Source organism: Papaver somniferum, chromosome 9 (assembly GCF_003573695.1).
Source record: "Papaver somniferum cultivar HN1 chromosome 9, ASM357369v1, whole genome shotgun sequence".
In the NCBI taxonomy this organism is placed as follows: Eukaryota; Viridiplantae; Streptophyta; class Magnoliopsida; order Ranunculales; family Papaveraceae; genus Papaver; species Papaver somniferum.
This window is the reverse complement of record NC_039366.1, coordinates 34047944-34119217: the sequence shown is the minus strand read 5'-3', so window position 1 is coordinate 34119217 and position 71274 is coordinate 34047944. Positions and strand designations below refer to the sequence as shown.

Sequence of the window (71274 nt, the reverse complement as noted above, 5' to 3'; positions counted from 1 at the left end):
TCGTTCTTTTACCAATTTTTTACTAAAATCCAGCTCTTTTTTGCGCACCCCACTTCAATATTATAACACTTGATAATGATGATGTTGATTTAACAGTGAATTGATATTCACAATATTTAGTTAAATATATTGATCTATTAAGTATTATGACCTGATTTACATAGGCTTGTTCATAGTTGTGAGTGTCAAACAATGACAGATATGTTCCAATAAAACTCCAACCTTTGGATATCTACGTGTAGACAGTGGGTCTCATGGGATTAGCTCTAGCTGAGAGGACATCCAGTGAATTTATCTACTCCTTAATTACAGAATACTTCTTTGTGCATATAAAGTGTATCATCTATCATCCATCCAACTCGAAAATAATTGGTATCTGTATATTATCCACCAATCTATGACTTGAAGGGACTAGAGATATTGTATAGATATACTTTACTTATATTTTTAAAAAGCAAAGTAGTATTTGAATGCACTTTACTTATCTTTTTAATAAGTAGTATTTGAATGCACTTTGATATGCTTTTTTTTACATGTTATCTGATTTGAATTTCTGCCTTGTTTATATTCAGGCTTCCGTTAACTCAAATGCATTGTTGCCACCACTACATCCTCCTCCAAGATCTTCTAACGCCTCTACAGAAGTTAGTTCAGTTGGAAAAGTACCAACTACTGGTGAAGCTCCATCTGCACCAGCTGCCAATGTTTCCGATGCTGGTACCATCACTGTCACTGCACCAGCTTCTAAGAAGCGGAAGAAAACTTCATGGTTATGGGATCACGTTGATATGGACCCTCCTCCTTCGATAATGGTAACTTGCAAGAAATGTAAACAGAGAATGAAAGCTGACTCTTATACACATGGGACCGGCTCCTTGAATAACCATTTAAGAAAGTGTCTGAATCTTATTCCTAAGGATTCTGGTCAGTCGACTCTTTCTTTTGAACCTGCTAGGATGGGAGAAGATGAAAAGTTAGTTGCTGTAACTTTTTGTCAGGATTCGTGTAGAAAAGCATTGATTATATTCATCATAGTGGATGAGCATCCTTTTAGAATAGTTGAGGGGGAAGGTTTCCGAGAATTTTGCAGGGTACTTGAGAGTAGATTCAAGATACCATCTCGTATCACTGTACGGAGAGGTGTTATGGAACTGTTTGAGTACGAGAAAGTGAGATTGAAGAATTATTTCAAGGTTAATAAAGTCAGAGTTTGCCTCACCACTGACACATGGAGCTCACTTCAGAAGTTGGGATATATGGTTATTACAGCACATTGGATAGATGCTAACTGGAAGTTGCACAAGAATATCATTAGTTTCATCCAAATTGTAGGTCATAGCGGTGAGACTATTGGTAGGATGATAGGAACATGCTTGTTAGATTGGGAGATCGAAAATGTGTTTACTATAACTTTAGATAACGTTTTTGCCAACGATGTAGCTATAACATATCTGCAAAACCAAGTGCTCAGAAAGAATTCAGATTTAGTGAAGGGTTTCTTACAAGTGAGATGCGCTGCTCACGTCCTTGCCCTTGTTGTAAAGCATGGAATGAAGGAGTATGACATCTCAATTAAGAGAATAAGGGCAGTAGTGAAGTATTGTATGAGTTCTCCTGCAAGATTGAAAAAATTTATGGACTGTGTCACTTACGAGAAGATTGAATGCAAGAAGGGTTTGGTCCTAGATGTAGACACCCGTTGGAATTCGACATTTATTATGTTAGACTCAGCTGAGAAGTATCAGCCAGCTTTTGAGAGGTTAGAGTATGAGGATAAGGAATTCAATTATGTTTTGTTGAAAGTCAAATTCCTTTAGTTTCTTCTACTTCTAGTAATTCCACCGTTGATAACCAACCTGACTGGGATGTGGATGAAAACCAATATGCAGACTTAAGTTCTGATGAAGAAGTTATTGCTACTGCAAAGAGAGGAAAGAAACGCAAGAGAACAAGTTCTGATAAGGCCCCATCAGCACCTCCTTTGCACGCGCCATACCCATCAGATTGGTCGTATGCTAGAGCCTTCGCGAAGTTTTTGAAGGTATTTTTTGATTTTACTGTCAAGTTCTCCGCTTCTACTCATGTTACTGCATACGAATTCTTGTTTCATGTGAGTGTTATTCATCGAACTTTAAACACATGGGCAAATCACAAAGATACATTTCTTTCTAGCATGGGTCTTAAAATGCAAAGTAAATATAACGAGTATTGGGGACGTTATGAAAAGATGAACAATCATATGTTTATTGTTGTATTATTGAATCCACAAGATAAAGAATTAGGATTGAAGTTTCTTCTTGGCCAGTTAGGAATTAGTGGTGGTTATTTGAGAACATAACTAATGGATCTTGTAATGAGGGACTTTAAGGCACTTTTTGAAGAATACTGGGATGTCCAAATGAGTGCTGGAAACTCAACAGTTGTAACAGATAGTAGTGGTGGTAATACTGTTGGCGCTGAACCAGATGATGAAGGAGATTGTGCTGCAGCCGCCCTTATGGCAGAGAGAGCAAGAGAAGAAGAGGAAAGTTTTGATGATGAAGGAAAAAATGAGCTGGAGACTTATTTGAGAGAGAAACGAGAACCGCGGAAAGAGAAAGTTTCTTTTGATATCTTAGGTTGGTGGAAGACGAACTCGACTAGGTATCCTACTTTGGCACTAATCGCAAGAGATATATTGGCTATACCCATCAGTGGCATCCAAATCTGCCTTTAGCACTGGGAGGCGTATTCTCGATCCATATCGAAGTTCTATACTTCCCACAACAGTTGAGGCATTGATTTGTGCTCAAAATTGGTTGAAGACGCCGATTGATCTTGATATTTCTTCCTTGGGACCAGAAGAGGAAGTTAGTTCAGGTATTATTTCATTTGTTAATTTATTTGTAGAATTTTTGGACACTCACTGTATACTACTGATCGTGCATTTGTTCATTGCAGAATTTTTGGACTCTCTCTCTAAATCCATGTTCGTAAACATAACAGATGATGATGTTGAGGACTAAGGAGTACCAAGGTAATTCATCTCACCAATTGGATTAGTTTAAGTTGGTAAATATTTTTGGAAGCATGTTTAGAATGACTGGTTCAGTTATTATATTAGTGGATACCTTTTCAAATCCGGCCAATCAGGTTTAATTTATCTGCTGTTGTGCCGTTTCGCATCAACATTACTTTAAGATGCCAGGACCAAAAGTGAATGTTAAAACACAAGCACGAAAAAATACAGATCCTGATTAACCAACCCTGGAAACTCTGAAGCTATCAGTTGATTTTGTGGATGCATAGCTGGAAAGTGTCGATGTTGTTTAGATGTTATGGAGACTGTGGATGTTTAGGTAGTTAGGTGGCACTTGCTTAGTTTATTTTTTTTATATGAGTTTTGGTGAAACTGAAAGAAGATGTAATCTACTAATTTTTATCTTTTGAATTGTGTTTAAGAATGTTATGAATTTGGATTGTGTATGGAATATTGGAATGTGAATGTCTGTAGCCTGTAGGTAGGTTTGAACTATGTTTTCTTTTTCTTGGATTTGAACTATCAGTTTCCTGAAACTGACATAGCAGCCGGTTAACCGATATCCGCTGGAATAAACCGAAACCGGCTAGAACCATTAAGAAACCGAACCAATGGTTAATGGATTGGTTTGGTTCATATTTTAAGAAACCGATAGTATTGGTTTCGGTTTTGGTTTGGTTAGAAACCGAACCAAAAACGACCATGAACAGCCCTAAACTTGACAAACAAGCTTGAGATATAAACGCTTGCGAGTACGACCGAGCAGTGCTCTAACAGAAACAACTCAACAAGCTAACATTAATTTGGTCATTACATGATAAAAGGATCTTATTGATAAACTATCATTTTCTTCAAGGCATGCAATCTCAGGTAAGGGTTCTAATCGTGTCTCTTATTATGATGACAGTAATTTCTATGATCATTTTTCATGTTCCAAAAAGATTTTCTTATCAAAGGAAAGAGGTAAAAACAAAAGTAAACGGCAGCATGATCCCTTTGGTGAGCGTACGACTCACTCTTGTGCCAATTAGGCACGAGTGTTGGAACCTTATCCATGAAAAATCTTGCTGGATAAGGATTACTGCATGACAAATGTATTATTTATCTCAAGTAGTAGTGAGATGTGATGAGCTACAGTCTTTCATTTTTATATTGTAACCTTTACGTATTCTTTGTGACAATTTCAATCAGATACGAATGTTAAAAGTTCTTGTTGAGCTAAGATCCAAAAATGAAGCATTCACTGATAAAAATCTTTTCGTGAATAACGATTCTCTTGTGCTCTAAAATCACATGTTTATTGAGCTAAGAATGCATTGATATTCAAAGAATAATATTTGTAATAGAAAAGGTAGATAATTGCAATAATGAAAATTATTACGTTCTCTCGAAAAAATTATTTTCCATCCTTGAAATTTTATGTCTAAAACTCTTTAGAAATGACGGGTCCCGTACCATGTAAAGGTACACATACTCTTCCTTTGTGGGTGTACGAAAACCCTAATGCCTAGTTAGGTCATGAACCGACATCCCAAAAAAATCCTTCTTAGAAACTCCTTTATATACCTTAACTTGTGATTGAGAATTCACATCCAAGGAGTTCCGCAACCAAGCATGTCTTCTATGTCACGAATCTTCGAAAGCATGGAAAAATCTCTTAATTGCGATGGTATTGAAACAAGAGGAAAGAAGAAAATACTGGTTGATGACGAAGTTGTTGAATCATCTGAAGATCTTCCTGTGGTGAATTGTTATTTCTCCTATGATCATCAAGATGTTGAGCTTGAAAAGATGATTTCTTCTAATTTTGTTTATGATTTTCTTAAACAATTTGAGAAAGTAAAACTAGAACTTGTTGAAACACTTAAAGGTATAGACATGTTAAGGACTGAGTTGAAAAAGGTTTCTGCTGACCTTGTTCTCATGAAATCTCATGTTCATGATCTTTTCAATGAGGGTATCTTCTCTGAAGAGCTCGTGGATACAATTGATGACAAATTCAAGGGTCTCAATACCAATGAAGAGTCTGGAAAAATCTAGTTTAATTTGTTTTCCTTTTATTTATTTTTTATTTCTAGGAAACTTCTTGTGAGAATTTATTCTTACTTTTGAGAAGGATAACTAGGGTTTAGTATAGCAAAAATTCTGATTATACAAGCTATTTCCAACGTTTTTCATCTTGCATGTTTTTAGATTTATTTATTTAAACTCTAGAGTTTTTGGAACATGAACTTGCGGTATGTTATCAATATTTATTTAATTATTGCAAAAGTCTTATGAAATATATGTGCCTTTACGTTTTCGTGAATCGAGCTGACATTTCGTATATGCTCAGAAGTTCAATTTATTATGTTTTTATAAACTGAAAATAGAATAAACTCTTTGAGAAATTTTATCGCAGTATCGATCAACTCGTGATCATACTTTTGTGTTATTACTTCAACATACACTCCGTAAGATTTTCTTATGTTGAGTCATACTGATTAAAAATATCTCTTTGTTCGTAACTAGCTTTGAGATTAATTTAAGTCGATATCAAGGATACAAATCCATGATTTATTAATGTCCGACAAAATCCTTCCTTTTCATAAAGAAAGGTCACTCATGTTGTACTTTTGGGAATGCCATCAAATGGGGGAGAGTTCTTAAATGAACTTGTGCTTAATTGTTATATCTTCGTGGGGTGTGTGGCTGTGGAATTTAAAAGGGATGCTTGTATCTTAAATATCCTAGATAAGCGCTAAGTATTTTCTTACTATGTGATATCATCTAAATAAAGTTAATATGTAACCGTCTTGGAATCCTGAAGTATCTTTTGGTTGAATTCATTACGATCCCATGATTTTCGTACCTTTGCCAATTTTTATTGACAAAAAGGGGGAGAATTATTAAGTAGTTTCACACTACATACAAATGGTTTACGGATCATTATGTAAGGGGGAGTGAATCAATAATATATAGGTTTCACCTATTATACAAATATGTAAGTATTGATTAAGGGGGAGAAACATATCACCGTAGTATTACTTTAGAGTTGGGATACAATTGAACTTTGGAGAAGATAATAATATTATGTTTCTGTATAACGACTATTGAGAATATTTGTTTTCAAAGTTGTTATCACTACGGATCTTCAACAACAACGATGCTGAGTTGAACACGTTCAGAATCATTGCCACTTGAAGTAACGAAGAATTCAAGGAGTTAAAGAAACCAAAGAAATCAAGCATGATGGATTCAGGAAGTTTTTAAAGCTTTATTTCTTTATCCATATGTATTGATAGTTTTGTCACTAAAATTCACAAAGTGGGGGATTATTAAAGCATTGCTCGGTCGAACTCACAAGTGTTGCTATCTTAAGCTTGTTGTCAAATTTACTTTTCAAAACTATATCTTGATTTCTAGTCTACAATTAGTTAAGTCTCGGATAAGGATAAAAGTGTAGTTGAGAAACGGGTCATCATTGCTGTTAGAGCACGGCTCGGTCAAACTCGCAAGCGTTGCTATCTCAAGCTTGTTTGTCAATGCTAGTGATCAAAACTATAAGTCTTGATTTATAGTCTACTTATAGTGATGTCTCAGACTAGGATAGATTGTGTAGTTGAGCATTAGACTTCACGGAGTTCATCAATTGAAGAGGAAGAACTACTAAGGAGAGCTTGTGGGACTTCATCAACAAAAGGTATGTGGAGACTAAAACTCATCTATTACTCGGAAAATCTATTTATACTCTATCTCCTATATTGAGACATAAGTCGTATTACTATATGGTTTTCGAGTATGCACATTTGAGATTTCGAGCTGAGTTTAACTCGCTTACATATTTCTCGAAATATGTGTTGGTAAGCTTTCACTTCAACCAAGTTCATCTTATATTCTTGAGGAAAGTCAAAAGATGATCATGTGAAAATCGCCGAGTAACATCTTACATGGTTTGTGTGATACAATCATTTGGTGTTGACTTGGAATGTTTCGTTATGATTATTTCAATAACTTGAAAATTGCTTTGATGCTAATACTGTGTGAAAACGGCTATTGTCATCCTCTAAGAAAGTTTCAATGATTGAAATAGAGTTTAGAACACTTAACCAACATTGGATTATAAACATGTTACACACTCTTGCGTATATGTGATCCATGTCCGGGAACCATAGTATGCATACATGTTGGTTTGAGAAGTCCGGGAACCTAAGTACGCATACTGGCATAAGGTTCATGTCCAGAAAATTCAGCTGGCTTTAGAGGTATGCGTACCAGTTCGCATACTGGCGAAAACCAAACCTGGTCTGGCTATTCAAGTATGCGTACCCGTTTGCATACTTGAGTGGTTAAAGTTCTAAAATCGGTTGTGACATAAACAAATACAATTATATAATAAGGAATGTATTCTTTGCAAAACGCGGCTGTAATGTTCATGAATTGATTCGAGTGAATCAAACCGATTTTGCTTCAATTGTGTTCTTATATACTTCTATGAGAATATAGCAATTGAACAACTCTTTAAATAGTTTGATTTGAACTAGTTATGGTTAAGATGAATAAGGTTGATATGAGAGTGTTCATATAGCTAACCTCGGTTAACTACTGTTGAGCCAACATGGTGTACACGTTTAGGTACGGTTACATAAACCTAAATGAGGGTACATTTCATTTGTGTATAACAAGCTAAGTTCGATCTAACGGTTGAAAGATATTAGCTTGAATCTAATCAGGTTTTCATCTAACGGTGAATATTGAGTGCTTTGCTACCAAGTTACCATTGATTGCAAACCCTGATTTGAAACTATATAAAGGAGAACTCTAGCAAGTGGGAAACCTAATCTCCACACCTCCTGTGTAATACTAGTTGCGACTAGAGTCGATTCTCCTTTAACCTTAGGTTTTTCACGAAACCCTGTAGGTTAACGACTTGAAGACTTCATTGGGATTGTGAAGCCAGACCCAACTATTTTCTCTGTAGTTGTGTGTTCTGATTTTACGTTTACTATCGTGATTGAATATTATCTTTGCTAAGATTTCCTTGAGATTTATCTCTGATAGGGAAGATTAAAAGTAGTCACAAACATCTTCGTCTCATCGTTTGTGATTCCATAATATCTTGTTTTGCTACCATACGATTAAGATTATTGTGAGGTGATTGATAATACTAGGCTGTTTTTCAGGAATATAAGTCTGGTTTATCAATTGGTTCATGTGCACCTTGATTTATCAAAACACAGAACAAAACTCGTAGGTATTTCTGTGGGAGACAGATTTATCTATTACAATAGACTTTTCTGTGTGAGACATATTTGTTTATCAAGTCTTCGACTTTGGGTCGTAACAACTCTTGGTTGTGGGTAAGATCAGCTAAGGGAATCAAGTGAGTAGAATCCTGTTGGGGTTCAGAGACGTAAGGAGCGCAACTGTACCTTGATCAGTGTGAGATTGATTAGGGCTCAACTACATTCCAGTAAGAAGTTCATTTGTAGTAGGCTAGTGTCTGTAGCGGCTTAATACAATGTGGTGTTCAAAGCTGGACTAGGTCCCAGGGTTTTTTTTGTATTTGCGGTTTTCCTCGTTAACAAAATTCTGGTGTCTGTGTTATTTCTTTTCCGCATTATATTTTGTTATATAATTGAAATATCACAGGTTGTGCGTTGAATCAATCAATTGGTAAATCCAACCTTTGGTTGTTGATTAAAATTGATTGATCCTTGAACATTGGTCTTTGATACTGTTCAAGTTATTTCTCTTATGTTCAATCGGGCTCGCAAATTCCTATTTGCTGATTGCGGATTGAATTAAGAGATAGAGATATAAACTATTTGATATACTTTTCTCTAGATCGAGTCTGAATGTCTAGTTGATTCTCTTGAAAGTATATTGGAGTTTGTCTATTCAGATTGCCAAACGACATATTGGGTGTGGTTGTTAGAGCCCCGCTTTTTCAATTGGTATCAGAGCAGGCAAACACGTTAAGACCATATAAGTCTGTGTTTGTAGCGATTTGAATATGGACATAAGTGTTATCTCTATAAACGTACCACCAGTCTTCGATGGCTCAAATTACTTATGGTGGAAAATTGCTATGAGTGCCTTTCTTCAAACGTGTGATTTTCAATCATGGGTTTATGTGGTTAATCGATATGATCCTCCGGAAGTTACAGAAGGCGATGTAATAGTTTAAAGGATATTGGTAAATATGATGTTGCCGAGATTCTTGCTGCAAAGAAAAATTCTGACGGATTAAATGTTATCATCCATGCCATTATCCTAGAGCTCCAACATCATGTGACTACTTTCACGAAGTCTAAAGATGCTTGGGATATCTTATTTGAAGGGAATACCTGTGAAAAGAAAGCTAGGCTTCAAAACCTAAATTCTGATTGGGAAAACCTTCGTATGGCAGATGAAGATTCTTTTGGCGAGTTTAATCACAAAATGTCTGAAATTGTTAATGCATATTTTGCATTGGGAAAGACTATTCCTGAAAAGGACATTGTGATGAAAATTCTCAAATCGTTGCTATCTAGATACGACTATCGGAAGCATACCATCGTTGAGGGAAATAACCTTGCAACTCTTCCTAGAAATACTCTGGTTAGAAAGTTAAAGATCTTTGACCATGAGCATACATCCAAATCCGGAAAGGATGTTGCTTTCAAAGCACAAAAGAACACTAAATTACTTGACAAAAGTAAAGGTGTTTGCATCTCTGAAGATGATCTTTCTGAGGCTGATTCATCAGATTAAGATCTTGACAAGTCAGTCTCCTTGATCACAAGACAGTTTAGGGATCTTCTTTTGAAGAGAAGTAAACGGTTCTCCAGAGATAAACCTAGGTCATCAGTTAAACCTCATAATCGTGTTCCTCCTAAAAACAAGGATATTGATGAAACTGATGACGAGGATATGCCACACTGCTTTAAGTGTAAAGGTTTTGTTCATTTTGCAAATGAGTGTCCAAAGCGTAAAATACACTGGGAACAAAGGTCTAGCTGCAACTCTTGATGAAATGTCTGACAACTATGATTCTAATGAAGACGAAAAGTTAAGTGTTGCACTTCTTTGTGAAAATATTGATTTTGATAATTGTGGCAATACATACATCAATCTTGATATTCTTTCAGAAAAAATTCCAATCGGTCTGGAAGAAAAAATGGATCTATCTGTTTCTACTGGAAACTCTTTTTCTGATTTTTCAGGTTCCACTATTTGTCTAGCAGCTTACACATCTCAGGCGTCTGAATCATCTTCCATGTTGACATGCTCTTATTGTTATCTCAAAGGTCATGAACTTTCAAAGTGTTTCAAGTACAAACATAAAATAAGATACGTCAACAAACTTCAACGAAGAGCAAATCGATTAGCAAACAATCTCAAACTTGTTCAAAAATCATCAGAGGTATGTAAACTCATCTCTTCTTCGAAGAAATTAGTTTCCAAAGAAAAGACTAGATCACTGGAAGAAAAATTGTGGTCTAAACATTCTTTGAAACAGGATTCTATGAATTCCTTTTAGAAAGGTTATGGTGGACATATTATTGTTCACCCCAGCATAACTTGATTGTGTTGGTTGGTGCATCTTGTCTCATGTGCCTGATAAAAAGAGATAAGATTGTGCACACCTCAGGATTTAGGAAAAGAGAATTGTTTTATATTGTTTTGTATTTCTCTTTTTAGTTTTGCTGTGCTTTGCAAGTTTGGAATTCTTCCAGCTTTCATATCTAAATTGGTATTGGAAGGGACTTATTTGTTTAGTCAATAAAAGAGGGTTATTCTCGACAATTCTGCCCTCTTTAGGGTTGAGAGTTGTGCGTACGTGAACTTATGTGTTTAAAGGTTCCGTAACCTTACATTCCTTTTTCCTCCCCTTGAAACTCTTTTTATCATAAGACTACTTGTTGAGTTTATCTTGTGATTTCCTCTCACAATTCCGTTCATATGGATACTCCAAGCATTATGTGTTCTGATGGAAAAGATGTTAAAATGATTGTTAATCCATCAATCATGAAGGAAAAAGATAAATTTCCGTTACCTCCAATTTTGAAAAGAAAAAGAAGGAATGCGAGGAAGCCAAGAGCTGTTCCTTCAAATTCTCAGAAGTTTTCTGGTGTTCTTGAAGAGTTTAAGGAAACAAGGAAGGAGATTCAGCAAATAAAGGATATTGTTTTGAGAACTCTTGACATTCAGAAGCCCTGGTTCGGCATCAGTTCAAAAGGTTTGTTGGGATTGACTCCTTTCTTCATGAACCTTATGTTCCCATGGTTGTTGATGACAAGGAGTTCGGGGATGATAAAGAATTATTCAGAGGTCTCAATGTCTAGGAAGCTTCTTATGAGAATTTGTTCTTGTGTTTTTAAGAAGGATAACTAGGGTTTGGAATAACCATTATTGTGAGTACACATAGCTATTGCCAACGTTTTCATCTTGCAATGTTTTTAGATTTATTCATTTAAATTCTAAAGTTTATTTGGAAGATGATTTTTGCAGCGTTAATCTTTATGGTTTGATATTGCAAATTGTTATGGATTATATATCGATATGAAAGTATTGATAAGAGATAGAATGAATTTTTGACTACAAAAGTTAAGCCTTTTATGTATTATGCAAATATTGATGGAAGATAGGATGAGCTTTTGTTTACAAAGATTAAGTCTATTATATGTCATTGTGCAAATAGTGATGAAAAATAGAATGAATCTTTGATTATTCCGAAGTATTGGTCTTTCCCTGATCCACATCTTTTGGTATGTACTGTGTTGCTCCGTAAGTTCTCTTATTTTGAGCATGACCAATTGAATTGATCATTTTCCTTGTGATTAATTCAATTGAGTTTTTTAGATACAAATTCATGTTTCATGTGATTTGTTAATGTCCAAAGAAATCCTTCTTTTCTTGTGAAAGGAAGGTCGCTCTTGTTGTTCTTTCGGGAATGACATTTTATGGGGGAGAGTTCTTATTTGAGCTTGTGCTTAATTGCAAAATATTTGTAGGGAGTGCGGCTGTGGAATATTTTTAGGGGTTATCTTGTATCTTTATAAACTCCTTGATGAATGCATTTAGTTTCGACTAGATGATGGCATTTAAAAAAGTTGATATGTTATTCTCTTTTGGTCATGAAGTATCTCTATAAAAATTTCATGAGGATCCCATTAGTTTTCGTACCTTTGCCAATTTATATTGGCAAAAAGGGGGAGAATTAATGTGTAGTTCACACTACAAATACATATGGTTTACGGATCATTATGTAAGGGGGAATGGTTTTCATTATGAGATGAAGTATTGACTAAGGAGGAGTGATACTTGTTGTCAAAGTTGTGATGCAATTGGACTTTGATGTTGTATAATGATACTATGACACTGTATAACAATGATTGAGAGCAACTGTTTTCTCATTGTTATAGCTACGGATCTTCAAAAACTATGATGCTGAGTTGAACACATTTGGAATCATTGGAGTACTTGGAAGTGACGAAGATTTCGAGTAATGTTGAAGAACCAAGGAGATCAAGCATTTGGATGAGAAGCTACAAAGTTTATTTATTTTGTAATCCATATGTATTGATAGTTTTGTCTCAAAATTTGACAAAGGGGGAGATTGTTAGAGCACTGCTCGGTCAAACTCGCAAGCGTTAATATCTCAAGATTGTTTGTCAATGTTAGTGATCAAAACTATAAGTCTTGATTTCTAGTCCAATTATAGTGATGTCTCGGACTAGGATTAATTGTGGAGTTGAGCATTAGACTTCACGGCGTTCATCAATTGAAGACGAAGAACTACTAAGAAGAGCTTGTGGAACTTCATCAACAAAAGGTATGTGGAGACTAAATCTCATCTATTACTCGGAAAGTATATTTCTACTCTATCTCCTATATTGAGATATAAGTCGTATTACTATATGGTTTTCGAATATGCACATTTGATATTTCGAGCTGAGTTTAACTAGCTTACATATTTCTCAAAATATGTGTTTGTAAGCCTTCGATTCAACCAAGTTCATTTTATATTCTTGACGAAAGTCAAAAGATGATCATGTGAAAATCGCTGAGTAACATCTTACATGGTTTGTGTAATACAATCACTTTGATGCTAATAGTGTGTGAAAACGGCTATTGTCATCCTCTAAGAAAGTTTCAATGATTGAAATAGAGTTTAGAACACTTAACCAACATTGGATTATAAACATGTTATGCACTCTTGCATATATGTGATCCATGTCCGGGAACCATAGTATGCATACTCGTTTGGGTACCTGTTGGTTTGAGAAGTCTGGGAACCTAAGTACGCATACGCATACTGGCGTAAGGTTCATGTCCGGAAAATTCTACTGGGTTTGGAGGTATGCGTACCCGTTCACATACTGGAGAAAACCAAACCTGGTCCGGCTATTCAAGTATGTGTACCCGTTTGCATACTTGAGTGGTTAAAGTTCTAAAATCGGTTGTGACATGAACAAATACAATTATCTAATAAGGAATGCATTCTTTGCAAACCATGGTTATAATGTTCATGAATTGATTCGAGTGAATCAAACCGATTTTGCTTCAATTGTGTTCTTATATACTTCTATGAGAATATAGCAATTGAACAACTCTTTAACTAGTTTTATTTTAACTAGTTATGGTTAAGATGAATAAGGTTGATATGAGAGTGTTCATATAGCTAACCTCGGTTAACTACTATTGAGCCAACATGGTGTACACGTTTAGGTACGGTTACATAAACCTAAATGAGGGTACATTTCATTTGTGTATAACAAGCTAAGTTCGATCTAACGGTTGAAAGATATTAGCTTGAATCTAATCAGGTTTTCATCTAACGATGAATATTGAATGCTTTGCTACCAAGGTAACATTGATTGCAAACCCTGATTTGAAACTATATAAAGGAGAACTCTAGCAAGTGGGAAACCTAATCCCCATACTTCCTGTGTGATACTAGTTGCGACTAGAGTCGATTCTCCTTTAACCTTAGGTTTTTCACGAAACCCTGTAGGTTAACGACTTGAAGAATTCATTGGGATTGTGAAGCCAGACCCAGCTATTTTCTCTGTAGTTGCGTGTTCTGATCTTACATTTACTATCGTGATTGAGTATTATATTTTCTAAGATTTGCTTGAGATTTATCTCTGATAGGGAAGATTAAAAGTAGTCACAAACATCTTCTTCTCATCGTTTGTGATTCCACAATATCTTGTTTCGCTACCATACAATTAAGATTATTGTGAGTTCATTGATAATACTAGGCTGTTCTTCGAGAATATAAGTCCGGTTTCTCAATTGGTTCATGTGCACCTTGATTTATCAAAAGACGGAACAAAACTCGGAGGTATTTCTGTGGGAGACAAATTTATCTATTCCAATAGACTTTTCTGTCTGAGACATGTTTGTTTATCAAGTCTTCGACTTTGGATCTTAGAAACTCTTGGTTGTAGGTGAGATCATCTAAGGGAATCAAGTGCGTAGAATCCTGCTGGGGTTCAGAGACGTAAGGAGCGCAACTGTACCTTGATCAGTGTGAGATTGATTAGGGATCAACTACATTTTAGTCCGAAGTTCATTGGTAATAAGCTAGTATCTGTAGCGGCTTAGTACAGTGTGGTGTTCAAAGTTGGACTAGGTCCCGGGGTTTTTCTGCATTTGCAGTTTCCTCGTTAACAAAATTCTGGTGTTTGTGTTATTTCTTTTCCGCATTATATTTTGTTATATACTTGAAATATCACAGGCGATAAATTGGTAAATCCAACCTTTGGTTGTTGATTGAAATTGATTGATCCTTGAACATTTGTCTTTGGTACCGTTCAAGTTATTTCTCTTATGTTCAATCGGGCTCGCAAATCCCTATTTGTTGATTGCGGATTGAATTAAGAGATAGAGATATAAACTCTTTGATATACTTTTCTCTAGATTGAGTCTGACTGTCTAGTTGATTTGTTGAAAGTATATTGGAGTTTGTCTATTCAGATTTCAAACGAAATATTGGGTGTGGTTGTTAGACCCCCTCTTTTTCAATTAAGTTCTACCATTTGAAGGAGAAGTTCAACCGAAGCTTTTAGAGATCTTCTTCAACAAATGGTAAGTAAAGACTGAACCACCTATTTCTCAAGTTATATTCATCTTTCTATCTATGAGATGATGTCGCATAAGCATCAAGAATTTCGAGTCATGATTCATCTTGTAATTAGTTCTCGAAATATTACTGAGATTAATGAACATTTTTCATACTTGATGAATTTCGGTTAAATAGAATTTATTGTTCGCCATCAAAATCATGATTCAACTTTTATCTTTCGAAAATATCCTGGAATAGTGATATGTGTCATTGATGTTATTCAGGAATGTTTCGAATCGATTTAGAAAAATATAGAACTACTGTAGATTCGGATATAAGACAATGTACATACTAGTCTTACAAACTGGGAAAACTGTTATAAGTCTAAAGTCGTAATGCATGTACCCAGTACACGAAACAGAGTAGCTAATGTCGACAAACAGATTTTTGGTACGCATATTCATATGAACACCTTTAAAAGTCTGGGAACTCGTGAATCCAGATTGGTATGCAAACCAGTACGCGTACTAGAAAAGAACTGTGGGTTATGGAACCGGTTTGGTATCCAAATCGGTACACGTACCAGAGAAGTTTTGTGGAATTCGGAACGTGGATATGTTTAAATGGTATCCATACCAATACACGTACCACAAAATTTCCGTGGACTCCGGAAATCGGCTATGTTTAAATGGTACCCATACCAGTACGCATACCGAAAAAATTCTGTGAACTTCGGAACTCGATTATGTCTTAAGGTTTACATACCGGTACACGTACCATGACATTACTATTCACGAATAGGTTAAGTGATTGTACCTTGTACACCTACTTTCCATGTCGATTAAATTTTTATGCACTTAAATTATTTCTTCGAGATAATTAGCATTTGAATAATCTCTAAAAATACGATAGACATGTTTGATCACTTGATTGTTGTTTGTATCCAAAATAAATTCTTGGCACAAAACACGATTGATTTGATGATGATTAAATAAATTAGGGTTATGAAACAAATCGAAGAAAAATAAAGAAACAAAAGAATTTAACGTGGTTCGGCAAGTGTTGCCTACATCCACGGAGAACAAAGGAATAGTTTATTGATTGTAGGATATACTAATTTTCCCTGGGTTAGCTAACCTAAAATTCCATTCTCTTAGGGTTTAGAATACATATATTTATAGTGTTATGTAACCCTAATTTTGATGTAAACTTGATATGCAAGCAACTTGTGCAACAAGACTTCTGGAAACTTCTACAATCTTCTTTACGGGCTTGATTAATGGGCCTTCCGTGTATTTTATACACGGTACAAACATCGCCCCCTCTTAACCTCCAACTTGTTGAGGGTTAAGAAATTCCTTTATCCTTCTGCGTAGACCGTTGATGACGTAACTCTCCCCCAAGCGTGAGTAGAGATATTACAAAGACGCCCCCAACTGTAATCACCTGCAAAAAATTTTCTCACGTGCTAGGCGAGACTTTTTGTCACGTGGTGGACTTTTGATGCTCGAGAGCTAGTCGAGTCTTGAGTGAAATGTAATGTGCGTGCTTGAGTCTTAAGTTAAGAAGATTAAGGCTACATGCGACGGAGGCATGTATATAACTGCACAAATGAATAATGGAACACTGTTGTACATATCCGGCATGGTTTTCCCTGCAAAATATGCTCATGTTAGTTTACCATACTTAAAAAACGCGATACGTACCTGAAATTTTCCTTCCTAAATACACAGCTTGCCAAGTCCATATTCGTCCTCGTTGGGCTTTATGGGACAAGGTTTTTTGCTCGCAACGTAACAAGGCTGAAGCGCTCGCTGCTCGGGCAGGCTGGTTGTTGCTTGTATTGAGTACGAGTCTGTGTACCAATATCGGGCATTGGGCTCGTGGTTCGACGAGACTTTGGACCAACATTGTACGTTAGGCTCGTGGTCGAGACGAGACTTTTTGCTTGCCAAGGTGCAAGTCTTTGTACTCGCGTGCAAGGCGAGATTTTATGCTTGCGATAAAAGCAAGACTTATGTGCTCACGTCCAAGGTGAGGCTTTAGGTGCTTGCGATGTGACGCAAGGCTAAATATTGAAGGGTCTAGGAAATCCTCATCTCGCACTTGATCATGTCGCTGATCACGAACCTCGAACGCGATCATGTTGCTGCCCCAAGTGCACATAAAAGTTTCTCAAACACAGGAAATTTCGCTTCGATGTTGTAGGGAATTGAAAGATGATTCCAACGAGCCAAAAATCACTCAATTCGGACTTAAACGAAGAAGTTATTGACGAAACAAGATTTGAACGAAGCGCGCGTGATGTTGCATACGTGGCAGTGCTGACCAGATCAGATGGATGACGCGGAACTGTTGACAGGGATCGAATTGCTGACGTGGCATCCGAACTGTGATGACGTGGCAAACAAGCGATGATGACGTGGCAACATGTCACTGACCAGTCGCTGACAATTAATCAAGGTTGATGACGTGGCAACCTGCTGACATGGCATTTGCTGATGTGGCACTCTGACGTTGGTGACATGGCAACACAAACTAAAAATAGTGACCAAAGTTGCTGACATGGCATCTATGTCGGACGATGATATGGCATGTGACTAGATGCTGACGTGGCAGCACGTGGAACAATATCGCTGACTGGAGATGATGACGTGGCATATTGCTGACATGTCATAAACCTTCACTGACGTGTTTCATGGTGACTGTGAAGATCTGCTGACACGTGTCGCCATGTGATTCGTTGGAGCTTTCTGAATCTGATTTGGTGTATCGGAATCTTGATGCGCTGCTGGACAACGTACGTATGAGATCTTCCTAATCTGACGGATCCGGTTCGTTGGATCAGGAGCTGTACTGGAGGCTAAACAGATCATACAGATAAGGTCTGGTAAATCTGACGGATCCTGTTCGTTGGATCTTAAGCTGTACCACATGTTGGATGAAGATTAAGTATCGCCACGCTTTCAGTAACACCTATATTTGTAACAGCTTTATCAACTGTTTCGCAACAATTTCTTCAACTTCGTAACAATTACGTAAGAATCCTAATATTTTTAAATTTTTTTGCTGTGTTTTGTTGGAATTCGTGCATGATTTATTCGGGACTTCTCTCAACAGTAAAACACGATTGCTTTCACGAATCCCCTTAGTCGGCGCCAATGTTTGTACCCAAAATAAATTCTAGGCACAAAACACGATTGATTTGATGATGATTAAATAATTTAGGGTTATGAAACAAATTGAAGAAAAATAAAGAGACACAAGAATTTAACGTGGTTCGACAAGTGTTGCCTACATCCACGGAGAACAGAGGAATAGTTTATTGATTGTAGGATACAATAATTTTCCCTGGGTTAGCTAACCTAAAATTCCATTCTCTTATGGTTTAGAATACATATATTTATAGTGTTATATAACCCCAATTTTGATGTAAACTTGATATGCAAGCAACTTGGGCAACAAGACTTCTGGAAACTTCTAGAATCTTCTTTACGGGCTTGATTAGCAGCTTGATTAATGGGCTTTCCGTGTATTTTATAAACGATACAAACAATTGTTTTTCGAGTTAAGTCTTAAGTGTTTATAAAAATGCTCAAGCTTATAGTTCAATTGGCTAGCTTCAGCTAACCATTCATGAGCATGGTCTTATACACGGTTTGGTTACAGTTTATCCTAACCAGAGTGTATATCTTGATTATGTAAATCAGATTCAAAGATTCATCTAACGGTGGATATTGTTTGCTTGGTTCCAAATCTATCTTAGCTTAAACCTAAAGCAACCTTTGCTTTGAATGTCTATAAAAGGGGAACTTTAAACAACTGGGATATTTGAACCCCGACACTACTTTCCTTATTGTGTCCTAATTGTAACTAGAGTCGTCCTCTTCCTAAAACCCTTTTAAGGTTTAACGACTACAAAGACTTCATAGGGATTCGTGAATCCAGGTCCAACTATTGTTCATCTTGATAGATCGAGTATCCTAATCTTGTTCGATTGTTGAGCTGCTCACTTGAACAAGATAGACATAAATCTTCAAAGTTATCTTCGTCTCAGACTTTGTTGATTCCACAAGTTTTATATTTGTAAGGTGAATAATAATCTAGGCTGCACTTCGGGTTGCATAGGTACGGATTTTGAGGTTAGCTAGACTTGTATATTGTTATCGATTTCCATCACCTTGATCTAACTTTTTGATCGCAAAGGAAATTGCATATAAACTTATTTGTGTGAGGCAAATTGGTTTAAAGTCTTCAATTGAGTTAAAGCAACTTTTGGTTGGTGTGACGTCAGCTAAGGGAATCAACTGCGCAGAGTTCTGTTGGGATTCGAAACGGCGTAAGGAGCGTGAGTGTAACTGAATTGCTTGGAGGGTCTAATTCGGTCTCAACTACATTCCAGTCCGAAGTTAATTAGTAGTAGGCTAGTGTTTGTAGCGGCTTAATACAGTTTGGTGTTCAATCTGGACTAGGTCCCGGGGTTTTTCTGCATTTGTAGTTTCCTCGTTAACAAAACTTCTGGTGTCTGTGTTATTTTTTTCCGCATTATGTTGTTTATCTTTATAATTGAAATACCACAGGTTGTGCGTTAAACAATCAAAGTAGGTACACCCATCCTTGTTTGTTGGTTACGACTTGATTGATACTTGAAAATTGATCTTTGGAATCACCAAGTACTCTCACCCGGAAATCAGGTTCACGGACTTGTCTCTGTAAACGTTCTGATCGTGAGAGATAGCGATATAACTCTGAATATTATTTCTTGATTGAGATTCATTAAGTTGAACTCTCAGAATTATATTTGAGTTTGCCCATACAAGTTGCCTTAGAAAAAGTTGGTGTTGTATTTTGGTATCCCCGCGTTTTCAGTAGTTATAATGATGCATATCTTCAACATCTTGTTACCATTGCATCTGATCACAGTTCTATTCTGTTACACACCATCCCTAGTTCAGTTAAACACTCCCCATTTAAACTTTACAAATGTTGGTTGAGGTTTCCTTCTTGCATTTATACTATCACTCAAAGTTGGAATCAACATTTCTTGGGTTCTCCTTCTTATCAACTTTCAAGTAAGTTAAAGTATACTAGAACTAAACTGCAACAGTGGAAAAGACTGAATTTTGGTAATATTGAGGCAACAATTCATAACATTCATACTCAACTTCAGAATTGCTATGACAACAATGTTCCTTCAACTCATCACGAGATTCAACAACTAACTACTTCTTTACAAAGTTGGCTTTCAATTCAGAAGGAATATTTTATGCAGCAAGCATGTGACAAATTTTTGGAAGCAGATCGAAATACTTCATATTTTCACTCTATGGAAAACTTCAATAAGAAGAGATCAAATATACAAGATATTCATGGGCCTCTTGGAATCTGGTATGACTCTAGAGATGAAATTGAAACTGTTTCTCTCTTTCATTTTCGGAGTATTACTGCGACTTCTCACCCTTCAGTATATCAGGACATTTACAGCTGTTTCAACCTTGTATTTCTGAAGATGAAAATCTGAGTCTTTCTCGACTTCATGATGCTCAAGAAATTAAAGCAGCTGTTTTTAGTATCAGATCTTGGGCGTCTCCGTGGAATAATGGATTTCCTACAGCTTCTATCAACAATATTGGGATACGATTAGTAGTGAGGTAATCTCTATGGTCCATCATTTTTTTTACTAATAAGCATATGGTCAAGGCAATTAACCATACTTATCAAATTCTAATACCTAAAGTTCGATATCCTCAATTACCTGTAGACTACAAACCTATTAGTCTTTATAACACTAGCTACAAAATTATCTCAAAATTTTTAGCTAATCGTTTGAATCCTCTGTTGTCGAAAATCATTTCTCCAACTCAAACTGAGATTGTTTCTGGTAGACACATTCACGATCACGTCATCATTTCCCACAAGTTACTGCATACTATGAAGAGGAAAAAAAAATCAAAAAAGCTATTGTTGGTATAAAATTAGATATGTCGAAGGCATTCGACAAGGTTGAATGTCCTTTTTTGCTTTTTATTCTTCGTCAGTTGGGGTTTAATTCAGAGTGAATAAATATGATTGATCAATGTGTTTCAACCACTATTATATCTATTCTCATTAATGGTGCTCCAAATGCTTCTTTTTCTCATTCTCGAGGCATTCGTCAAGGTGACCCTTTGTCACCTTACTTGTTTTTTTTTTAATATCATGGAAACATTTTGAAGACTTTTACAACACAATTTGACTGTGAATTTCTTGAGGGTCTCAGAATAAATAGACATTGCCCTGTTATTAATCACCGTTTTTCGCGAATGATTTTTTTCTTTTCCTTCAGGCAAATTCTACTCAGATGCATCATCTTAAACATCTCTTTGATTTGTTTGGTCAAACTTCAAGTCAGGTTATTAGCATGCAGAAATCAACAAATTTTTTAGTAAGCACACAACTCCCTCTCAGGGAAGTAGAATTTCTGGCATTCTAAATATGAAGCTTATGGGTTTAGGTGAAAAATACTTGGGTATACCACTTTTATTACATAGGTCTCGACAGCAAAACTGTAAAGGTATTTTAGACAATATGACTCATCGTCTTCAAGGATGGCAAAGTAAGACAGTCAATCAGGTAGGGAGAACTACCCAGGTAAATAATGTTCTTAGTTCTATGGGCATGTATCAGATGCAAGTTTTTAAAATTCCTGATTCTACAATTCATCAAATGGATAAAATCCAAAGACATTATTGGTGGAATAATTACAATAATCAGCATGCTCCTAATCTTTTATCTTGGTACAAAATGAAAGTTCCTAAAAGATATGGAGGTTTGGGTCTTAAACATCATAGCAATTATAATGCATCATTTTTAGCTAAAATGGCTTGGAATTTAATACACAATCAAGATGCTCTGTATCCCAGAATTTTAAAAGGTAAATATTTCCCCTTCTTTGATCTTCAGTACTCTCCTCCACCTGATACAAAAAATTCAAGCTGGTTATGACAGAGTTTGTGTTATGGTCTTCAAATTATAATGGAAAATGCTAAGTGGCGAGTGGGTGATGGTTCGACTATAAACATCTGGATTTCAAATTGGATTCCTTCTACGTCTATTGCTCTTTAACATTGGGATGAATTACCTCTTCATGACTTACAATTGGTTTCTGTATTGATTGATTCTTCTGCTTAATGGAACATTAATCTTCTACGACAATTGTTTACTTATGAACATGTGACTTCAATCTTAAAAATTCCCATTCAGCTAGATCAATCATATACTCTTATTTGGCCTTTCACAACATGTAATTTTACCACTTCTTCAAATTATAAAATGCTCTTCGCTAGGGATTCCCCTAATGATGTATCTATGAATTTATCCCAATCATTTTGGCTTAAATTTTGGAAACTCAAAATGTCGTATAAATTTCAAATCTTCTTATGAAAAGGTCTTCACAATGCTCTGACAGTTAAATCCAGATTGTTTAGTCATATGAGTACTTCTGATCAACACGTGTTCTCTGTAATACTGGTAATCCAGAAGATGTGGGTCATTTGCTTCTCCACTGTCCCTTTGCTCAAGCTGTTTGGAGGAAGTTTCTACCATAACACTTTCTTCTATAACGCAGCATTCAACGCTTTTACAGGATTCTCCAATCAAAATATATAGTAACTCTAACTCTATTCACATGGCTGCTAATGGGGGTACCGGTTTACTGGGGAGGATACCAAAACCCATATAGAACAAACTAGAAAGTTCTTTGCCTTATATGGATTTTGGTGCCCTCCCCAGTAATCTGACACCCCCATTAGCAATGTTGCTCTATTCATATCATAGTCTGCATTATGCACATTATATGGAAACATAGGTGTAAAGTTGTCTTTAGTAACTTAAATCCAAACCCAAACACAGTCATTCATCAAATAAGTTATTACATCTCTCTGCATCATTTAGATACTGCTGCTGATAACAATCACACTTTGCATCATTCAATAACTGTAAGAAATCTTTGAACAACACTTGGAGGCCTCCTCCTATGAGTGTTTTTAAAGTTAATATTGATGCCTCCTTCATCCTCAAGCTTTAGTTGTTGGTATTGACATTATAACAAGAAATCATGCAAGACAACATGTGGTGGGAAAAGGAACCTTAAAAAGGGCTATCAATGTTCACCAGGCTGAAGCATGGGTTTTGCTAAAAGCTATGAATATGGCAACTACTCGTGGTTAGACTCAAGTTATGTTTGAAACTGATAACTTGAATATCAGTTCTTACTTGTAACATAGTTCTTCTCTTTTACCCTGGCAAAGTCTTCCTACACTTAGAAATGTGTGAATAAATGTAATATAAATGAGGTTTGGTTCCGTGAGTTTGTGTATAGTAATAAATGTAATAATAAGCAAAATGAAAACACTAATTCTAGTTTGAAATAACACGAAAGGAAAACACGAAATCTGAAAATTGTTGGATGCTATTTAAGTAAAAATATCAACAACAGTTCAAATTTTTTTCTTTTTTAAGGCGGCCACTTGTTATATCTTATAAAACTGAAATGAAATATGTAGATATTCAATAAGATTTGTATGTGGCTCCACCTAAAAGGGTTAACTATTTGGTTGTTGCAATGGAGGATTATAAGTCAGGAATTTGGTTCAGTGCCATAAGAACTTGCAGAGGAACGACTACTCCAGCTTGACTGCATGGTAAATATGGCGAACAAACAGCAATGAAGCACGGAAACCGACGGTACCAAGAATCAGGAAGAAAGCATAGGATATACAAGCATTGTAGCCGAAAAAGAAGGAGAATTGCAAGAAGCCACTCATGCTTGACTGGTTATAGAAGTAAATGCTATAACAGTACATGAATATTGAAGCAGAACCCCCACAAAAAACAGATCTGCACACAAGAAACAAATATAAAACAATGTCATACAGATTTAAGCAATAATAGTTTTTGGAAACTCACTAATCCTCATACAAAGAAAAATAAAAATAAAACTGCAATGCATCAAGAACCAGTTAAAATTTGAAATGGATAAATTATAATGAGTACCTCCACCACCATGTATGGTCCTCCGCAGAAAGTTGAAAGTATGTCAGTCCAGCAGTCAAGATTCCAGTGAGGATGATGAGGATTATGAATGTGATGAATAGAGTGCTGTGTATGGTGTAGATCTTATGGCCCCACAAGCTTGTAAATATGTAGTGCAACTCGATGAAGATAGCACTAAATGGTAGGAGACCTCCTAGAAACATTTGTGCAGGGGCCCTCCTGTACCATACTAATTGAGGGATTTCTGACGGCACTCTCTTTGTAGCACAAGGTGCTTGGAATTCAGATCTGAAAGTATACCCAATGATTCCTCCCAAGATGAGCAAGGGAATTGTGATGAGGGCCCATATTAGAAAAATGACCACCATGGTGCCAAACGGAAGCGCAGATGTGGCCCTATAAGATATGGCAACTGTATTCAGGATAGAGAAGATCACAAGCACAGGACCAAGGAATAAGATGCCTGTCAAAAGAACACTTCTTGTCTGCAATGTAAGGATGAGATATAGATTTAGCAGAAAGATAAACATGAATGGACAAATGTGAAATTTCAGAAACACTCAAATACCCATTCTGCTCCTGCCAGCTGAGAGTGAAATGAAGCAGCAGTGTGCCCAGCAACCACAGCTGTGAGAGCATAAATCACAACAAGTGAAGAAAAGAGCGCTCCATGGGCGAAAGGATAAAGAACACCAACAAACGCCAGAATGAAAATGAAGAAAACACTGCCAAATAAAATAAAAAAAGATCTGAATAAGGTAAATCCTGTGTTAATACTTGTACTATTAGCAAATTGGAAGACATGTCTCTAAATCGAGGCATCAACGACAATATCATCAACATTTGGGTCCCGGCACATGATAGTCAGGCACACATGTGTCTAGAAAATCCAGAAGTGAGGATCTACCAGAGGGTAATAACATCCACCCCTTTGGTACCTAATATGTTTTCTTGTGGTTTTGCTATGCTTGTGTTTACTGTATAACTCAGGTTCAATAGAACATTCCTCAACCAACATAACCCACAGGGAGTAAGTATGATTATTAACTATCAAAATCAGCCACTTCTTCTTTTATGATTATACAATAAAAGATGCACCAGCATATTGAGGTCACATATTAACATATCCAAAGCAATGTAAGAACAGTAGCTATTCGGATAACTTACAGGGTCAAAAGCTGTGTACCAGACCCTAGGATTGCACATAACAAGGATGCACGTGGAGGATATCTAAACACATCCCCGTGAAGGTGCTTCCAGCCAACTTCCTCCATGTCTGCTTCTTCATCTCCCCCAGAATATCTGAAGATGGTTGACAAATATCAGACTAGTGATCATAGATTTCACTGATACACACAGCAACGTGGAGAATGCAGTACCTCATAATATCATTCTTGAGGGTCCGCAAAAACAGTGTAAGAAGAAACCCTGTTAAGAGTGCCACAATAGCAACTGAATTAATGACTGAGAACCAATGAACCTGTAAGTGCTCTGGAAGTAACGAAGATCGTGAATACTTGTCCATCCGGTTCCGAAACTGTTTTGATGTTGCATTCCACAAAACTGAATAAGTGAACTGAACTTCAGTTTCCACATTGCCAGTTATATCCACAACATAATTTGGGTTACTGAAAGCACGCACTTCTATTACTTGGTTCTCATTGTAAAGAACATCAAAATCAACATGTTTAAAAAGATAATACCGGGGTCCTGTAACATTAGAGATCCATGACTGTTCTTCAACTTTCCCTATAAACGCCCACAACGGAAGATCGTCATAATACATCTGGAAATAAAATTCATTCTTGATGACATCCCTAAACTGGGAGACATCATATCTTGTAAGTCGCTTCTTGCAAAGGGTAACCATATCTTTGTTCTCCCTAAACCTCAGTTCATATGGGGAGTTGGTCAAACGATCACCATTTAACACCTCCCCAAGAGACTCCTTCTGTGGGATAATGGTATCTGCAATTCAAGAAATGACAGTTAAAATTTTTAGGTTGCAAATACTCTGGGATAAGAACTGATAAGAGCCGTAGATAATCATACAACAGGGACACTCATTATATGGGTGTTCATTAAAATATATTTAACTCTGGTTGACGCAGCACATCTCAAGTTCACAACAAACAAGAAGATCCTTGACTTTTTATCAGTTACTTTGTCATCGACAATTTATGGTACGAGATAAAGTAGAAATATACATGCATTTCAGACAACCACAATGTCTACTCAACATGATAGCTAGAACAAACCAACTGATAGCTGCAGTTTCCAGGGTCACTAATGTGTTTTAACTGGATAACAACTAACACCAAACATTATATGAGCATTATACGACTTCCTAAGTTACCATTCACAGATCATCCAAACCACAGTTAAACTGAAATTAAAAGAACCTAACCTGGACTGCAGAACGGCAAGTCGAAGAACTGGTATGTCTCACTGCAAGGACACCATAATCAAAATTATCATAAATCTCAATAACAGTAAAAAATAAATAATATGCTACTGAAGCTCAAAAACCTTAAGCTTCTTGCCAATGTTCAGCAATAATCCTTGCATTTCTACATTGTTAAGAGCCACCCAACACTAATCAATGCTTACCAAAGATTCAATTGAACTCTAACAACAATTTTAGAACAAACATAAACCCTAATTTCTACAGAACAAATTACAAACACTTGAACTAATTATAGGTTTGACCAAAATGAAACAAACAAAATGAATTCAAAATTTCAATAAATGATCAAGGAAATGCACATGATAAGTAGACATTGTAATAATAGAAGTAAAAAAAAGGTTAACTAACCTGGGATTATTCAATGGACCAATCTTATTTGCAAACAAAGGTACATGATCTCCAAAACCATACACATGATTATCCAATGAACTTTCTCCATTCTCAACCAAAATCACAAAAACCACTAAGAAAAATATTGAAGACCTCATTCTCACGAATCTCACCTCTCTCACCATCAACACAAGAAGAAGAAGCTCCAGCACTCTAGCGAGAGAGATTTAGAGACTGAGAAGTAGGTGAACAATGCAGACAAGAATGAGGTAATATTTCAATTGCAATTTAAAATTACATAAATACCCTTGTCGTGATGGGTTTTACCTTGTCTTCATTTTTCGAAGGAAATACCCTTTTCGTACCAGATTAAATAAAGTTCTTTAATCTTCTTCTTCCTGTGGGTCTGGTTTTTAGAGAGAGATGGCATCGTCGATGATGAGAGCAGCGGCGAAGAAGGTGAGTACAGCAGCAAGAAAACAAGCAGTGACATTAACAGATGCTGCAGCTGATAGAATACGTCATCTTCTGCAACAAAGACAACGTCAATTTCTTAAGCTTGGCGTTAAAGCTCGAGGGTGTAATGGATTAAGCTACACGCTCAATTACGCTGGTACCGATCTTATCTTTCTCTCTGTAGACATTTATTTTGTATTTCGATTCTGTTTGTTCTCGGTTTTACTGGTTGATTTTGATTTTGATGATATAGAGTGATGAATTAGTTTATGTTTTTTTTTTGTCAAATTAGATTTTATTAGGGTTTTGGAATCACAAATTTGAAAAGAATCGGTGTTATGAGTTGGAATTTGATTGAATTAGTGAGTCTCTGGTGGTCTAGGTTTGGATGGTAATCTAATAAGAACTCCCCTTTTGGATAACATATGAAAATGAATTTATGCCAAAATGTCAAAGAAAATGTCTCAGTCTGTTTACAAGCTTAATCACGCCAAATATTCGTTGATCATTGTGAAAATGTATGAAGCTGAATTTGACTGAGCAGCACCTTCCGATTATCTGCCAGTTTGGCTTGATGAATATGATGGATGAAACTCTTAAATATGAGTAGAGGACACAGGTAAGCTTGTGTAAATATAGTTTATAAAATTATTGATCGAGTACTAGATTTATGAGACTGAGCAGCACCTTATGGCTGTCTCATACTTAGCATTTTCAATTAAATTGGATAAAGAGAAGAGAGTGTTTTTCCCTTGGTGAATTGGAACATCGAATTTCTTAACAGAATATATAATGCAAACTCAAACATCTGATAGCTGTAGGCAACTGGCTCAAATTTTGTCTGTTTTAGTTGTTTCCACTAGTTTTTGTGTTTTGGATTGATATTTGATGTGGTGGTTGGCAATATAGATTGGTTACGAGTTTTAAGGGAAAAAGATCCGAAATCTTTCTACAACCCTTTTTAGAAAAAGATTTGATTAACAAATGATGTTAGTGATCAAAATAACCAGCAGACTACAAATAAAAACTTCAAGTGAGACCAGAAGGATTCAAGAGAACAAACACAACAACAACAAAAATTAAGAAAATCTATAATAAGCCCTTTCAGGACATTCTAAACTACTCAAAAAATCAGGCCTAGACTCAAATTTACACATAGAAGTTAAAACCACTCCTTAAACCTGAGATTTTTTTTTTGCAAGCTTATCAGCTGCAGAATTTATCTCCCCTTTAGCTGTGTTTAAACTGTACACCAATAGCATGCCTGCATCTACTCCATCTGGTCCAGAGTATCTTACTGTTTTTAAAGGTCTGTATGATCAGTAGAGAATTAGATTGCACTACTGCCTTCTGCCAATGTTTCCGAACTGCCCACTCTAAAGCCCTAATAACAGACAGCAACTTAACTATACCATCCCTCCACATTCATAAACAAAACCACTTGTGTTGTTTTGTTGAGAATCAGATTACAACCCTTTTTAAGGCTTGGTTCACATAGTAGTAAAACGATTTGAATGGAGGGCTTTTATGAAGACATTAAACTGCTGCTAATGTCATGTGTATGCAAAGTGCTTCTTCACAGCATGTTCTTAAACATAGAATTCATCACAATGGCTGTCTACAACGAAAATTCAGGAACAAAAAAAAAAGGTAAAAATTTGACCACACAAGAGTTTTTTTTACCTCGCTTAGGCTGTGGGTTTTAATTGGGGGCTATGAGAATTTACTCACCCGGATTTTACTGGTACTGAAGGAAATCGCTAAAATTACGCACTTGCTTAATTGCTCATTTGACGGCTTTTTCAGGATCATGCAATCAGATACCCATCCATCAATTTGTTTTGTTTTCTAAGTGTACCCTAGCTCTGATGGACATGATTCTCAAGGGATGCTCCATTCTGGATCCTAGAGAATTTTCAGTATAGTTTCTGTCTAGGTTGTGAGTGGCTTATCTGATTTGATGTGATTTGTATCTTATGCATGATTAACAATTTTCTTTGCTAGAAGAGACAAGGTTACTATGACTGAAGCTTTGTTTATATTCCCTCAGTTGCCGTTATCTGGAGATCTATATTCTTTTTAATGAACTATCATGGTTCAGAAAATTGAAAACTTGTGCTAGCTCCTAATGCTTCCACATGTTCAATTGCTGCAGATGAGAAAGCTGAGTTCGATGAAGTAGTGGAGGAGAAGGGTGTAAAGATACTGATCGATCCAAAGGCACTAATGCATGTTATAGGAACCAAAATGGATTTTAAAAATGACATGCTCAGGTAAGAAATCTAGTCATGTTATCGTGTCTTATCTATGAATTCAACAGGTTCTGCCTATGATGCGTGCTACTGCCTACCTATGATAAGTACAGATTTGTAGTGATCCTGTTTCTTCATGTTACTTCTTCTTGCTATCTGCTTGCACCTGGATGATTAAAAAAAAGGCAGCGACAATAGTCATTTCTTACTTTTTATAGAGATAAAATTCCTCAAAAGTCGTGAAGGAGGGGAGGGAACTTAAGAAAAACCACGTAGTTAGGCTTTTGGTTTTTTTTTTTTTATGTTCATTCAGTTCAACCTAGTAACTGAATCTTAACTTGCATGGTCAAGATGATATGAAGACATTAGGTCGCATGCTAATTGATTTTTTTCAATTGGTTGATCTGAACTTTGTGAGCATCACTTCCTGCCCGGTGAAAGCTTCTTATTTTTATTTTCTGCTTGTCGAGCTAAGGTTATCCATAAGTCTATGATATTGAACATTCGACTGTCAAATTTTATGGTATGGTGTACGGCTGTCTGATTTTATGGCTATGATTGTAGAACTGCAGCTGCCTACTGTCCAACCTAAGTGTCAATGGATGTAGGATTGACATTGAGATTATGTATGTGAGTTCTGGCTAACTTTGTTATTCATTTGGTCCTTATATAGGTCTGAGTTTGAGTTTATCAATCCAAACTCCAAAGGTGAATGTGGATGTAGAGAATCATTTATGACAACAAGTAACAGTGGAGCTGCAAAGTAAGCCCTCGTCAACAATCATCATAACTAACATGATAGAGGTAAATAAAGTTGTTGAAAATCCCATCTGTCTCTACTCTCTATTTACTAAGCCCAAATCAAAATGAGGCAGTTGCTGAAATAAACGTTTGACTGCAAAAGTATATATCGATGATGTAGCTCTATTGGGTTAGTAAACACAAACGCGTGTAATAGCATTTTGAAGAATCATGTTCATTATACCAATACTGATAGTGTAGATTTCGTTGATTCTTTTTTCCTCTGTATGCATATTTTTGACGGATGTTTATGTGGTACTCGTGTCAAACTTTTGTAAACTACGTGCTATTACACACCTAGATATGAATGATAATGTTGCCAGCTCTTTGTAAAAACAGTTATGTCTTTATACTTGTTTGAAAGTGAACAATAGAAGGAAAAATCGATTAGGATGCCATTATTAAAAATTCTGCACAGTCAAGGATATGGCACTGCTGAAATCATGTCTAGATATCGCGTTAAGCCGTGATGTCCAATATTGACATGTACTCGCACACTGTTAATTCTAAGAAGTAAGAAATGTTAGCTTTATTTTTTTGCAGATTCATTTTATGTTATGGTGAAGTACTCGTATCATCTGAATGTTTATAGTGCTTATCGATACTGGAAGACAGTGTTTGTTATGCAGTGTGGGACCCTTGTCTTTTATGTGTGGTGAAGAAATTAAGAAAAGTCTAACAAGACCATGTTTATTTATGATATGGATCACATTGGCTGATTCTATTAGGTCATCCATGTTGTTATAGTTTTGTTAGCTGCATCAGCAACTTTACTCATTTATGGCCAAAACCTCCACATGATCAGAATATAGTGACAATCTAATTTTTAAGGTTTTGATGATGATTGTTCTTTTCCTCAATGTTAGGGGTTTTATAATTAGTTTCTTCTTTCTTATTTCACCATTGCTAGTCAATTGCTGAAAATCTTTATCTATTTTAGTGATGCCCGTCGTATCGCATTGCAGGCCAGACATTCTACTTCGTCCGTCTGAGGCATAAGACTGAGTTAACTCCATATCGAGATCATGTTCCTGGCCCAAATTAGGTGGTCAGAACCATTTACATATCAAATTAGGTTCCATAAATTTGGTCTGAAGTACTTTATAATTTTTTTTGCAGAATTTTGTTAATCAATTTTTATTTCGAGGCGGATAAGATTTACTGAATAAAGAAAATAAGTAGGCTTATTAAACTAAATAAAAAAAATAAGCATTATTCGGTTCCAGATTTCAACGCCTACCTGTTGTATGGGAAACCAATCAGCATGCATGAATCACTACAGAGAATTCCTAATTTTTGTAGAATATTAAACTTAAAAAAACAAAATTAGAAAAATGTTGAACAACTTCTGAACTACTTCCTTGTACTCGATTAGCTTGGCAGGATCTAATCAATTAATTAACATTATACGATACTTATATATATTTATATTGTAATCACGTTTAAGATACATTCAAACTTGTATTACGATCAAATCTAGTTCAAACATAGTCAATTATCGACATGATTAAAATAACTTCTTACATTTAACATTTTGCTTAGTTTCCCCTAATCAACTCATTGAAGTTGCATTCAGTCTTGAAATGGGGATGGTAAGTTTTATGATATTCACTTGATTTAACGAAAAATTGGATTATTAACTTGGATCAAGGCTTAATTAATCTTGACTTAGGTGAATAAGTCAATTTAAGGATCTAGGGGTGTGATTTATACAAAGTCAAAGTGCGATCTTTCTTAATAATGAAAGGTCAAGGGCCAATATTCTCTACCTTTTACGACTTTAACCATCCTTTTTGCTTCTAATAATAAAAAATTAGCATACAATATAATACATTTTTGCATTACAATAAGTGCTTATATTAGAGACAAGCAATAAGTTGATCAACATTTAACGACATAAAATTTCACATCCTCACCAAATTTCAATTATCTATTATTGAATTAATTTTCACAAATTATATTGATCTTGACCTTGCTAATGAGAAGCACCTAGACCCTTTATGAAGTCAAAAAAAAGTAAATCAAAAACAAAGTTAAACTCGAGCAACCTGGTCAACCCCGATTCAAATCCAAACTTCACAATCATGAGACAATTATGAGTAAATTTCCTTAAGCTGTTGTTATAAGAAACTTTATTATAGATTAAGAATAACTTAACATTTTTATATTATTTGATTTTAGGATTTGTTCTTTTTAGCCAATCATTGTTGAGAAGAAATCAAAGGAATAACAGGTACAAGAAGACATACGCCCTACAACTATTGGGTAGTAGATGAGAGGAATAATGGGGGTTTAAGGGGCACATACATTATCTTTCTAAGGTAGTAGTAGGAGTCCAGTAGATAGATGATCATGGGTCCATGAACTCTTTCAAAATTTTATGGCTCTTATCTTCTTTTTCTCTCAATAAAAGCCAAATGTGTGTAACAATTTTTAGTAATGGACATTGTCTTGATGCCTAACTTCCTTGGCATCTTACTTTGTGGTTTCCTAGATATAACACCAAAAGTCTTTTGTTTATGAATAAGTTTGAGTACGGTTCTTCAAAAGTATTGGAAAATTGCAACAAAGCACCTACAAAACCATACACTCCCATTTTTTTGCCCCCTAATGATCTTTGAATCTTTTCTAATGGGCGGATGCTTACAACTTACAAGGGTACCGATTTGTTTGGGGGTGTCTCGACGACCCATAAGACAAATATGTTAGGTTTTATATTTAGAGGAAGTTAGCATTTTGAAAACAAAAATGATTGACAAACCAACGAGCAAAACATCAAAACAAACTGACACTCACAAATAATGGGATCCCCTGCTAGTTTTATGGGGCAGGAAGGGGTACCTACCCGTTGTGTTTGTGAGATGAATTTTGGAATCGGATTTTTTGTTGTCTATCTAGAACTTTTATTTTGAAAAATGTGAATTTGTGTTTGTTGATTTTTATCTTTTGTTTTTTTTTTATATATTTTCAAACTCAGATCGCTGATATTATCACCCAACAGATTTATCACTATATCACAGTTTCATCTGCCTTTCTGACATTCGTTGAGCGATATTTGCCGAACATCTCAAGGTTCGGTCTGGTTCTCATCGGGTGCTTTTATACACCTTCGAAACTAGTTTTTAGATTCTTAGACAATAATACGCTTGAATTCTGCTTGCGAAACACTTTTTTTTTTAATCTTGTGATTAGTTGCTGAATAAGATGGCTCGTAAAAAGAAAAGAAGAGAAATAAGATGGCTCGTAAAAAAAAAGGCAAGCATGAAAGACACAATAATTAATTTAAAGCTTAAAAAGAATAAGTCACTCCTTGGTTGCGTAAGAAATGAAAAGCAATTGATTTTGTTATTTTTTCTACAAAAGGTAAATCATATTTAATAAAAGTGACATCTAATTTACAAGAAAAGGTAAAAACCAATATCAGAGTTTACCTATTATAGCACCTCAATTACAAATTAGTGTTGATAACGAAAACCATCAAAATAAATCAATTTGATATGCCCAATTGTACATGGTGCACTTGACTAAAATGCAATTATTAACCTTTTTATCAATGATAGTGTTATTAATCCAAAGACAGTGATAAGGATATAAAGTGTTTATCATAAACTTTTTGTCATACTAATGCTTAATATTTTCCTCAAAAAGCAAGATTTGGGACATCTACATTCCATAACCATATCCATCTCCATCTTCACCTTGGACCCTCCTTAACAAACCAGTCATACTCCTTGCCCTCTCCAAAAGCCCAACGAGGAAGGTGGGGGTGGGGAAGAACGAGAATCAACTATAAGATGACAATGTAAACCAATTAACCACTGTCGCTAAAAGCTAATACTAATCCATATAAAATAATATAATCTTGAGCGATCCTAATAATATTGACATACGCCTGTTGTAATCATGCCAATTAGCATTAGAGGATAATGAACTGTGGTATTTGGATATCATTCACTTACTAAACGAAGGAACAAAAACCCCCTTATGCAAGACATTTGAATCCCATTTTGCCATGGATATGGATCACCCAACCCATACACAAATTCCATTTGTAGAAAAAAGATTCTCTTCATTTGGGTATGTTTTTTTTGTACCTGTTTTCATGCCTTTGAAATGAGAGGAGAAGGGTTAAGGGTGTGTGTGGCATGATTTTAGATTTTTAGGTATTGAAACAAGAAAAAAGGGATGTTGACCCATCAACTAATAGATAAACATATCATATCAAACTTAATACAAAAACCCCATTTCCAAAAGAATTAAACAACAAATTAGTTGAATTAAATAGAGAAAATTATTGTATTGATTTGGTTGTGAATTGTTTGTTATAGGTGGTGTGTTATATGAACCAAAACCTCTAAAAAAATCAAAAATACTTTTTTCAAGGCCCTAAAAAATAACTCAAATTTTCATAATCCTAATTGGTTAAATATGGAAATTATTACTACCTCCTTTTATTCCAAACTATGACTAGAAATGAAGAAAGAAAAGGGTAGAAACAAAATTCTCCCCATTCTTTTGTTAATGCAGATTGAAGAAGAGAAGAAATCTGATCTACCCATTGAATGTTTGAACTGATTCATTCATTCATTGATTGTCATCTTCTGAAAAACCCATTCAAAGAAGCAATCAGAGACAGAGAGTTGATCAAGGAAGGAGGCAGTGGAGTTGGAAGCAGCAAGCAGTGATTTTTATTTTTGTTTTATAAAAGTGGGTTCCTCCTCCAAGACCCCACATTTGTTTGTTTTCTTGAGGACCCCTCTACACACTTTTGAGACATATTTTCAAAGGAGGATCCTCCTCCTGTGCCATTAATGAGTTTCAAATCTTGATGGCAGTATTTACTCCATAGGGTGACAAAACAAGCTAACAGAATAATCAGGTTTCAGGGAACTACCTTTTATTAGAGAGAGATTGATAGATAGATAGAGAAATAGAGCTTTCAAAGAGGAGGAGAATATACAAAGACACCCACCACCCATGAAGTCATACATACTCTTGAAATGAAAGCTTTGAACTTTCACTTCATCAGGTGATGATGATGGATATGAAAACTTCATCCTAAGATTTTCCAAAAAACATAGAAAAATTTTCAAACCTTTTTTTTTTGCTTGATTCTGATGTTTTTTTGCTGTTTTGTTGCAGAGAATGATCTTATAAGTTGGAGGTATATATTCTTTGCATGGCTAATCATAGAATTGGAGAATCAGTCCCATCATCTAACCACCAACACCAACAGCAACAACAACACATGGCTTATGCTGTGCAACATGGTCTCAACACTTCTTCTTCATCATCTACTAATTTCATGTAATCCTTCTTCAACTCCCCCATCCTTCATATTTTATCATGATTTTTGACATGGGTTTTCATTTTCTTCCTTTAATCATGTTTTTTTTGTACTTGTGGATATCATCAGTACACAACAAGGGTCTCATCACCATCATCATCACCAACAGCAGCATCAGCATCATCATGCTTTTGATTTTGGTGAGCTAGAAGAAGCAATTGTTCTTCAAGGAGTTAATATCAGAAATGATGATCATCATGAAGCTGCTAAGAAATGTAAGTAGTACTACTAGTCCTTTTTGATTCCATTAATGTCATGTTTTTATTAAGTTGATTTAGTTAAGCAAATAACCAACTTCCAAAAAAAAACAGAGTATTAGAGGGAAGGAAAGGGGCCTATAGGTGGGTTTGAAATGGTCTACTGACTCTAGAGACAAAAGAATAAAGAGGATATGATGATGATGATGAGGTTTTCTTTTCCAAGGAAAGTAATCATTCACAAACAGAAAAAATTGAAATAGTGTGAGAAGAAGATATCATAGATGGAAAACCTGTCTACTTAGCACGATTTACTGACTCTTAACTGCAGAGAAAATAAAGATGAGAGAATAAATTCCATAAAATTGGACTAGTTCTCTCTTCTAAAAAAAACAGAGAAATTGTGATCAATCATCTTTGTACTATAGATGAATTGATTGTCTTGCTTGCTTTTGTGTGTATGATTCTTGCAGCTTTTTATACAGCAAGACCAGCTGCAACACTGGAAATGTTTCCTTCATGGCCAATGAGCTTCCAGCCTGCTGCAACTCAAGGAGTAAGTAGTACTACTCACTCATTGAAGAACCCCTTTGACCACATCTTTTCATTTGTATGTTAATTAGTCTTAATTTGATGATTTGGGACATGGGTTTTGTTTGAAATTTCTGTGTTTATTGAATGAATACAGAGAAGTTCAAAGTCAGGAGGAGAAAGTACTGATGATTCAGGGTCAGGGCAGAACACATTTTCATACAATAATAATCAACATAAAGCTGAGTTTCAATTGGAACCAGAATCTCCCATGAGTAGTAAAAAGTCATCAAATCAATTTCTTGACCACCAAAAACAACTAGTGGAAATGGAAAGTGATTTGCATCAAAACCACCACAACACCAGTGGGAGTACTAGACTTGCAGCTGCTGCAGGAGGAGGAACAGGCCTAGTACAGAATCAACAACAGCCAAAAGCATTGGAAAAGGTATCTCTTCTCTTCTCTGATCTTTTTTTTCTTTCTTTCTATCTAATAATTATCACAGAAAAGTTGGTTTTTACATTTAAGTGGAAATCATTACTCATTTGAAATTTTGTGGATATCAAGCATATCTTTGAATGGACTCATTTCCCAGACTAAGTTCCAAAAAGAAATTATTGGATTTTGTCAGCTTTTTTTAGGGGAATTTTTATCCAAATTCCAAAAAAAATCAATCTTTTATGTAGATCACTAATCTTAAAATGGGTCTTTAATCAAAAATGTGAATAGTATTTTTGGTTAGAATCCTATTGAAATCATTATGTTCTCCTGACATTATCTTTGAATTATACTGAAAAAAAAAAACACATTTCTCTAGATATCACCAAAGAAGAAGGATAAAACCACTGAATTTTCACTTTTCAGACGCCCTTTTAAGTTCAAGATTCTGAAATTATTTTACCCTGTTAAGATTCACTCTAGGAAACTGCAAAGTTTTAACTTTTGGAGAATAATCAAAAGTAGGAAAAAGAAACAAAAACTAACACCACCACTGTAAATTATTTGCAGAGGAAAGGTCCTGGGTCAAGTTCAAGCAAACCCCTTGATGCAAAAGTAAGCAAATTTTAAGCTCCATTAAAATTTCACATCAAAATTTGATTTTTCTTTTTCCTGTTTCCGATGAATTTGATTGGGTTTTTTCAGGTATTGAGAAGATTGGCTCAGAATAGAGAAGCAGCAAGAAAAAGTAGATTGAGAAAAAAAGTGGGTCACAAATTTAATCAACCATTTTTGCCCAGAAATATTCAATTTTTTTGGTGTTTTTAAAAAAAAATCTTGCTTTTTGCAGGCTTATGTACAACAGCTTGAGACCAGTAGGATAAAACTTGCTCAACTTGAACAAGACTTGCACAGAGCAAGATCACAGGTACTTGAAGCCAATCCATAAATGTATTATGAAATTTTGACTGTACAAATTTGGATTTGGAATTGACTTTCAGCTTTGGTTTTAATTTTTTCAGGGCCTATTTTTAGCAGGTGGTGGTCAAGGTGGAAATCTGACTTCTGGTCAGTCAGTCTCTGTAAACATTTGCTTTTAGAAAATTATTTACATTTTTTAAATGACCAAAATAACCCCATGGGGGGCTTGTGGCGTGCTCTCTAGATTATTGAAATTTATCATCTTTGTGTGTTGGGGATGTTTACATGCAGATGCAACAATGTTTGACATGGAATATGCGAGATGGTTAGAAGAAGACCAGCAACATATGTCAGAGCTAAGAACAGCGTTACAATCTCACTTATCTGATAATGATCTAAGGATACTCCTAGATGGATACCTCTCTCATTATGATCAGATCTTTCATCTCAAAAGCCTCGCGACGAAATCCGATGTTTTTCATCTCATAACCGGAATGTGGACTACACCCGCCGAACGTTGCTTCCTCTGGATGGGCGGCTTCCGTCCCTCGGAACTCCTCAAGGTACATAACAACAACCTTTTAGCCAGCCACTTTTGCATGTATGCATGGGTTCCCTAACAGGGTGCATGAAATGAAAGCTTATTTTTCTTGTTGCATTTGTGCAGATATTGATGCCACAGCTGGATCCATTAACAGAGCAACAGTTAATTGGGATATGTAGTTTACAGGAATCATCACAACAAGCAGAAGAAGCTCTTTCACAGGGACTTGAGCAGCTTCAGTATTCTTTATCAGAAACTATATCAAGTGGTACTGGTAATAGTAGTAATGCTTCTGGTGTTAGTAATAATCCTGTTTCTCTTGCTAACTTCTCTCATCAACAACACGAACCTGGCAATGTTGCTGACTTTATGGGTCATATGGCCATGGCTTTGGGTAAACTCTCCAATTTAGAAGGCTTCCTTCGCCAAGTAAGTCGAACCTCTCGCCAGTTTAATTCTTACACGTGGATTACGCATCTCTTCAAAAGAATGCTACTAAATTATTTGATATTTTAGGCTGATAATTTGAGGCAGCAGACTCTTCATCAAATGCGTCGGATTTTAACAGCCCGTCAAGCAGCACGATGTTTTTTGGCGATTGGTGAATACTATAACCGATTAAGAGCACTTAGTTCGCTTTGGGCAAGTCGACCTCGAGAGCAGTAAGTTTTTTTTTTTTTTTATCCCATGTAAACCATTTTGGTAGGAATTTTTTTTGCAATGCAGCATGTTTTAACTTGTAAATAGGTTCTGATTTTGAACATTAAATCTTTACATGCAGGAATATCAACTTATTCAGCGATGAAGGGTCATGTCAAACAACTACAGATTTACATATGGTTCAACAGCAGCAACACAGTCTTTTTTCGAACTTCTGATCATATATCCCATGTGGGTTTTCTACTAGTACTATCTCTCAAGCTTATACCAGCGCTCGTTCAGTATGCGGATTCGGCATCGACTAAACTGACTATTTATAAATTTCTAGATGAAGAAAATGATCACCAAGAAGAAGATAGCTAGGGATTAATCAATGTTGATGTGTATTCAACATTTTATATATATGTAAAATCCAAAACCAATTTCATATTGGGTTAGCTAATTAAACTCCTTTTATTAGAATTAGTCCAAGGAAGAAGAATCATTGTAATAGTTTAAGGAAGAAGAATTTAGAAGTGCATGATTCAATCCAAATTCTAAGCCCAAGTCTGGATTTTAATTACCATAGCTAAAATGTGAATGCGGCAAAGTTACAAAAACAAAACAAAAAAAATGAATTAGAGACACACTATAAATATAGTACAGATATTGTACAAATACAAAGAGCTGGGTAATGGCGAAGATGAGTGCCCTGTGTGGTTCTTCACCTTGTTGTGGTCTCCAGAGAACATGGACAGAAAAAAATATTCAAACAAAATTGATGATTCAGGGCTGTAACCCATGTGCATTTCACCGAATCGTCGACCTTGTGCTCTTCCTATCGGTTTCCCTATCTCCGTCTTCAGGGTATATACGATTGAGTTACTTGAGTTGCATCATCATCGAAGTTTTCATTACGACCGTTTTTACCCTTACCTTTACCTTTGGGTTTCAAGCCACAAGAAATGGAGCACTCAAATCCATACATATCCCCGAAGCATGATAATAGTTTTCCACCATCTGTATGTCTCCGTCGATGCTTGCCAGTTCTGTTGTACGGTCCTGCATTCCGGTCATATATTGGTGGTAATTCCGTCCGCCACCTCTCTAGATTTGATTTTAAACCTTCAACGCTAGCTTCTGCTTCCCATTCATCCAAAACATTGTTATTACTTCCTTCCCTCTCAGCCACCGGATAGAGTTGTTCCTCTGCCATTGCTGCGGCGACCACTGATGGGGCAGGTCCTACATCCGACATCGACCATACTGAACCAGTGGTTGTAACCTCGGCGAATGGTGGTTCTCCGGCTTCCGAATGAACAGTCGACTCTCTATTTTTTTGAGGGAAGAAATCAGTAAAGGTTGCCTCTGATCTACGCTCGCTCACACTGCGGCGTATGTAGAAACCTTTTTTATGATCTTTCTGGTGGATGTGGTGGTTTGGACTATGTGATTCTTCTCCCATTAGATCTCTATACCCAACGGCGGAGGCGCTTAGTTGGGTATATAGAGGCATACTCCTCATGGAACCATCTAAGAGAGCAACACCCATGTTCAGGATACCTTGAGGACGACCTGACGGACGGCGTACTTGTAATGCAACAAAACGCATGCCGGAGTTATTTTGATTACGTGCAGACGGAGGTATAAGATTTCCGACAAGAACACGTACAACGCCCACACATACATCACGAAACATTCGAACAGAGTAGATTTCAATCATCACAGCTGCTGTATCAGATTGCAGGAAAGACTCATCTACACGAAAAACAAACTTATCGTTCCAGGTTGGATCTGTATGGCCATGAGAATCCACACGAGTCGATAGTTTACGTTCAGGGTGAACCCATGCAACAGCATACGTTTTCATTCCTTTACCAACACGAGCAAGATCTTGTGCAGAAATCAAATTGATCTCTAGTAGTTGGAAGGGCATGGTTTTCGTAGGAGGAGGGATATTGGTAGGGAAAGATAAAACCGACGTCATGATTGCGGTGGTGATGCTGGTGGTGGTGGGTTTACAACAAGATGACTACGTGATTTCCTCCCACCCGCCGTCCACGAAATGTTGGACGACGAGGTATGAGAGCTTTACATGAATGAGGGATGTATAGGCAGAGACAAGGAAATGGAAGAAACATCTAGAGAAAAAAAGTACAGGTCGAATTTTCGAGGCTACGAGTAATAATGCGGAGGTTCAGGGTACAAAATTAGTAAATTTGGAACAAGTACTTGCATTTGACCGCTGTTTTCGTGTTGTTTTACACAATTGGGATATCTATTTTTGGTGTTTATATTTCGTGGTTCAGGGTGTTTGTGATCATTGTCAGTATATCCGTTCACTCTTTGGTCTTGGAAACTTGAAGAGAAAGTTGAATTCAAATGTGACGATTTAGTTAAGCGGTTAGGCCCATTGAGACGTTGGTGTGTTTTGGCTTCAAAAGGTTCGTGTCCTTTCCATTTTGATAAATTGGCCCCCTCGAACAAATCCAACCATAACTGGAACCAATCTTTTGCTGCAGTTAACAAAAAGAAAAAAAATGTACTCTCAAAGTGATTTTAATGAAATTGAGAAGGGATCACCACCATCTGTACCCTTTCCAAAACCCTCCGCACCACCACAACCATCATCATCAACTTCTACGGTAGTAACAGGTATTCCAGTAGTACTGGATAATCCTTCATCAAATAACCATTTTCCGGACTATGCTTCCGCTGGTAATGATAATGGTGGCAATGTTGCTTCTTCAACACTTGATCAGTCTCAACATCAACAACTTCAACATCCGGTCCCTTGGTCCTCCGGTCTATGTGATTGTTTCGACGACTGTCATACTTGTAAGTTAAACTTAATCCCATCGGCAATAACTTATTATGGTACTCTTTGCGGCATGATTTAATTTAGTACGCAAGTATGCATCCATTTAATTCTTCGTGAATCTGTGTTATCCAACAGGTTGCTTAACATTTTGGTGCCCATGTGTGACCTTTGGTCGAATTGCTGAGATAGTTGACAGAGGTTCTACCCGTAAGTATAAGCATTACCTTAGAATTTAAGAACTATGAATTTTCTTCAATTATCGGTGCAAGCAATTAAGTATCATCTTTCGGGGTAATTTTATAGCATGCGGAGTAAGCGGAGCATTGTACATGATGATTATGTGTGTGACGGGGTGTTCGTGTTTGTATTCGTGTTTCTATCGATCAAAACTGAGAGGACAATATTTCTTGAAGGAGAGTCCATGCACAGATTGTTTTGTTCATTGTTGCTGTGAAGAATGTTCTTTATGTCAAGAGTATAGAGAACTCAAGAAACATGGGTTTGACATGTCTATTGGTACGAACCCTCTCTTTCTTTTCACAAGTTATTTTGATTTAATAAGAAAGAATATACTGTATTTAGTTTGAGACTAGAAATTGTTGAAGGGTTGTTGCCAAACTCCACATTGTTGAAGGGTGGTTCGCAATGGGATGACTGGGAGCCCTACTGAGAATTTGTAACCCCAGATGATGTCTTGAATAAGTGTATGAGAACTGGTGTTTTGAGGACGATTTTTCATTTATATTCTAAAACTGACTTTTTGTAGGCTGGCACGGGAACGATGAAAGACAGAAGCGTTTGTCGACAATGGCTCCAATTGTTGAGGGTGGGATGACTCGGTAGGTTACTTATATATGTTGGCAATGCCTCCAGTGGCTGAGGGATCAATGAATCGGCAGTATATATGCTGTTATATTATTCAAAGTTGTTTTTGTCTTCTAAACTTTATCATACTTGTATCGAGTTCTTTGAGTTTGTTTTGGTTATGTTTTTGGGACATATACATTTGGCTTAAGGGCCAACTTTGGGTCAGATGTCACTTCTTTCTTTTTTTTTTTTTCTTTACGGCAAAGTAGATTTTGGATTACCAAGTAAATTTGGGTCATTTATAAGTCAGATTTTTTAACGCCATAGACTCCTAGTGACAGATTTGAGTCAAGTTTGATCACATTACAAAATTTTGGATTAATTGCTTAACGATTTTTTAATTCCTTTAGATTTTGGATCACTAAACAAAATTCTAGACACGAATGATAGGTGGATTTGGGTCACGTTGCAGATTTTGAGACAGGAGTCATAATGATTATCGTAAAAAAAACAAAATGGCTCATCAACACGTATATTTTGGTTGTGGTAATGATTTTCGGTCACACTGTAATTAAGTTACCGTGTCACTGAGTAATTTTGAGTTACTCGTGCAGAATTTAATCTACGAGTGAACTTTTTTTTTTTTTACAGAGGGTCACAAGGCCACAATGATATAATGAGATTTTGATTTTTTTTTTAAGTCATTGAAGATACAGATTTTGGATCACCACATTTTGCGTAGCAGAACTAAACATACTGTAGTTATCATCGAGGCAACTATGGAACGTGTTGTTTAATTAAGCACTTTCAATTAAAGGCGTAGTAAATCAGCTTCCAAGGCACATTGATTATTTATCCCCCCTAAATCCTAAACATATATAACTTCACTTAATATTAAGTTAATCTTGATTATCCCCCTAGATCCAAACATAACTTCACTTAATACTAATCTAATGTTGATTAACTTATTATTAGTACTAGTATGTGTCTAAATTCATTCATGTCAAAAAGCCAAGGACGTACACATAATACTGCCATTAATTCCGCCCAAAAAGTACTTGGCCTTTTTCTTCTTGGCATTGAAATTATAAAGATAACAACTTGAAGCGAAAGCTAACTAACATCGTCTCGTCTTCTATTGTAAGTAAGAGAAGACTACTAACTTGGTTTCTCATTATCATTATCATTATCATCATTATATTGCACCTAACCTTATTTTGTGTATATCATTATCAATCAAATCAAATATATGTATGTGTCCTTAATCTAGCTTACGTAACTAATTCTTTTGAGTATTAATGAAATGCTCGTGTAGCAAAGTGAATAAATTTAAGGATAAAAGGACCTTTCGTCCTAACTTTCCCTCGACTCTTTACGGCCATGTAAAATTATACTATAAGCTTGAGGACCGACCTGCTGAGTTCGCATTAAAAAGTGTTGTAATTGCGTAGGAATTCAGTGTATGAGTCATTGACTATACCCTCCCCAGCATGATGGCATGATCCAAACATAACTTCACTATTTTATACTGCACATCGACTTAATAATCTAATGAATCCGTGTCAAAAAGCATACCTAATGCTGACATGATTAATTTTTCTTAGTATTAGCGTGATGCGTGGAGTTGATCGGCACATTTGACACAACACAATACGTGATACATGCGGCAACAAGCAATATTAATCATGCCACACATCACAACACAACTGGCCGGTACCAATGCAAAACATATTTGATGTTCCTACCCCTACATGGTCAAATGATTTCTCTCTGGAAGCCACTAGGCCACTCTTGACAGCCTACCCGAAGACTTCCCTCCAATATTAGTCTTGCAGTTGAGTTGTTTTTTAAGTCCCGTAATTTGATTGGTTTTAAAAGGGATCATGAGAGAAAATATTGATGCATCAAATTTCAACTGATTGAAGATTAATGGCTAACCACTCCTCCTTAGTCATAGCTAATGTACAGTACATAAGGACATACCATGTCAAATCCGTGTTTCATAGATTTGGTTTCGGTTTCACTCTTCAAACAGCAATGCAATGAAATGATCATGCTCTGTACCAGTTGTACCATACCTGGCTAGAGCATATAAAACTCATTTCTAACTGGGTCTGAAACCTGATTGACTCTGTCACAACTAATTGTGTCCGTACATTTATACCATGCGTATACGTATTCTATATTGTTAAGTACGTATTTGATATCTTGATGTCTTTTATCTTTTCTGTTTATGAAAAGAGATAAGAAGATTACAATAAAAATTCACAGGAAGCTGCAAGAAACAGCCGTGCATAAAAAATTGCAGAAATGTTACTTCTGGAAGTCATCAGTTATGTTGCGGTCGACATAATTGGTAGCATTACTGCTACAGCCTATAGGGTACCATACCAATGTCATCGATGAATTTTGACTCAGAAATCGTGATTTAGTTTGAAAATGTCATCGATGAACTTTCTAACTAGATCTCAACATTTACCACTCTACTCGACGATCAACAATGTGTGAATAATCATAAAGTGGATGCATTGGCGGAAAGTGAGATCAGACATATAGTAGACATTGCTAGGTTTTTAAAGTTCCGCATAAAATCATCGCTATGCTAAGTTAATCCCAAAACTTGTCCGGAAAACCCCCAACATTCAAAGCTCAAAGTCACGTTTTACATTATTTTTTGTCAACTCGGGCATGTACGGATGCACCAAACAGATTTACCATGACTTTTGGCGTCTTTCGTTGTGGCGGCATTGGCAATGCAGTTATGGTCCTTATCGATGGTACCTAATTCTCACCCTCCCACTCCCCACTAACTAAACACCATGTTTAGAAGAATTAATATTATGATCATCACCCCAAAATTCAAACTCTCAAGAACAATTAAGAACATCAAAGAAAAATCCATCTTTCAGAATGTAAAATTCAACTTGAATTGAAATCATTACCAATATATACAAAGAAGAAAAAAAAAAAGAGAATACTTAGAAATTTGGTTTAATCTAATCCTCATCAAAATTTATAAAAGAATAACTAAGAACAAGAACAAATCAAACAAATCCATGACCCAGGGAAATTAAAAATCTAAAAGATTTTACTACTAAGATGATGATGATCAACAACATCAACACTAGTAGAACAAGAAAGTAGTTTACGGAACAAAGAAAACAGAGATTCTTTAACTTTCCTCACAATAGTACACTTTCTTCTTCTTCTTCTCAACTTTTTACCACCATTAGTGGCAATAACACTACCCCCTTTTGATGATGATGATCTCTTGTTATACAGAACAACTTTATCTTTAACTTTACCAAAACATCTCTTAGTTTTCTCAGGAACTGTTTCTTTCTTCTTCTCTGTTGTAAATTTATAACTTCTTATATACATATTTCTACAAGAAATAGAATCCAAAACCCTTGGAGGACCATTCTTCATCACCTTTCCTCCTTGTTCTTGATCTTGAGAAAGACTTACAGATTTCAGAAACTCTTTATCAGATTCTGGCCAAGTATGTAAATCTGCATAACTTGCTTTCCTTCTTGGATGAACTTTACTAACATCATCAACAGATTTACAAATTGAACCCATTATTTGATATGGGTTTTAAATTTGATTTGGGGTTTGTGTTTTAAATCAGAGAAAATCAACCTTAGATTGCAAGAAAAGATAATGATGATATCTCTCTAGAGAAAAGCAGAGAGGCTTTTTTTTCTTCAGTGGTTATGAGAATGATGATTTAACATGATTAAAGGTTTATATAAGTAATGACTCTGATTTCTGAAAAAGTTACCAGGAAGATGGTAACTAACTGTTTATTAGTCAACTTTGACGGTAAAAATGGGATTTGGATTGTGTTTGGGATTAGTATGGATTTGGGTAGGGATTAGGATTGAGATTAAATGATTTTTTTGGGATTAACTTGTAGGGGGTCAAAGGAATTCAAAGTCAAAGACCATGTATCCTGTGGACATTAGTGAGTGGAGTGTCCGAATATTTAGGGTATGTTTGGTTCCCTAATTGTCATGGGGCGGGGTTTAGGATTTTCAAGATCTTAATTTTTGTCTTTCATGTCAAAACCAAGTTTGCCTATGGTATGTGGCGTGTGGTTACCTGGTTGGGTAAAAATAATGAAATGGAAGAGCAAAAACGGGAGTTTGCAGAGAAGCGAAGCAAAAACGAGATGCGAAATAAGAACGACAATAGAGAGCTTGAAATATGACGAGGAGAGAAAATCAGTTGCAAAATAAGAAGATAGGAAAAAACGGAATATAAATTCAGAATACTTGGTTTAGCAAAAAAAATAAGATGTCTTATAGCGCGTCGGGATACAAATTTGTTTCTGATTTCTGCTTTTCCAGAAGTCAAAGTCAGAAGAAGAAGTCAAAAACAAAATTATTTTGTTTCATAAAAAGTTAACCTTTCGATTTTTAGAAGTTGTTTTGAAATTTGATAGTCAAATTGACTTCTGACTTTTCGACTTGTAAAAATCGAAAAGCTATTTCTGATGTGCTATCCGAACATACTATTTAGGGACACTTAAGAACCTGTATATATAGGCTTACCTTGTAGTGGGACACCGAGACTTCTTAAATCACTAGAATTCAAAAGACGATACTAACTCAAAGAAAATAGACTAAGATTTCCAAAACTTGTGTATTTTGTTGATTCGACGTCTGGATCTGACTCGGTGAGAGTTAAATGTCAGATCGTTTATTTCTTTTTTTGATTCAGATCTGATTTGGGATCGGAGTCAGACTTAATCTCTAACTCGGATTCGTTTGAGTCAGATAATAAAATACATTTGACTCATGGAAACAAACTACTGACTCATATTTTTGAATCCGATGAGTCAGATCCGACTCAAAAAACAAATATATTGTCAAATCCATATAATTTAGGTGATTTTAATTAAATCCAGGTAAGTCAGATACAGATTGAGTTAGAAGAAAACCAACAAGGTGTTAGACCAATGTTGCTAACGGGGTACCATTTTGCTTGGGATGTACCAATTTACATACATGACAAAAAAAACAATTGCCTTTGGATTGGTACCCATTAGCGGCCTTGGTGTTAGGCTAACAACCAATATCTAAAATATTGGTGATGTGATAGACCAGAAGTTTGCTATTGCACCTACACTTAGATGTTTTACGTCACAAACAAAATTGTCGCACGGTTACTATAAATTGTACAAACGTCACTAACGTACGATCGAAAGTTTATGAATGCTTTGATCGATATAATTTAAAGTGACATTGCTTCTGCTAATTTGAATTAAAGGGTGATATCAAATCGGTCTTTTTTGGCCGTTATATTTACATTGATTGATTACCATTAAGGATGATTCTTCCTTTTCTTTTTAATGTTTATTCATGTCAGTCATTCTAAAATGAGCAAATCACAGCTGCTTCAGCCACTTGCAAAGCTCAAAAGAAGGTCACACTTTCCAATAAAGGTTTGGCAATCTGCCCTTTTCATTCAAACCTCCTATAGACCCTGTGCCACTGCCACCTCTAAAGGAATATAACCACATCACCTGCAACATGCCAATGTGGAAAGTGCTAGGAATGATTCTGGCGTGGGAATGATTTAGTTGACCTTTCCGGAACCTCCCACAGACCTCAGGTGACACTATAGGTAGGTAGCATATTACATACATATACGGTTTAAGACGTGGCAACCATACATGCCATGATTACTACTTAATTACGAAAACTCGTGCGAGGCATGGAAAATAATTAAACGGCACATGCTACCTGTATATATGGTGGCTCTGGAATAGGTATTTATGACCCAAAGTTGTTGCTCTAACTCTATCATAGAGCCGGATTGGAATTCAACGTCTCTTTGAGAGGTCATTAGTGGGGCTTAGACTTGGAAACGCACGCGTGGATATACCAATGAGTGCGACACTGCAACTTAACATAAGCTGACTTTGAGACGGTGACCGAGAGATTAACTCTGATTATTCTGGGACCGCGTTTGGATGCATAAAAGAAGTTGCGTTTTCAATTTAGTTAATCAAAATGTTAAAAGAAAAACATTGTGGAAATTTCCAGAATTACTATGAAAGTAAAAGAATGTAAATTTTGTAAAGCAGAAAAATCTTTACCCCCAATGTATTGTGATGGTTGGAGAAAATATTATTAGTAGCACACTATTTCAAAACGAAGTACTGTCCCTACGTAATCAAATTAGTTAATGTGAAATTTACAGTTTGCACTTAAACTAGTGTGTTAGTTCATGTGAAGTTTATATTTTAGACCTAAAATAGTGTAACCACATGTCTCTAAATATTAGATCTTATCTAAACCTAGTATATAAAGAAATGGATAATGAACCAAGTAACCAAGTAACCTATCCAACACAATTGAATAGAAGAGTGGGAAGAGAAGTTTATGCCCTCACCTCCATTCAACAATTTCTTATCAAAATCTTTATTAATCTTAATCAACTATCCATATGAGAGCCAAGATCAATTGAATCTGATTTTGGTGAATAGGAAAATCAATTAATACCCAATTATCGCTAGTCTTACCACTTCGTCACTACGCCATAATTATATACTATTATAGTAGTTCAAGTTATATTAGTTTTCCATAGTAAATCATCAAAACAAATTTTGCTTTTTTAATTTTCTCATTTTTGTAATAAATGTCAATCAAAGAAGTACCCGCGTATTCATCTTCAACTATGTGCAAGCTAAAAACACAATCCATTAGAAGACCATGATAATAATTTCCAATCAGACATTATATTAAACGCTAATCGCGTTTTATATAGACAACTGATTTTAAACTTTATATATTATTCCATACAAATCTCTAAAAATTCTATTTTAATCCATGATAGTCTACCATTAGTTCATGGATGTATAATGAAACCTTATAAATCCGAATAATTCATGTAAAATAAGAATCCATACTTATCCATTAAATTCTTGATCAAATATACCCCATGTTAATCAGTTTGTTGGTATTTCTGGTAAAATTGAACTATTAAAAGGGGTAGCAAAAGAATTTTGTTTTCTAAAATCTACCAAGGTAAAGAAACACGTTTCCTATTTACTCCTTGCAACCGATGCATTTTTATTTATTTTTTTACTTTCTGTTTTTTTTATCTGATCAAAAAATAAAAGGGGGAAGAAAAACAAAAAGAATCAAGGAATTACTATTCCTTTAAAACAATACAAGGTAACCAGGTATCTCATCAGTTCTTTTAATCAATTATTAATTCGCTAATCATCATATCTCGATTAATCAAATTATTTATTTTTTGTTAAAATTGAATTTAGGGAATAAAGTAATTTTGTAGTAACATGTGTCTGACCAATACCTACATGTGTCGTAGTGCATGCACATGCCCCCCCTTCATGCTTAACACCTATTGTCTTTTCTCTTCTGATTATTACACATGTAATGGGAATAGCTACCCTCTCTTCCTTTCCTACATGTATTTAATGAGAAGCACAATGAATGAGAAAGATATTTAATTTTCTTCCTCTTTTGACTCCTTTATGTTTTACTCTTTTGTCTCCCCCATGCAACAAACTTAAATACGTTATCAACACTTTGTTCTTTGTTTCCACTTGAGCATTAATCCTTCACAAACAAAAGTTGTTGGTTCTACCATTAATATCAAGAAGGAATTTCAAAAAGAAGGTACTCCTCAAGCTTTCTTTCTATACTTTTCTTAAAATGAAATACTCGTAATAGTAATTATTTTTATTTTGCATGCATCTCCTTCTTATTTTGATTTAAATGCATGTTTATATCTCCCTTCTTTATTTAGAGACTTTATTCTTTATTTAGAGATTTTAAATAGGGTTTTTAAATATGTGTCCTTGTTTGAAAAAAAAAGGAGAGAAAAACGTATTTCTTTTATATGCATGCATGCTTGTCCTCTTAAAAGAAACATATTTGATTATTTGCCTTAAGTAATGAATGTTTATACTTTTTACCATAATTAATTTATTCATGTGATAAATAAAAGTATCCCTGATTTGCTTTGAATTTATACCATATAAAGATGTACCCATATTATAATATATTGTCTTTACCTTTTGAAAAACATGATGCATGTATGTTGGAATTTTTTTTTATGAAAAAAAAAGAGATAATATTAAGATTTAATTTGCACTACTTTTTAACACTAGATAAGAAGACCCTTTTAGAAAAAGTAGTGTACTACAAATTTTTAACACTAGATATTTAATATGGGTATATATGCATGTTTATTTGTACACCATGATTATTATTAAATATTCATACAAAGTTTATACCATGATTATTTTATATTTTTCAAATCATGATATTATCCTGATTGCAACTAAAATCATATACTACTATATATATTTATTTTATTTTTCACACTTATTGTTTGTATATCTTTTTGATTGTCATATACTTGCAAATGGATAAGAACTTGAATCTTTATGAAATATGTGCATATTATATATGCTTGTAATCTATTTTTTTTTTATAAAACACCCCCATTTTCGGTTGATCGTTTTGTTAACTATAAAGAAATTTGGTTGATGGGTCATTTTTATGTTGACGGGTTATGACCATAAATTGGACTATGACATATCCGCATTACCTATATAACCATAAAGAAACTTGGTTTATATATGGCCATAAAGAAATTTGGTCATAAGAAATGGTATCGAAATTTGTCATATTTATGGACTCAAAAGGATTTGAGCATCATATTAATGTCCTTTACTTTGTTTATGTATATGGACCTAATTCGATCGGAATTCGAACTTTTGGACTCAGCAGGACTTGAGTACCACCGTTGGGTCGCTGATGTGGAAACTACCTTCGTTGCAAAGGATTTCACCTCCACTATCAAGCCATCTGCCGACGCTGCTCCGACAACTGAGAAAGACAAAGCTAATGCTCTCATGTTCCTCCAGAGGCATATCGATCCTAACCTGCGATGGGTTTATCATCACTTAAAGACACCAAAAGAGCTATGGGATGCTCTCGATAGCCGGTTTGGTAACATTCACGATTCCTTAATACCACAATTGAACGTCTTGTGGAATGAAATCCAGTTTCTCGATTATGTAAAAGTGAATGATTTCCAAAAAGACATGCTGCAAATTCAGGCACGTATGAACTTTTGTGGAAAGAAACTTACTGATGAGGAAATGATTCAGAAAACCCTATCGACCTTTCCTACCTCTTTCATGATACTAGAAAACCAGTATCGTTTAGAGGTAGATAACAAAAGAATCACCACATTCAGTAGGTTGATAAACTTACTGCAAGTGGCCGAAAGGCACAATGAGATTCTTGTCAACAACAATGCCAGAGCTGTCGGGAAAAAGAAAGTTCCCGAAGCCAATCATGGAAAGGTCAACAAAGGGAAGGGCCCCAAAGGAAAAAGGGCTCGACATTCTGATTCAGATCCATATCCACGTGGAGATAACACCTCTCGTGGAAGAGGACGTAAGGGACATAATCGAGGTCGAGGGCGAAATGGTCATTCTAATGTTTGGCATAGAGAAGGAACTTCTGGACATAGTGGTAGCGATCCTAAGTTCGAGAAAATCCCTATGAATCCCGCCGCTAAAAAGGCTGCAGATGGAAGTGCGCCTTGTTTTAAGTGTGGATTCACCGGACATTGGCACAAGCATTGCAAGGCTAGCGCCAATGTAGCTATGAGCTACAAAAAGTACCGGGAAGCTATCAAACAGGAGGCTAACTACACAGAAGAAGATATTGTTACCCCTGATGCTAACCTCACAATCTCAGATTTCCGGGGAAACGAGGACTTTGCCCCAACAATGGATGTACCTGACTTTTCATGGGCCTAAACCTTTAGTTTCTTGTTTCATGGCTTGCTAGACTATGTTGTTTTAATAGGTTGTTATTTGCTTTGAAGTAATTTATGTTTTCTTAGTCTACCGTTTGTTTAATGGTTTGAGTAGGTGGTGTTGTTGCTAAACATGTTCTTAGCATCTTTATGTTATACGTATGGATTATCTATGAGTACTTGTTTTCTATCATGTTATATAGAATTTTACTTAGTTTATGATAATTTGTATATTGTTTAGCATGTATATTAGAATGGTAAGGATGCCATTCTAGTAGAACAGGTTTCTCTAAAGAAAATGAGATAAACTGTTCCCTTTATAACCTTCCTGCCTAATGTACTTGTAGGAATGTCTCAAGGAGAAATTGAATGTCTAGCTGATAGTGCTACCACCCACACTATCCTACGAAATAGACAATTATTTGTTGATTTTACTCCTTATAATACATATGTGACCACGATGATTGGATCATCACAAGTAATCATTGGGCGAGGTACTGCTCAATTTTTGTTGTCAAACGGCACAATGATTAAAGTCACAGAAGCTCTATATGCACCAAGAGCTAACCGCACTTTGTTGAGTTTCAAGGATATCCGTGCAAATGGTTATCACTTGGAAACTCATTGTGAAAATGGAATTGATTACATATACGTAACCTCTAGTGAATGCAGAAGGAAGCGTATCTTAGAGAAACTAATGAGTCAATCTAGTGGATTGTACATCACCACTATTAGGATTATTGAATCCCATGTTGTTACCAACGATGAACTGTTGTCCAGTGACTTATATAAGCTTTGGCACGATCGACTACGACACCCAGGTCGTGATATGATGATCCGTATTTTGAAGAACTCACACGGACATCCTTTCTTTCGAATGAAAAAGAAAATGGGACAAAAGATTGTTACAATGCAGAGTAACAATGTGCATTCTAAAGTAAATGATGCAAATTTTATGCCTTCTAAAGTAAGAGAAGCGCAACCTTCGTCTTCCAATGTTATTGAAGAGCACCGCCAGTCTCATTATTCTTCGTTGTCCTTATCGAAGGCACATCACTCATTCTGTAAAGCTTGTTCTTTAGCAAAGACAGGATCGAGACCATCCTTTGCTAAAGATACCAAACAAAATATTCCATTTTTACAAAGAATACAAGGTGATATTTGTGGACCTAAACATCCAGAATGCGGACCATTCAGGTATTTTATGGTTCTGGTTGATGCTTCGACCCGTTGGTCACATGTTGCGTTATTGTCCACAAGAAATGCTGCATTTGTAAAGCTCCTAGCACAAATTATACGACTAAGGGCCCACCACCCTAATCATACAATCAAGTCTATCAGACTTGATAATGCTGGAGAATTTACATCTAAAGGATTTGATGATTTCTGTATGTCTAATGGAATTGACGTAGAGCATCCTGTACCCCATGTGCACACTCAAAATGGTCTCGCAGAAGCCACCATCAAAAGGTTACAGATGATAGCTAGGGCATTGGTTATGAGTTCCAACCTGCCTATTACTGCCTGGGGATACGCCATATTGCATGCAGCATTACTTATTCGCTTTATACCCACTGCTGTCCAACCATTTTCTGCGTACCAGTTGGTAACTGGATATGAGCCTGATATTTCACATTTACGCATTTTTGGTTGTGCCGTATACGTGCCTATTACGCCCCCACAACGTACTAAGATGGGTCCACAAAGACAAGTAGGTATTTATGTTGGATATGAATCCCCAACAATTATCCGCTACTTAGAACCTTTGACAGGCGATCTCTTTACCGCTAGATTTGCGGATTGTCACTTTGATGAGACAACCTTCCCGTCGTTAGGGGGAGGTATGGAAAAGGACTTCCAAAGGGAACGACAGGAATTGTCGTGGTGTGTTCCCACATTGTCTCATTTTGATCCCCGCATTCCACAATGTGAAAGTGAAGTGAAAAGAATTATCGATCTTCATAATGTGGCAAATTCAATGCCTGATGCATTTACTGATATCGCTAAAGTGATGAGATCACATATACTAGCTGCAAACGTGCCTGCAAGGTTAGAAATTCCCGATAAGGGAAAAGGTACCATAAATATATGTAGCAAGGTTGCACTCGGTGGAAGTGTAGCTGAGGTTGTGGCCCCCAAAAGGAAGAGGGGGAGACCACTTGGTTCGATCGATACTCAGCCAAGGAAGAAAAGGGCGAGTAAGGCACAAAATGATCCATATATCATCAATACAGATAATCCATCTCATGAGGTTGTCTCTGATTACAGTTATGTCCATGAATCATTACTGGGGGACGCCCCAAAGTTTGAATTGATTCCAGATAACAAAGAAATCTCTATGGATTGTGAAAGTTCATACGTGTTGATGGAAAGATCCTCCACGCATATTGATGATATATTCGCATATATTGTTGCTCGAGAGATTATATAGCACGATGATATCGAACCACGCTCTATTGCAGAATGCCAAAAGAGAGCAGATTGGCCTCAATGGAGAGATGCAATCCGTGCTGAATTAAATTCACTAGCAAAAAGATAGGTATTTGGTGCTGTAGTGCTAACCCCACCAGGTGTAAAGCCTGTAGGACATAAATGGGTATTTGTCAGAAAGTGAAATGAGAAGAACGAATTCATAAGATATAAGGCTCTCCTTGTGGCGCAAGGTTTCTCACAACGCCCTGGGATTGATTACAAAGAAACGTACTCTCCTGTAATGGACGTCATCACGTTCCGTTACTTAGTCAGCTTAGTTGTTTCAGAAGGACTTGAAATGCAACTTATGGATGTGGTTACCGCATATCTCTATGGGGATCTTGATACATAGATATTCATGAAAGTTCCAGATGGACTTCCATTACCCAAATCAAGTAACTCTAAACCACGGAGTGCGTTTGCAATACAGTTGAAACGCCCAATTTACGGATTAAAGCAATCCGAACGGATGTGGTATACCCGTCTAAGTGATTATTTGATTGGAAAGGGATATACAAATAATGAATTGTGCCCCTGCGTGTTTATAAAGAAAACAAGTTCCGGATTTGCAATTATAGATGTCTATGTCGACGACATGAACATAGTAGGTACTCTTGATGAAATAAGAGAAACCGCAAGCTATTTGAAATCCAAATTTGAGATGAAAGATCTTGGGAAAACTCGGATGTGTCTAGGACTTGAACTAACAACATCTTCCCTTAAACCAACATATTCTTAGCAAATCCTTAACAATCTAGAAACACTATTGTTGTGCTCTATTCAACTTGCTAACAAAACACAAAACCAAATTTTTTACCTACTTCACTTGCATGATTTCCAATCTTTCACTTTTTTACCTACTTCACTCGCAGGATTTCCATTACAGAACATTATAGATCATCTTCTTCTTTCTTCACTGAGCATTGTTTCTCTATCTCACTTTTCAAATTCCACACTGGAATTGCTTCACTTCTCTATTCAAATCCCACACTGAGATTGCTTCATTTCTCACGATCACATCCTTGTGACGTCTCTTTCTCAACTCATGGGTATTATAACCTCCTTTTGTTGATCTTCACTCTCTTATCACCTCCTGATAATTACTTCTCTTATTTCACAACCTTGTTGTTGAATCTTCTCTATTCCAATCACGCTATTGCTGCGAAACCTTAATACGTCACACTTCTTTGTTTATCAAGATTCTCTCACAATCTTTCTTTTCATCCCGCTTCTACCACAAGCTCTAACTCTTCTTCTTGTTATATTACTATTACAAAGTGTGCCACACTTTGCAGGTATTCCAAGTTGTTTTCACAGACTCTTCAATCACACTACTGACACCAACATGTTTGAGCTTACACTCTAACATGATACGACCCTCCCTTAAACTCAAATGTAACCATCCAACATTCCTTGTCATTCTAAGTCCCTGAATTTGAATTCAACTCCACCAAATTGTACCAGTCCTTCCTGACTGCAATACCAACTTTGATCCTTTTTTTTATGATTTTGAATCCATGACCCAACCCTTCGAAACAATCACTCACCTAAAGCTTCTTCATAACCCTAAAAACCTCCAATTCTTAGCCACAAAAACCCTTGTTCTTTGCAACAACACTTAAAACTTCCAAACTGTAAACCCAAACTTCTCATTTTTCTCCTTCTTTTCAGCTTATAAATCAAGATCTGAACGATTATGTTCTTCATCTTCAATTGCATACCTTTATTATCTTAACAGTCGCAAATCCATGGCAAAACAGCAACAACATAAGAAGGAAAAGGAAAGTGCAGAAAAGAGGAGGAATATACAATAACAAGAGTAAGAGCTTGTGAAGCATATTTCCGAGGAGAATGACGATAACTATACTTTGTTTATGCAGTTCTGTCGAGCCTTTTTTACTTGGAAAGTTATGACCATTCAGTTGGAGAACGCTGATGCAAAAGAGAGCCTCCTGCAAGTTTCTTGTGAACCTCCTGTTTTATCCCTTGCTTCCGAGTTTGATGCAACAAATGGACCATCATATTGCGGTTGCTACTGGGGAACTACCAGGGAGAAATTGGTTCATGCATAAAGGCATGAAAATAATTTTGAGGACGTACATTGAGATTAGAAATGTGAGCATGTCTCTTCGACTTGCACTAAATGAGGTATTTCCTATTCTTCTGCTCACGTTGGTTAATGCCAGCTTGTTTTATCCGTTTTTTTTCTCTGCATCTCTGTTTGTTTGTATATATGTATGTTTTCTGTGACCTGTTAATATGTTATACATTTAAACTTGTGAAATTAAGTCACTTGACTCAGTTAGATGGGTACTGGCTGCTGAGTTATTGCTCCATGTGAGCTGTTTTACTAGCCAAGTAGGAAAAAATCACATTAAATGTTACACAATTTTAAGGATTTTGATGAGATATTCAAAATTTGTTTTTGTTTGAAGGATGTTCGTATAGGTGATTTGGGGTTGTTGAAAGTTGCGGATAATTTGGTGATCGCTGTCGTATGCGTCAAAAAATAATATTACTTTCTCACTACTCAAAATGTATTATATTGCAAGGGAAAGAAATGATCGTTCTCACATAGAGGTCTAGGATTGTCTTAGGTTTAAATTTCTTATGTAAAACAAAAGAAACTTTTATGATTTTTATAAACTAAAATAAAATAAAAACAAAGAAATAAAGCACGCAAATCAAGGATGAGAAAATATTCGTCAAGGATTTCGTTTTCATTGACAAACATGTTCTCGTCTTAATAACTAGAATTGATATTTAATCTCTCATTATCAAAATCCCTAGAATACCTTGACCGCAATATTATCCCGCTAATTTCCTTATTTCATCAACAAACACATTAAAATATACAAATATGAATTCTACCAAGGAAACAACCTAACGTGTAAAAGCACTAATCAAGTTTAATCCCCGGGGAGCAATAAGATTCATTAAATAAGGCTAATCAATACAATTCAAATACAGTGCGCAAACGATTTAACAAAGGTCATATCACTACAAGCTATAACCATATTTTATGCTACTTGTATTCAAGGATTATTGCTCGATAATATGAATTCTACTAAGTTGCAACTTAAAAAAACAAATACTCAACTTATGTTGCAGTACATGAATCATACAACCATATTTTTGGAGAATCATGAACGATAAATATGAGACAAAACTAATTCATCAATCAAAGAAACATATATTGTGAAATGCAACTAATCCATAAACAATAATAAAATTCTAGCTACACATGTTGATGGAGTTCATCACAAGAAGAAAGATAAAATATATCACGTTGAAAACCCTAGAATAAAATTAAAAGAGATCATATAATAGAACCCTCAATTTTACAGCAAACTGGTGCCAACAACTAGTCTTCCTTCTCTTGATTCTACAAATATCATTCTCGTGTTTTTCTCATACTTGAAACCCTTGAAATCTATTTTATTCATTTTCTTCATCCTTGAATCAACAACAGCTATCGAACTTATTAATTACCACACACCTATCTCTTCCTTTGCATTCTTGAACTTGAAATCATCTCTTCAATCTCCTTATTCTCTTCTCTTTAAACTCCCTGTAATGTAATTGAATCGATCTCAAGCAGAACCCTAACTTCGGTTTCAGATAAACCTTAAATTCACAATTCTGATTCTCTAGAATCATCAATAACATACTCACCATACTCGAGTTCAAAGCCAACCCATTTGCTAATTCATTCTTTTTTGTCTCCCCTTCAATTAAAATCATCTTCTCCTTCATTTGAAACACAAACAACTCAAACTCAATCTAAACATCATCACACATAGATTATTATATCTTCCCCAAAATAAGATCCAACCCATCTTCCATTTCCATCATCTTCTTTCACACCTCGATCAAAAGTCACCAACAACTCTGAACCTCTCCACTTCTCTAAACAGACAACAACCGTTTCTAATTTTCTATATTTGCTGAATTCCATAAGGAATTGATTGAGAAATTAGTTTCACTAAATTCTAGGGTTTTGGTAGTAATATAAATGGATACAGATACCCACTCATCATATTAAGGGGCACCAAGTTTACTCTAGGCTCCCACCTGAAAATGCGGGGGTCTAACAACCACGCCCAACAATTCGTTTGGAAATATAAGAGGACTTACTCCAAATACACTTTCTAGAGAATCAACTAGACAGTCAGATTCAATCTAGATTAAAGTATATCAAAGAGTTTAATATCTCTAATTCTTAATTCAATCCGCAATCAGAAAATAGAAATCTTCGATCCTGATTGAATATAAGAGGAGTAACTTGAACGGTACCAAAGACCAATGTTCAGGTGTCAATCAATGTAAATCAACAACCCAAGGTCGGATATTCTAATTGATTGATCTTAACGCACAACCTGTGATATTTCAATTATATAACGAAATATAATGCGGATAAGAAATAACACAGACACCAGAGTTTTGTTAACGAGGAAATCGCAAATGCAGAAAAACCTCGGGACCTAGTCCAGATTGAACACCACACTGTATTAAGCCGCTTCATACACTAGCCTACTACTAATTAACTTCGGAATGGACTGTAGTTGAACCCTAATCAATATCACACTTAATCAAGGTACAGTTGCGCTCCTTACGTCTCTGATCCCAGCAGTATACTACGCACTTGATTCCCTTAGCTAATCTCACCCACAACTAAGAATTGCTACGACCCAAAGTCGGAGACTTGATAGACAAATCTGACTCACACAGAAAAGTCTATAGGATTGAATAAATCTGTCTCCCACTGAAATACCCAAGAGTTTTTGTTCTTTTGATAAATTAAGGTGAACAGGAACCAATTGATAACCCGGACTTATATTCCCGAAGAACAACCTAGTATTATGAATAACCTCACAGTAAACTTAATCGACTAGCGAAACAAGTTATTGTGGAATCACAAACAATGAGGCGAAATTTGTTTGTGATTACTTTTCTATCTTGCCTATCGGAGATATAAAATCTCGAGCCAATTATTTCAATTGCACTCAATATGATAGAAACATCAAGATCAGATCACGCAACTACATAGATAATAGTCGGGTCTGGCTTCACAGTCCCAATGAAGTATTCAAGTCGTTAACCTACAAGGTCTCGAGAAGAAACCTAAGGTTAAAGGAGAATCGACTCTAGTTATGCAACTAGTAACACACAGGAGGTGTGGGAATTAGGTTTCCCAATTGGTAGAGTTCTCCTTTATATAGTTTTCAAATCATGGTTTGCAATCCAAGTTACCTTGGTAACAAAGCATTCAATATTCACCATTAGATGAAAAACCTGATTCAACCAAGCTAATATCTTTCAACCGTTAGATCGAACTTAGCTTGTTACACACAAATGAAATGTACCCTCATTAGGTTTATGTAACAGTACCTAAACGTGTACACCAGGTAGGTTCACAAATAATTGACCGAGGTTAGCCATATGATTACTCTCATATCAACCTTATTCATCTTAACCATAACTAGTTCAAATGACTCAAATGAAGCTAGTTAAAGAGTTGTTCAATTGTATAGAAAAACACAATGAAAACCAAATCGGTTTGATTCACTTGAATCAATCATGAATATTATAGCCACGGTTTGCAAAGATTGCATTCCTTATGATTTAAATGTTTAAGTCCATGAACTGACCATTTTGACAAATTAACCATCTTAAGTATGCGTAAGGGTATGCGTACTTAAGCAACCGGATTTGAGTTTGTTAAGCTTTCAAACTCAGCAGAAATTTTCGGTTCAAAAACTTCCGCCAGTATGCATACGGTTATGCATACTTAATGTGACTAGTTTAGGAGTTTGTAATCCCCAAACCCAGCAGATATTTTCGGTTCGAAAACTTCCGTCAGTATGAATACGGGTACGCATACTTATCTTGTCTCCTTCACCAATTTTGTATACACACATATGCATACTCTTGGCTCCCGGTTTATGGATTTATACACTAATGTGCGGACACACTATATATGCTTATACCCAAAGATGGTTACATCCTCAACTCTTTATTTCAATCATTGAAACATTCTTCTTTAATTAAAATATCCGTTTTCACACACTATTAGTATTGAAGCAATTTTCAAGATATTGAAATAATCATTATCGAAACATTCCAAGCCTACATCAGATTATTGTATTACAGAAACCATGTAAGATGTTACTCGGAAATTTTATCATGATATAATATGAACTTGGTCGAAGCGAAAGCTTACCAACACATATTTCGAGAAATATGTTAGCGAGATATACTCAGCTCGAAATTTCAAATGTGTATAGAGAAAACTATATCGTAACACGACTTATGTCTCACTATAGGAGATAGTAAAAATAGACTTTCCAAGTGATAGATAAGTTCAAGTCTCCACATAACTTTTGTCGAATAAGTTCCCCTTAGTAGTTCTTCGTCTTCAATAGATGAACGCCGAGAGATCTAAGCTCAACTACACTATCTATATCCTAGTTCGAGACATCTATAAATAGGCTATAAATCAAGACTTATAGTTTTAATCACTAACATTGACAAACATGCTTGAGATAGCAGCGCATGCGAGTTCGACCGAGCAATGCTCTAACAATCTCCCCCTTTGTCGATTTTGTACATATGGTTACAAAATAGATAAAAATTGTAGCTTTTCATCAACATGCTTGATCTCCTTGGCATATTCAACGCGACTCGAAATCTTCATCACTTCCAAGTACTCCATGATCCTAAAGGTTGTAAGTTCAGCATCATAGTTGTTGAAGATCCGTAGCTATAACAATGAGAAAACAAAATGCTCTCAATCATTGTTGTACAATGTCATAGTATTATTACACATCATCGAAGTTCAATAGTATCACAACTTTGACAACAATACTATGATGATATTCATCACTCCCCCTTAGTCAGTACTTTATCTCAACATGAAAACCACCCCCCCTTACATAATGATCCGTAAACCATATGTATTTGTAGTATCACAGTACACATTAATTCTCCCCCCTTTTGTCAATATAAATTGGCAAAGGTACGAAAACTAGTGGGATTCTCATGAAATTTTCACGGAGATACTTCATGACTAAAAGAGAATATCATACCAACTTATTTAGATGCAATCATAAAGCCGAAGCTAAATGCATTCATCAAGGAGTTAATAAAGATACAAGATAACCTCTAATATTTCACAGTCGCACTCCCCACAAAGATTTGGCAATTAAGCACAAGTTCAATATGAACTCTCCCCCATAAAATGGCATCCCCGAAGGAACAATAAAGGCGACCTTTCTTTTACAAGAAAAGAAGGATTTCTTTTGGACAAAATCAAATCACATGAAAAACATGAATTTGAATCCAAAACAATTCAATTGCAATAACCACAAGAGAATCCATGGTTAGTTCAATCGAAAAATACAACCAAATTAATCACAAGAAAACCCACGATTAATTTAATTGGAATACACAACCAAATTAACCACAAAAAGTGATCAATTCAATGGTCATGCTCGACATAAGAGAACTTACGGAGTAACAACTAAAATAACCAAAAGAGAATGATTAATTTAGTTGGTCATGCTCAAACATAAGGGACCTTCCGGAGAAACAACTAAGTTAATCATAAGAGAATGATCAACTCAATCGTTTATTCTCAAACACAAGAAACCCTCGGAGCAACACAGTATATGCACAAAGATGTGGATCGGAGATCGACCAAATACTGCGGAATAGACAAGGATTCATCCTATTTTCCATCATTATTTGCACAATGAAATACAATAGGCTTAATCCTTGTACACAAAAGTTTTATCCTTTCTTCCATCAAATAATGACATATAAGGCTTTAACTTTTGTAGTGTCATAATATAGATAACTTTTGAACATGTAAACTGTACTTCTTATGGATCTGATATATGTAGGAATTTAATTGAAAGATAAAACATTCAAGGCTAAACATAAGCGTCATTACAAAAATTAAAACAATAGTTTTAAAGGTAGCATCAACATAAGAAGTTCAGCAAAGATAATTAAAAAACAAAATTTAATCACTCAACTCATAATAGTCCCTTGCAATTTCATAAAACTTCTCAGCCAGTTCAGGGTGAGCTGTCTGAGCATAGTCCAGCTGCTCCTTCAAGACTACATTATCTTGATGAAGACGAGAGAGTTCAAAGTTGGGTGTTGCGGGAGCTCTGGACATCTTTGCAATATTGTTCATGGTTAGGAATTTTGGTCCACCAAGATTGGTCCCAACAAAAATAATGCCAAAATGACTGCAGATCATTGAAATAAGACAAGGAAACCCTGGAGTCTTTCTTGAAATCTGTCTGACACTTATCATCTGACGAATAATGAGGCCATAAAAATCAATGTTCCTCCCTTCAACGACAAAATAAACCAGTTCTACAAGAGGCTTGGTCCATAGTTGTCTGTTAATTGTACTTGGCATCAAGTTAGCTACCAGTAATTTTCCAGCAGCTCTGAGTAAAAGCGCAGCATCATGAACATTAATCTTTCCATTACTCCAGGAGACATCCCTTGCAAGTAGGAAGTTTCAGAGCACATTTGGAGAGGGTCTCAGGTGCTCAGGAGGAGGTAAGAGAAAGTCACCAATACGAGTCAAGTCCAAGAGATTAACAATGACTTGCCGATCCACAACAAACAATTTTCCTTCAACAATGGTCTTCAATGTGCAATTTACATAATCAGGTTCATGTAGGTTTGCATAAAATTGGGATGTCATTTCCAAGTATGCGGTACCCATGGGACGATGAATAATCCCCCATTCATGATTCTCAAAGAACCTAAAAAGACCCCCTACTCTAAGTTCAACGGGATTATAGATCTTTTCCATAATAGGCTTCTTAGTGCTATACTCGACATAATATTCACGATCTTTAGTGTTTTCGAACCTAATTCTCAAGCTTGGATCATAAAAAGATTCATCACGGGATTGAGCATTCGAACATTCACCACGACTATGTCTCTTCTTAGAACTCATAGTGACGAACCAATTCACAAGGAGAGATTCAAGAACTTACTTGGTACACGAACTGATGTAAATGGTGGAACTCTGAAACCGCAAAGGAATGAGGATTAAAGACCAACACGTGGTGTGATTTCTTTTTGTGAGAACAACGATACCAAGAACGCTCGAAATAGTTGAAAATTGAGGTTTTGGGGACCAAAGGTTTATGAACTGTTTGAGTTTCTCCTTCTTCTCTCAAGAACTGATGAAGGAGGGGCGAGGTGAACGAAGAGAGTTCTCTTCTATTTTTAAGTATCAGGCGGTGGACCACGAACCAGTTAGATTTTTTCTGGAACGTGATTTAAACCCGTATGGGAACAGAGTTCAACATGTGTGAACCACGCGTGTGCGAATTAGGACCTATTTGGAAGGGCACTAAACAAAGAGATAGAAGTAATAACTCAACAACCATCTCCTAGAGTAATTTTTTCGTAGGGTCAGAATGACCAACAAAATATATGCACATCATGACACCAAGAAAGAGTTTCCTTCCAGCAGCTCTTACATCTTATAGTACTGGAGAAAACCAAAGGAATTGTTTCTATAGGTTTTTAAAAGAACATCCAGAGAGCACAATAAGGATTGTTTTTCTGATTTCTTATTTTCAACCTTATGAGAAACAATTTTTGCGGATAATTTTTATCATTGCAAAGGGAAACTATTTTGGTGAAAAGAGACATCCTTGCTTCTTCAATGAAGACAATACTATTATCTTGATAGGAAGTGTCAGGAATTGAGTACTGAATCAATTCATGCTTTAAGGTGATAAACTCAGATAACTGAGATTTAGACTATTTTTGTAATTCGTTTAGTTTGTTACAACTAGTTGGATTACACAGAGGAGGGGTATTGCACTCACTGATTAGCAAATCAACATCAACCTCAACATGAATATTATTCATCATAACTTGATTTAGCCTGTCAAGAGACTCTTGTTCTTTCCAGAGAGATGAATCAACATCAGAAGATAAGCTTTCAAGTTTCTTTTGAAGTCCTGAAAAAACTTCAAGGAATTTTAAACCTGGTGGAGGTTTAGACATAATTTCTTCTACATATTTTATTAAATCAGTCATGGAAGAGAATTATGGAATCCCTAGATCTGGTGGTGCATTTATTGAGATAACACTTTTGTCTGTATCAGATTGCTACAAACACAGACTTATGAGGTCTTTAATGTGTTTGGCTGCTCTGATACCAATTGAAAATGCGGGGGTCTAACAACCACACCCAACAATTAGTTTGGCAATCTGAGAGGACTTACTCCAATACACTTTCTAGAGAATCAACTAGACAGTCAGACTCAATCTAGATTAAATATATCAAAGAGTTTAATATCTCTAACTCTTAAGTCAATCCGCAATCAGCAAATAGAAATCTGCGAGCCTGATTGAATATAAGAGGAGTAACTTGAACGGTACCAAAGACCAATGTTCAAGTGTCAACCAATGTAAATAAAAACCCAAGGTTGGATATTCTAATTGATTGATCTTAACGCACAACCTGTGATATTTCAACGATAAAAAAATACAATGCGGAAAAGAAATAACACATACACCATAGTTTTGTTAACGAGGAAACCGCAAATGCAGAAAAACCCCGAGACATAGTCCAGATTGAACACCACACTGTATTAAGCCGCTACAGACACTAGCCTACTACCAATTAACTTTGGACTGGACTGTAGTTGAAACCCTAATCAATCTCACATTGATTCAAGGTACAGTTGCGCTCCTTACGTCTCTGATCCTAGCAGGATACTACGCACTTGATTCCTTTAGCTGATTTCACCCACAACTAAGAGTTGCTACGACCCAAAGTCGAAGACTTGATAGACAAATCTGTCTACACAGAATAGTCTATAGGATTGTATAAATCTGTCTCGCACAGAAATACCCAAAAGTTTTTGTTCCATCTTTTGATAAATCAAGGTGAACATGAACCAATTGATAACCCAGACTTATATTCCCGAAGAAAAACCTAGTATTATCAGTGACCTCACAATAAACTTAATCGACTAGAGAAACAAGTTATTGTGGAATCACAAACGATGAGACAAAGTTTCTTTGTGATTACTTTTCTATCTTGCCTATCGGAGATATAAAATCTCGAGCCAATTAATTCAATTGCACTCAACACGATAGAAACAACAAGATCGAATCACACAACTACAAAGATAATAGTTGGGTCTGGCTTCACAATCCCAATGAAGCATTCAAGTCGTTAACCTACAGGGTCTCGAGAAGAAACCTAAGGTTAAAGGAGAATCGAATCTAGTTATGCAACTAGTAACACACAGGAGGTGTGGGGATTAAGTTTCTCAGTTGTTAGAGTTCTCCTTTATATAGTTTTCAAATCAGGATTTGCAATCCAAGTTACCTTGGTAACAAAGCATTCAATATTCACCGTTAGATGAAAAACCTGATTCAACCAAGCTAATATCTTTCAACCGTTAGATCAAACTTAGCTTGTTACACACAAATGAAATGTACCCTCATTTAGGTTTATGTAACCGTACCTAAACGTCTACACCAGATTGATTCACAAATAGTTAACCGAGGTTAGCCATATGATTACTCTCATATCAACCTTATTCATCTTAACCATAACTTGTTCAAATGACTCAAATGAAACTAGTTAAAGAGTTGTTCAATTGTATAGAAACCACAATCGAAACCAAATCGGTTTGATTCACTTGAATCAATCATGAACATTATAGCCACGGTTTGCAAAGATTGCATTCCTTATGATTTAAATATTTAAGTCCATAAACTGACCGATTTCACAAAGTAACCAACTTAAGTATATGTATGGGTATGCGTACTTAAGCAACCAGATTTGAGTTTGTTAAGTTTCAAACCTCATCAGAAATTTTCGGTTCAAAAACTTATGCTAGCATACTTAAGCTGACTAGTTTAGGAGTATATAATTCCCAAACCCAGCAGATATTTTCGGTTCGAAAGCTTCCGCTAGTATGCATACGGGTACGCATACTTATCTTGTCTCCTTCACCAATTTCTTATACAGATATATGCATACTCTTGGTTCCCGGTTTATGGATTTATACACTAATATGCAAACACACTATATATGCTTATATCCAAAGATGGTTACATTCTCAACTCTTTATTTCAATCAATGAAACATTTTTCTATAATGTCAATAGCCGTTTTCGCACACTATTTGCATCAAAGCAATTTTCAAGATATTGAAATAATCATTATTGAAACATTCCAAGCCTACATCAAATGATTGTATCACACAAACCATATAAGATGTTACTCGGAATTTTTTTCATGATATAAGATGAACTTGGTCGAAGCGAAAGCTTAACAACACATATTTCGAGAAATATGTAAGCGAGATATACTCAGCTCAAAATCTGAAATGTGTATAGAGAAAGCTATATCGTAACATGACTTATGTATCAATATAGGAGATAGTAGAAATAGACTTTCCAAGTGATAGATGAGTTCAAGTCTCCACATACCTTTTGTCGAAGAAGTTCCCCTTAGTAGTTCTTCGTCTTCAAGAGATGAACGCCGAGAGATCTAAGCTCAACTACACTATCTATGTCCTAGTCCGAGACATCTATAAATAGGCTAGAAATCAAAACTTATCGTTTTGATCACTAACATTGACAAACATGCTTGAGATAGCAACGCATGCGAGTTCGACCGAGCAATGCTCTAACACCACCAACAAATACAGACCACCTGATGACAACCCATAAGTAATGTAGTAAGTAGGTGACCGACTCTCATCATTAGCTTGGCTCGAAATATAACTTCCCTGTGAAATAACCTTATTGTCCCTCACACTCCAAATGGACGTGGTCTTTTTATTTTTCTCATATAATGATTCCAAAGTACATATAACACTCGAAAGCAAACATAAAATACATAAATTTACAAGAAAACTCGCAAAGAAGGCATTAGATAAATATCAAGGTCTTTAAGACACCTATCAGTTTGCAAGTACTTTCATCTCAGACATGATGTTAATTTCCTATAAAGAGTAGCCATTCATATCCGAATAGGAGAATATGCCACTAGGTTGGGAAATTTTTTAAGGGGATCACTGAGAATGATGATCCTCATGTCGTCAATCATACTTGGGCTCCAATTGGTATCATTATACTTAGAAAAATAAAAAACCAACAAATCTTAACTTTCAAATTTTCAGAAGCTAGCGATTTCTCCACAACTATTCTTCAAACCTAACATGGTTCATGGAAAAATTTTATTCTCTTCATATTGTTGATCCATCAATTCTTCCTCACCTTATGGATTTCAACTCCTGTGATTTCTGTATTAGATTCACATTACGTAGAGGCCTGGTTCTTAAAGGAGACGTCGGTAGAAAAATGGCAGCTCCGGTGGGTTATATTCTCACCATTTCATGTCTAGTAGATAACTTTTATAAAGCTCATGTTGTTATTGATGTTAGAAGGCCTTTCGTTAGAAGATTGGAATTTATCATGGAAGACCATGAAGTCCTTTATGTCAACATGTTCTTCGATAGTCTCCCTTAGGCAACATGTCGGCATTGCTTCAACTTCATTCATCAAAGGGATGATTGTGACCTTGGTGCTCGTAACTACATAAATAATCTACCAACCATATTTTTATAACAAATTAGATTCTTCCAGTAGGTCGGATGAAGGAAAGATCAACCAATTGGAACTGTTGTGGTTGGTTTTTCAGTGACACTGACAGATAGGAGAACAAGACCAGGTTGGAAAAAAATATCAAGGTTATTGAAACTAAAGAGGTGGTTTGAATGATACCGCTCAGAACACCCTCAATATTGATAGGGGATATCAATGAAGGTGAAAAAGAAAAAAATGATGTTAGGGGATTTTTTTTTGTTGATGGGCCAAACAATGCAGATGTGAAAGCAAAAAAAAGTTGTAATTGATGGGCTATCTGACTCTGGTGTAGGCTCAGTTCGAGGAAATAGTAGAGTGAGCAAAAACACCTAGACCCGCGGATTTTACCCAAATCAATCTGCATTTTGGCGGTGGACACCCAATTTGTTTCTCGACAGATTAGACGTGGGTGAACTTTTGAAATCAGTGTTTCGATGAGTTGGACGCCGATGGAACATCACCATCCGTTGGACACCCGACCCTAAAGTTAATGTTAGTGGTATACATATAAAAAGGTTATTATACAAAATTGGTAAATGATATATATCATTGCTTACACAACAATAGTGTATGTTGTGTCACGGGACGGCTGGGATACATCTGTTGTATCAACTAGCGGTTGTGATCTCTCACTCCCTTCCCAGTGTAGTTTTCTAGATTTGATCCAACGTCAATCCATCTTCATGTGCCAGGTGGGCGTCATAAGTACAATACTTTTTCACGGATTTATTTCCTTTTCTTCCTCCCCACCAATGTAGTCAATATCGGCCGATATATCGGGGATATTTCGGATATCGGCACAGAACGATACGATAAGAAGGATATCGGGGATACGATATTCGCCCGATAATATCGGCCGTATCGGTCAAATATCGGCCGTATCGGTCGATACGAAATTTTCCTACATTTCCCGATATGAGACGGTATTGGTCGTTTTTTATAAAGTTTAAGGGTAATTTTGGCGAAGAAAGTCTTCCAGGTGGTAGTAGAGGTGCATGTAGCTTTCGAAGCAAGTATACTAAAGTTACTCTTTTGTTTTTTTGATAAAATTGATGTTATCTATTATATCTTATCCGAAAATGTGTGGAGAAAATGTTTAATATAAAATTATAGTCTCTAAATGTAGAACCGATATTTCAAGGGTAATATCCCTGATATAAAATCGTACCAGTGTATCGGTCCCGGCCGAGATGAACCGTTATCGGATATTAACTACATTGCTCCCCACCTTCCAATTTGTAACGGGTGACGAACCCTAACCGAACCCTTCAATTTCAAGATTACTCTTCAATAGAAGGCGAATTTAAGGAGGAAAAAAAATCACCAATCCATGGCCTTCTCATATCCATCTTTCCGATTTCTGTTATCAATTTCTCATCTCAAATTTTTGCGATTAAATTCTTAAAAAACCGGCAGCTTTGAATCACTTTTTCGCTGCAAATTGTCTGATCCAGTTCGAATGGAGTATCAATTCAACCTCTTCAACACGTATGTTCCTCCTCTCTGCACTTTCAGTCTTTTCCCCAAAATAATTGAGAATTTCTTCTTTGCATGAGTAGATTTTTCGATTTTTAAAATTTCAGCTTTGCGTTATATGATTTTTTACTACTGAGTTGGAAACCTAATGTTGATGTTGGAGTTTTGGTTCTATCAAAAAACCCTGTTGTTTTTTTATTTCTTAATCTGATAGTGTTTGCTTCATAGCTAATCTTCAGTAATCCATAAATTTTTTCTGGCTTAACCTGATAGTGTTCGATTAATTGGGTTTGATGGAAAATTTTCCCCTGTCAATATCACTTATTTTTGTGTTTTTGATTTGTTTCATTTGGTTAAAAAAATAATGGACATTAGCTATGCAGCAAAAGTATGTTCTGAACATGGTAAAATTGTTTTTTTTTTCTCACTTCCTGTTGTTTTTTTCATGTTAATTTTGTTAGTAATTAGGTTTGTTACTGATGAAGTTTTTGGGGTCAGGATTCCTAATCGAATTAGGTATGGTATTCCAGTTTGATTCTCATGATTTCAGCCAAAATCCAACTTCTCAGTTTGGATGTTTGTTATTTTTGGATATGATTTACCTAATGTTACTTTTATATTGTGATTATGCAAGTATTGAATGTGTTTTTCGTTGGCATAGATTGGTCAATTGACATCAAAATGGAAGCGCAGGTCAAATGCAACCCACCAAAGGTGGGCTTCTCAGCCAAACAGGAAAACTTCAAGTGCTTGCGATCAGCGGAAGAAGGAAAGTCAAATGCTGTCACAGTTTGAGTGACAAGGAAATGGGAAGAGGTTATCGTTGACGAGGAGGTATTCATACCCATTTAGTTTGCTTCACTATATTTAGTCGATTTTGTTTTAAGTTTAGTGTTAAAATACCCCATGAGGGGCTCAAATATACTGCTGATCTAAACAATTGATTCCAAAGGAAGACCAAATTTTAGCTGTGCTCATACCAAGACTAACTCATGAATCCAACAATTGAAGTTAAAGGAAAGTTCGTAACCCATGAATCTAAATTTCAGCTCCGCTAACTATCCTACTCAATGTGGTATATACATTAAGAAAAGCCAGGAGTTTTTGGTAATTTATTAATAGGTTTTTCTCACTGTCTAAACCTCTATTGAGAGACAAATTGAGATAATCTAATGTTTATGATTTCATTCGAATCAAAACTGTTTAAA

The 71274-nt window shown here is 35.9% G+C and overlaps 7 protein-coding genes and 2 long non-coding RNA genes across 17 annotated transcripts in view; 6 read left to right on the top strand and 3 right to left on the bottom strand.

The window, feature by feature from the left end:
- The window catches only part of LOC113309878, a 1105-nt gene extending 350 nt beyond the window's left edge, over window positions 1–755 (top strand). The window contains exon 3 of the long non-coding RNA XR_003340788.1: window positions 573–755. This is a non-coding gene — a long non-coding RNA (uncharacterized LOC113309878). The remainder of the gene's footprint in view (window positions 1–572) is intronic.
- A 22734-nt stretch (window positions 756–23489) lies between these two features.
- LOC113314222 (transmembrane 9 superfamily member 4-like) lies at window positions 23490–27109 on the bottom strand. Its single transcript, XM_026562998.1, has 7 exons — window positions 26905–27109; window positions 26497–26537; window positions 25469–26057; window positions 25257–25391; window positions 24658–24814; window positions 24090–24574; window positions 23490–23933 (listed from the first exon to the last, which is right to left on the bottom strand). Exons 1-7 carry the CDS (start codon window positions 27069–27071, stop codon window positions 23717–23719), a joined length of 1791 nt encoding a protein of 596 aa, XP_026418783.1. The 5' UTR covers window positions 27072–27109; the 3' UTR covers window positions 23490–23716.
- A 151-nt stretch (window positions 27110–27260) lies between these two features.
- On the top strand, window positions 27261–31508 carry LOC113308658 (iron-sulfur assembly protein IscA-like 1, mitochondrial). 3 transcript variants are annotated; one of them, XM_026557123.1, is made up of 4 exons: window positions 27261–27499; window positions 29498–29615; window positions 30268–30398; window positions 31361–31508. In XM_026557123.1, the coding sequence occupies exons 1-3, from the start codon at window positions 27310–27312 to the stop codon at window positions 30359–30361; spliced, it is 402 nt and encodes a 133-aa protein (XP_026412908.1). In that variant the 5' UTR covers window positions 27261–27309; the 3' UTR covers window positions 30362–30398; window positions 31361–31508. The 3 variants fall into 3 exon arrangements, with proteins under 3 accessions (XP_026412908.1, XP_026412909.1, XP_026412907.1); XM_026557124.1 differs by lacking the exon at window positions 31361–31508 and adding an exon at window positions 30939–31236; XM_026557122.1 differs by lacking the exon at window positions 31361–31508 and having other exon boundaries at window positions 30268–30803.
- Window positions 31509–34973: 3465 nt separating this feature from the next.
- On the top strand, window positions 34974–39562 carry LOC113308656 (transcription factor TGA2.2-like). Its single transcript, XM_026557120.1, has 13 exons — window positions 34974–35424; window positions 35538–35702; window positions 35812–35957; window positions 36413–36495; window positions 36628–36918; window positions 37480–37524; window positions 37615–37674; window positions 37760–37837; window positions 37932–37977; window positions 38122–38393; window positions 38498–38803; window positions 38891–39036; window positions 39156–39562. Exons 2-13 carry the CDS (start codon window positions 35575–35577, stop codon window positions 39250–39252), a joined length of 1698 nt encoding a protein of 565 aa, XP_026412905.1. The 5' UTR covers window positions 34974–35424; window positions 35538–35574; the 3' UTR covers window positions 39253–39562.
- Window positions 39563–39571: 9 nt separating this feature from the next.
- LOC113308657 lies at window positions 39572–41146 on the bottom strand. Its single transcript, XM_026557121.1, has one exon. It carries the CDS (start codon window positions 40998–41000, stop codon window positions 39876–39878), a length of 1125 nt encoding a protein of 374 aa, XP_026412906.1. The 5' UTR covers window positions 41001–41146; the 3' UTR covers window positions 39572–39875.
- Window positions 41147–41504: 358 nt separating this feature from the next.
- LOC113307937 (protein PLANT CADMIUM RESISTANCE 2-like) lies at window positions 41505–42803 on the top strand. The gene is made up of 4 exons (XM_026556413.1): window positions 41505–41851; window positions 41970–42041; window positions 42138–42350; window positions 42601–42803. Exons 1-4 carry the CDS (start codon window positions 41554–41556, stop codon window positions 42675–42677), a joined length of 660 nt encoding a protein of 219 aa, XP_026412198.1. The 5' UTR covers window positions 41505–41553; the 3' UTR covers window positions 42678–42803.
- A 2916-nt stretch (window positions 42804–45719) lies between these two features.
- LOC113311747 lies at window positions 45720–46223 on the bottom strand. The gene has a single exon (XM_026560546.1). The coding sequence runs from the start codon at window positions 46221–46223 to the stop codon at window positions 45720–45722; it is 504 nt and encodes a 167-aa protein (XP_026416331.1).
- A 5149-nt stretch (window positions 46224–51372) lies between these two features.
- LOC113311746 lies at window positions 51373–52458 on the top strand. The gene has a single exon (XM_026560545.1). The coding sequence runs from the start codon at window positions 51373–51375 to the stop codon at window positions 52456–52458; it is 1086 nt and encodes a 361-aa protein (XP_026416330.1).
- A 17387-nt stretch (window positions 52459–69845) lies between these two features.
- The window catches only part of LOC113308184, a 4610-nt gene continuing 3181 nt past the window's right edge, over window positions 69846–71274 (top strand). For 4 of the 7 annotated variants that reach the window (XR_003339562.1, XR_003339559.1, XR_003339564.1 and 1 more), the window contains exons 1-2: window positions 69846–70078; window positions 70728–70900. This is a non-coding gene — a long non-coding RNA (uncharacterized LOC113308184). Of the gene's footprint in view, window positions 70079–70527; window positions 70583–70727; window positions 70901–71274 lie in introns of all 7 variants that reach the window. The other 3 variants (XR_003339563.1, XR_003339561.1, XR_003339560.1) reach the window with 3 other exon arrangements.

What these genes read in the sequence shown, in the direction of transcription:
- LOC113314222 (XM_026562998.1), bottom strand. Translation starts at nt 27,071, where the DNA reads ATGGTGAGAGAGGTGAGATTCGTGAGAATGAGGTCTTCAATATTTTTC. An exon ending in CTTGCCGTTCTGCAGTCCAG is followed by an intron (nt 26,058 to 26,496) that starts GTTAGGTTCTTT and finishes CTTGAATTGCAG; the next exon opens with ATACCATTATCCCACAGAAG. An exon ending in AGCTGGCAGGAGCAGAATGG is followed by an intron (nt 24,575 to 24,657) that starts GTATTTGAGTGT and finishes CTTACATTGCAG; the next exon opens with ACAAGAAGTGTTCTTTTGAC.
- LOC113308658 (XM_026557123.1), top strand. Translation starts at nt 27,310, where the DNA reads ATGGCATCGTCGATGATGAGAGCAGCGGCGAAGAAGGTGAGTACAGCA. An exon ending in CTACACGCTCAATTACGCTG is followed by an intron (nt 27,500 to 29,497) that starts GTACCGATCTTA and finishes CAATTGCTGCAG; the next exon opens with ATGAGAAAGCTGAGTTCGAT. An exon ending in TTTAAAAATGACATGCTCAG is followed by an intron (nt 29,616 to 30,267) that starts GTAAGAAATCTA and finishes GTCCTTATATAG; the next exon opens with GTCTGAGTTTGAGTTTATCA.
- LOC113308656 (XM_026557120.1), top strand. Translation starts at nt 35,575, where the DNA reads ATGGCTAATCATAGAATTGGAGAATCAGTCCCATCATCTAACCACCAA. An exon ending in TCATGAAGCTGCTAAGAAAT is followed by an intron (nt 35,958 to 36,412) that starts GTAAGTAGTACT and finishes TGATTCTTGCAG; the next exon opens with CTTTTTATACAGCAAGACCA. An exon ending in GTCCCTCGGAACTCCTCAAG is followed by an intron (nt 38,394 to 38,497) that starts GTACATAACAAC and finishes GCATTTGTGCAG; the next exon opens with ATATTGATGCCACAGCTGGA.
- LOC113308657 (XM_026557121.1), bottom strand. Translation starts at nt 41,000, where the DNA reads ATGACGTCGGTTTTATCTTTCCCTACCAATATCCCTCCTCCTACGAAA.
- LOC113307937 (XM_026556413.1), top strand. Translation starts at nt 41,554, where the DNA reads ATGTACTCTCAAAGTGATTTTAATGAAATTGAGAAGGGATCACCACCA. An exon ending in TTTCGACGACTGTCATACTT is followed by an intron (nt 41,852 to 41,969) that starts GTAAGTTAAACT and finishes GTTATCCAACAG; the next exon opens with GTTGCTTAACATTTTGGTGC. An exon ending in AGTTGACAGAGGTTCTACCC is followed by an intron (nt 42,042 to 42,137) that starts GTAAGTATAAGC and finishes GTAATTTTATAG; the next exon opens with CATGCGGAGTAAGCGGAGCA.
- LOC113311747 (XM_026560546.1), bottom strand. Translation starts at nt 46,223, where the DNA reads ATGGGTTCAATTTGTAAATCTGTTGATGATGTTAGTAAAGTTCATCCA.
- LOC113311746 (XM_026560545.1), top strand. Translation starts at nt 51,373, where the DNA reads ATGGACCTAATTCGATCGGAATTCGAACTTTTGGACTCAGCAGGACTT.